General features: G+C 38.3%; 3 protein-coding genes across 3 annotated transcripts; 1 reads left to right on the plus strand and 2 right to left on the minus strand.

Moving 5' to 3' along the window:
- The first annotated feature begins 36 nt into the window (after positions 1–36).
- On the plus strand, positions 37–684 carry LOC113355519 (pheromone-processing carboxypeptidase KEX1-like). Its single transcript, XM_026598392.1, has 2 exons — positions 37–299; positions 543–684. The coding sequence occupies exons 1-2, from the start codon at positions 37–39 to the stop codon at positions 682–684; spliced, it is 405 nt and encodes a 134-aa protein (XP_026454177.1).
- A 32614-nt stretch (positions 685–33298) lies between these two features.
- LOC113355526 lies at positions 33299–35700 on the minus strand. The gene is made up of 3 exons (XM_026598404.1): positions 35327–35700; positions 34341–35010; positions 33299–34231 (listed from the first exon to the last, which is right to left on the minus strand). Exons 1-3 carry the CDS (start codon positions 35698–35700, stop codon positions 33299–33301), a joined length of 1977 nt encoding a protein of 658 aa, XP_026454189.1.
- A 23227-nt stretch (positions 35701–58927) lies between these two features.
- LOC113309696 (B-box zinc finger protein 22-like) lies at positions 58928–61482 on the minus strand. Its single transcript, XM_026558192.1, has 3 exons — positions 61064–61482; positions 59822–60250; positions 58928–59465 (listed from the first exon to the last, which is right to left on the minus strand). The coding sequence occupies exons 1-3, from the start codon at positions 61250–61252 to the stop codon at positions 59178–59180; spliced, it is 906 nt and encodes a 301-aa protein (XP_026413977.1). The 5' UTR covers positions 61253–61482; the 3' UTR covers positions 58928–59177.
- Positions 61483–72089: the final 10607 nt, after the last annotated feature.

A 72089-nucleotide genomic window follows, 5' to 3' on the forward strand; every position in this document is an offset into this window, starting at 1 on the left:
CATATCACCGTAGTATTATTGTTAAAGTAGCAGACAATGGTGACTTCCAGTAGCATATCCGTAATCCCGTGCTTCTGGTTCCATACAATGGTGACTTCCACTAGCAGTAGCAGTGACTATGATCATGAGTATTCCTCCAGTTCTTCGGACGAGGATTCCAAGGTTCCAGAGATGAAGATTTCTACAGCAGAATCTCGCGCCAAGATGGACCATTCTGCGGAAATGAAATGCGGCGTACCCCTTAACAACCGTAGAGTAACTCGGGAGGAACTCTTGAAAAGGAAAGCTGAAGATGACATGTTAGCTGATCATCAACAACGAAGGGACTGAATCCAACACCGGATATTAGCAGCTGAGGAGAAGCTTCAATCTCGTGCTGAGGGTGTAGCTTCAGACTCGGATGCTTCGGAAGACGAGCCCGTGTGGGTGCCACCGGAGCGCAAAATCAAGCCAGACCGGTGCACTAGGGAGATTGAGAGGCTAGTTCAAGCCGACCTTGAAGCTGAGCGTAAATAAGAAGATTATTGGGAGATGATGTACAGTGATCCTGATATTCATTCAGACTTCGTCAATCGCCCTAACAATGATTCTGATGACGAATTCGAAGAGGATTCAGCAAAAGACGATGATGATGAATCTGATAATTCTGACAAATCTGATGACTCTGACGAATCTGACGATTAATTTTGCTCATGAATCCCTCTAAGATTGTTTATTTTTCGTTGAAGTAGATACTTTCTGGTTATTTGAGCAGCTTGGTTGTAGAGATGTTTCGTTAGAGATTATTTTTCGAACTGTAATTCCTTGTAGTATCTCCTTTCTGAACCTTCCTCATATCTCCAGTCGCTGGACCAATGTCCTCGTAGATGATAATTACCCACAGAACGCAATCATATGAGCTGTGTACGAAACACGTGGCCTGCTAGACGACTGATCCGTAGTCGTAATGTTGACCATCCCCGAACTGTCAGTCCCCAGTATTGTTACGCTTTTCCCATATGTCATGCATCTGATTCGAGATTTAGGGTTTCTGTAGAAACCGCAACAGACTGGTTTACCCGTTATAGGATAAGCATCCAAGTTTGACTTGCGACACTTTAGGGTTTTATTTAAACAGTCGACCCTCTGCTGCCTTTGTGTATTATCAGAAGAAATTTTGATCACGATCCTACCTCTCGTCACCATGTCCATAACCAGTGTTTCTTCCAGAAGTGAATCTCGTGCCGAACATGTTGTGGCAGTATCCGTCTCGGTGAGTTACATATTTTCTATTGTCTTTGTTCAATAAGGATGATTGATAAAAAAAAACAATTTGTCGCAGGATAATGAGAAGAATCAGCAGTCCTCTTGTAGCTTGAGACCCAAACGGACTATTAGAGCTTCTGCCCGGTACAGGTCGGCTCATGCTGATGCTGGAACGTCTGTAATTAATTCCATAAGTTCTCGACTGAAGTTTTTACCATGCTTAATGGTCAATAAATTTAAATACTCCTTCGTTCCATTGCAGGTTGATGATCGTGTTGTTGTCGATGCTAGAAAAAGGAAGAACGAGAAATCCGTGGTTGTGGCTGATGATAGAGGCGACCGTGTTGACGAGAACTCTACTGACTCCGTGAAGACTGGGTTTAGAGTTCATGCCCCTGAGTATCCAGCAACTGAACTCCCATTTGAGGCTTCCATGATCAACAATTTCCCGAATAATGAAGTGGTTGGTGGATTCGTCATTCCCAAGTGTAACGCGCCCCTGTACACCAAAATTTGGAGAAGGTATAGGCATATTGCTACGACCAAGGTATGGAAAGGTTTTCCGCCAACCCTCCTGACTACAGTTGCAGGATTGTTACCGGTCATTGAGAAGATGAACCGGATGCATCAGAGAGATGTCAAGAATCATGAACTACACAAATGGGACGAGATGATTTCGAACTGTGAAATCCTACAGTTCAATATAGGTTGGCTTCGTCATAGGCTCGAGATGATCAAAATTCACAAGGCGGCGGCTGCTGCTGATGCGATTTCTGCGACCACTGCCATATTGGAGGAGGAGAGGATGCTTTCCTTGGAATCAACAAGAGTTGAGAAGTCAGTTCAGGACTTGAAAATGAAAACCAAAAAATTTCGGAAGAAGCTTGACAGGGTTTTCTATAGAGATTACCTCTGTTGGATGGTTTGCTCTGAGTGAGCGTTTTTTGGAGAGATTTTGTTTTGATATTGAGACTTGTTTAATAAAGCACATGATTGGAAGAATTTTTTTGAGATTCATGAAAACTTTAAATTTTGACTGTATGAGCATGATGCATACTCTTTGAAGGAATAGAAATTACATTTTGAAAATTAACATGCAATTGTTTGTTAATCATTTAAGCGTAATACGCCTTGAGCCACTTGTCGTTGATGATGTTTCCCTCAACTCCTCTATGAACAACTAAGATTTTGTAATATCCGCTGGATATTGCCTTGATGATCACATAAGGCCTTTCCCATTTCGGAGAGAACTTGGGAGCGTACATGTCTTGTTGGATATGTTTTGCTGTTTTCAAAATCAAATCTCCTACTTGAAATGTTCGAGGTCTTACCAGTTTGTTGTAGGCCTTAGAAACCCTTTGTTTGTAGGTTTCCACATATTTTCCACTTTGGCTCTTCTTGAATCGAGCATGTCCAATTCAGCAATTCTTGAGTCTGAAACATCGGCTTTATCCCATTGTACCCCACTGACCGTTGCGATTCTTGCAGAAGGAACCTTGATTTCGATCGGGAGAATGACATCATCGCCATAGACAAGAGAGTACAGTGAAGTCCCGATTGAGCTTCTTGGTGCAGTTCGGTAGGCCCACAAAGCCATGGGCAATTCCTCATGCCAGGTTCGTGGATTGTCATGAACTGTACGACTGAGAATCCGGATCAAGGTTTTGTTGGTACTCTCTGCTTGTCCGTTTCCTTGGGGATAGTATGGTGTGGATAAAATCTGTTTGACTCCGTATTCTTCGAGCAATTCTGCAACATGTTTGTTGGCAAAAGGAGTTCTATTATCCGTGATGATATGTTTAGGAACGCCGAATCTTCATATGATGTACTCTTTAATGAAAGCTACAATTGTGACTCCAGTGGTGCTTCGAAGAGGAATATCCTCGACCCATTTGGTGAAGTACTCCGTTGTTGTGATGATGTATCCATGTTGCTTCGAAGATGCTGGATTGATCTTTTCGATGATATCCAGTCCCCAGTTGTAGAAGGGCCATGGACTGCTCACAGAATGTAATGGGAGACAAGGAGTGTGAATGAGGTTACCATGAACTTGGCATTGATGACATTTCCGAACGTAGGCAGCTTCGTCATCTTCCATGGTTGGCCAGTAATATTTCTCATGGATTTGGAGAAACAATTTCTTCTTCCATTGGTGTTCACCTTCATGCATGTCTTTCAAGATTGTGGGGATTTCATGCTCGGCCAAGCATCTTAGGAGATTCCCACCGAAGCTTTTGCGCTACAAAATCCCTTCCAAGTAGACAAAATGCTTGGCTCTCTGGATGAGTTTGATCGCACCTTTCTTCTCTGACGGAAGATCGTTGTCACGAAAATATTTTATGTAAGATTCTCTCCAGTCCCCAGTGTGATGGAGTGTTAGAACCTCCAAGTGATGAGGCGGTGTCTGACAATTGGGACGGGACCCTTGCAACTTTCTCGACTGAGTCTCCATGGAGGGCCAATAGTACCCAAGTCTTTGAAGTCTTCTGTAAAGTGTGATCACCAGGGTTTGCCCACATACTTCCTCATGTATGCGTTTGAGTTGCTCGTTTTCTTCTTCATCCCCAAGGCACCGTGATAGGGATCCATCTGGATTGCGATAATACAAGGCTCCATACAGAAGAAAAAAGTTCTTCTGCTCCTTGAGACTGATTTTACCGTCTGTAAGAGAACTACTCAATTCGTGAATGATGGGAGCTCGCCAGTCGTTCGTTTGGGAATCTTCGACTTGGGTAAGCCAAGTAGATGATACAGAACGTCTCTGTACTGTGATAGATTTCTCTGACCCTTCAAACTGCAGTTTGGATGCTAAAGTCGCCAGACAATCGGCATGTCTATTGTTGGTGCGACTAGTATGGACGATTGTTGCATCAGAAAAATGAGCTAATAATCGTTGTGCCTCGGCTCTGAATGGGGCGAGTGTCACTTCTTTGAGAGAGTACACACCATTCATTTGATTGACCAACAATTTTGAATCTCCTCTGATCTCCAAGTGCTTCGCCCCTGCTTTCTTGGCCAAAGATAGCCCTAAGAGAAAAGCTTCATATTCTGCTGAATTGTTGGTGCAGTGGAAATACAACTTGAATGAATGTGATAAGACTTCTCCGGATGGAGATACTAGAACCATGCCCGCTCCACCACTATCATTGCTCGGAGTGGCGGATCCATCAAAGTATAATATCCATGTTTCTTCTTGAATGATTTAGATTCTGGAACTCACCCGACACTTCTTCATGTAACATCGTGATATCTTCTCCAGGGAAAGCAACAAGTAAGTCCGCAATTGCTTGTCCCTTGATTGCCTTCGGAGGGACGCACGCTATGACGAACTCTGACATCTGAAGTAGCCATTTTGCTGGTCTTCCAATCAAAGCAGGCTTCGACAGTAAAAACTTTATGAGATCAGCTTTGGCCACTAGCACAACTCTGTTTGATAGGAGATAATGCATGAATCTCTGAATTGCGTGGGCTAGTACTAGACATGCTCTCTCATCCTTTGGGTATCGGAGTTGAGCATCCCTCATTGCACGACTGAAGTAGTAGATTGGGCGTTCGATACCTTCTTCATCTTCTTGAGCGAGGAGTGCTCCGATAACAACATCACTGGAGGATGTGTAAAGTATTAATGGTCGTCCTTGCACAGGTGATTTCATGACAGCAGGTGATAGTAATATCTGTTATATTTTCTGGAACGCCTCCTGTTGAACGGTCGTCCACTTAAAACTTGCTCCCTTCTTCAGCAGAGGAGTGAACGAAGCAATTAGTTGAGCCAGTCCGGGGATGAAACTCCGAATGTAATTTACCTTGCCCATGAAACTCTGGAGTTCCTTCATAGTTCGTGGAAGGGGCATGGTAGTGATGGCCTTCGTTTTTGTCTGGATCGACCTTGATTCCTTCTGCAATGACTAGGAATCCGATAAACTTTCCAGAAGAAACGCCAAAAGCACACTTCAGAGGATTCATCTTTAGTTTGTATTCTCTGCACCTCTCGAACACTTGTCTCAGAATGTCTAGGTGGGATGCTCGAGTCTTTGATTTCACCACCACATCATCAACGTAGTCTTCTACTTGCTTGTGCATCATGTCGTGGAATATTTCAGTCATGGCTCGCTGATAAGTGGTTCCTGCATTCTTCAAGCCGAAAGACATTACTGTGCAGTGGAAGTTTCCGATGGGAGTTCGGAATGCAGTCTTGTTACGTCATGTTCATACATCTTGATTTGGTTGTATCGCTGTAATCGTCCATGAATGAGAACATGTCATGACCACTGGTTGCATCGACGAGCATATCAATGTTGGGTAAAGGAAAATCATCCTTCAGGCAACATTTATTCAGGTTCCTGAAATCTACACATCATCGGATTTGACCATTCTTCTTATTTACTGGGACAATGTTCGCCAGCCATGTTGGATGTTGAATGGGTTTGATGAATCCTGCTGTTAGTAGTTTCTGGATCTCCACTTTGATTTGTTCCTCAACTTCGTGTCTGAATTTCCTGGGCGGTTGCTTGACAGGTTTGGAACCGGGAGTGATGTGGAGATGATGAGTGACCAGTTTATCATCTAGGCCGGGCATCTCTTCGTACGTACATGCAAAGATATCTTGATACTCTTTCAAAAGGCTGACTAATCCTTCTCGTTCCTCAGATAAGAGAGCAGAACTGATTAGAATCGGCCTTGGGTTTTCATCCGTTCCAATGTTGATAGTCTCAAGGTCGTCAGCTGTGAAATCTGTACCATCTTGCAGCTGTCGTGGTGCATCTCGAATTTCTTCATCAAGTGATTGCTCACTTTGGCATGATTCTTCAGGGCGGGGAGACTTTTCATCGACCTCCCCTGTTAATTGCTAATATTTCCGACGGAGATAAATGACTCTCCTCTCAGCATCATAATCAGTAATGAAATTTGACTTTTTGTGTGTCGTACCTTGACCTTGGCGACATTTGAGCGGTGTGGTAGGCGATTTGGCAGATTTAACGCCTGCTGGTGATGGTTTGTCGGTGTTCTCGATTGATTTCCAGTTTGGGAGTGGAACACTGCAGATCTTTTTCGGAGGTTCGGGGATGCTTTTTGGGGCTTCCAGGAACTCAGTATCATGAACCGGAGCATAAGGAGACACTTAAGCTGGGATGCAGACAATTTTTTTGTTGAACAAAGCTTTCATACATTGATGGTACGTTGAAGAAACAACCTTATTGTCATTAAGCCATGGTCTCCCGAGTATCATGTGATAATCCGGGTCTTTTTCGATCACGTGAAACTTGACAGTGGATTGAATTGTTCATACTTTCAGATCCACGTAGACATACCCGTACGTGTGACTTTGGCTTCCTTCAAAACCCCTCATTAATATAGGATGATGAACGATCTTGCTTTGCGGAACTTTGGCCTCTTTGAGAGTCTTCATAGTGACGAGATTGGTAGAAGCGCCAGTATCGATAAGAGCTCTCCTGAATTCGGAATCCTTAATAGAAGCAGTCACGAACAAGACTCTGTTATGTCCTTCATCCGCCATTCGGTCTTCCTCAGTAAAGATGATGTTGTTGATTGAAAGTTCAGATACCGTGGACACTTGTTCAACCATCAGAGACGATGGAATATCAGACGATATTTTGTTGAGTGCGGCGAACGTGTTCGTACGATGATCTCAGGAGAAATGTAGGAGTTCAAATAGATTCTCAATCAAATATGCGACCTCTTGTTCCACCGGCTTTTCGTAAGTGGTGAAGCTGTTGATTCGAGGATGATCGTCGGTTGAGGGATCAATTACCGGCGTTGGAACTTCCTGCGCAGAGGCGCCGCCCAAATCTGACGTCAGTCTGATGAGGAAATTCAATATGTTGTTCATCGTCTCTTTCATCAGGTCCATGTTACTTGTATGAATCTCCTGTATTCGTGCCAACTCGATCAAAGTCGGGATTTCTGCATTGACCGTTCTATTGGGCGGAGTGTTGGAGAGAGGAACATTTCCATTCGAAAGATGCTGATCGAAATTCGAAGTAGTTGAGTTAGACCTAAGACCAACCATCTTGTGAAAATGAGAGATTGCAACCGAGAGATTAATCTCCCACTGTGGTCGCCAATTTGTGGATGGGGAAAAACGGTTTGCTGGTTTTTTAGGAAGGTGAAGAATCGAGCGTGCGGTCGAGACTCCTCAAACGAGCAAACTGCTGAACCTCACACAGATGCACTGCAAAGGGAATGCTTAGATTTGAGAGATTAATCTGTAGGACTCCGGCCTAAACCAAGTCAATGGCCGTTCCAGAGTCAATTCGGTCGTAAAGAGGGAGATGGGTTGATCTGCAGGAGGGAAGCTGAGAATTGTGTGGAATCAATGATGATCAAGGATTATGGATGTGTTGAAGGTTTCTGCAATAATTGGTAAATTGTGAAGTTTTTTGAATAAGTTCTGAAAGATTGATGAATTCTTGAGAGTGATTACTCGTAAATTCTTGTTAGACGGATGTTCGAGTGTTCGAATCCTGTCCTTCAATCATGGATTCAGAGACTTATTTATATTGACAGAGTGGTGAACACATTGATCCCTGTAAGTGTGACGGTTTCTTGAGTGAAAGAGTGGGAAAGTGGGAGATCGTGTTAAAGTCAGTTCCATGTCGTGTGGAGACTTGACTGATCGTGCACCCACTACTTTGCTAACTCCTTCAACCGTTTGCACGACTTACGCACATTTCTCGTCGTGGATGAATCCACGTGCCGTAGACCGCCAGACCAAAACCCTAAGTGATATCCCCCCATTTGTGACGTAGTTGATGTCCCACAAATCATGGAGTCTGTATGACAAATGTGTCTTAGTTAGTCAGTTGTTGACTGATTAGACAGTGAGTCTAGATTTTGTTGAATCGAGCATGATTGACAAATGCTCAGCGATTCATGAATATTAATATTGCTCGTCTGAGCAAATATTGTAAATTCGACGAGTTGTTGAATATTGATGAGTTACTGAATACATATGGATTATTCGAGCAAACTACTGAATATTGATAGTGGGATCAATATTCGAGCAACTGAGCAAGTATTGCTCAATTCGACGGATTACTGATAAATTACTGAATATTGATAGTGGGATCAATATTCGAGCAACTGAGCAAGTATTGCTCAATTCGACGAATTATTTACTGGTGACGTGATCCAATAAAATATTAATTAAAATTTTAGTAAATTTTCGAATATTGTATAATTAATCCAGATGTTGCTCCCAGGATCAACATAATTTAGTGTTTGAACTTGCTCAGAATGGTGATTCGTGGAGCGTTTGTTCGAAACACTAATTTTTTGATCAATCCTTCATCAATTGATGAATTGCTGAAAATTGGTCATGAGTGAAGAGGGACCGACCACATAGGATAATGGACGACCGTGTGGTTCCTGAATGCTCGAGTGAGCGTGCACCAGGGTCTTGAGTTGACCAGTCGGTGAAGAAATGATGATTAATGTCGATTTCATCATTTACTGAAATATTGTTGGGTTCAACATTAGGTGATAAAACCTAGGTATAAAAGATGGGGACCGACGTCGTTTGAGCAATCCCCAGGTTGGTTGGAGAGATTTTGGGCCCAGTATGAGCAATTGAACAAATTAGGTCAAAATTATGAAATCATGTGGGACCGGCTTTGTGCAAGCCCTAAGGATGACTCTAATCGGTCACGAAGGCATGCACATGTTGTCATGGTGTCCGTGTCTCCGTACTGAGAGTTTCGGTATTTTCTGACGTGCGTTCGAGCAACATTGTGAATTTTCAGAAGAGTTTCATCTTGACTGAAATTCTTGATTTTTGTTGGAATAAGCATGTATGCTCAATTGATCAATATTTTGCAAAAATATTAAAATAAGAGTATTTTAACATTTAAAATTATCGTGAGAGGCTAGCCGGTCGTGTGACCATGTTGGCTTTTGGTTTTTCATGATTCGAGCAAAATTTGAGAAATTACGACGAAATCATGATTTTTGCTCAAAACCCAGGAGTTTCATGAATTGAGGAAAATAATAATTATAAAAGACTAGGGATTGCAAGGTGTGGGCCGGCCATGGTTTGGGCATGGACGGCCGGCCGGCTATGTTGCACGATCCCGCATACCTTTCCCTATTTTATAATATTATTTTTCATGAACCCGTGAAGTTATGGAGAATCCATGAGTTTTCGTTGAAACGGAGGAGTTTCATGAGTTTGGGAATAATAATTATAAAATCTAGGGATAGTGAGGTGTGGGACCGGCCACGGCTTGGGCATGGCCGGCCGGCTAGGTTGCCCGGTCCCGCACACCTTTCCCTATTTTATAATATTATTTTTCATGAATCCGTGAAGTTACATAGAATCCATGAGTTTTGCTCAAACAAGGAAAGTTGCTAAATTGAAGGAGTTTTTCATGAGTTCATGAAAATAACAAAATAGGGCAAAATAATGGAAGAGGCGTAGGACCGGCCACGGCTAGGGAATGGCCGGTCGGCCGGTGGGCCCAGCCCCTGGGCGCCTTTTATTATTTTATTATTATTTATTGTTTTCTCCTGTTTCGCGTAGGATTCCTCATCTATCCATATTTTTGGATGCTCGTTTGTGCATTCGGGTGCTCAGTCGTGCATCATTGTCGAGTACACTTGCACCATTTTTGCAGGGCTTACTCAGTGATGATTCAGATGCCCGATTGTTGAGTATTTATTGCTAATTTATGAAATTCAGTGGAGAATGATTCATGAAACTGAGTAATAAAAGTGAGTAGTTGTTTATTATCAATCCGTAGGATCAACCATGGATTCGACCATGAATTCGGAATAATAGAGTCGAATATTACCATTCCATGGGATCGTGGATTCGACCATAGAATCGGAGTAATTAAATATTACCATTCCATGAGATCATCCGTGGATTCGATCATGAAATCGGAATAATGAGATGATACAATTGTTTATTGCCATTCCATGGGATCAGGCCGTGGATTCGACCATGAAATAGGAGCAATTGTTATTTCCATTCCATGGGATCAGGCCGTGGATTCGACCATAGAATAGGAGCAATAATAGATCATTCTGGGAATTCAGTGGTGAATGTCACGGCAGAATTAATCTATTGCAGAAAAGATATTAGCCAGCTAAAGCGTCACATCCATTCTGAATGGTGCATAGTCAGGGAGTCACGGGTGTTGTTTACGACCTGAAGGCTATTGTTCTCAATCTAAGGAGAACCGCCTGAATCTATACACGGTCTCTCCACATAGTCAGGGAACAGTGAGTGTCACCGACGTCCTGAAGGCGTTAATGCTCTCAATCTTCGGAGAACCACCTAATCGTTCTTCTATGTGAAGGTGGGTCTCTCTCCTGCGGTCAGGGAACAGTGAGTGTCACTGACGTCCTGAAGGCGTTAAGCTCTCAATCTACGCAGAACCGCCCAATTATATTATTTTGCATAAAGGTCATGATGAAATGCCAGGGATCGAATCGCTCATCTAGTGGGGCTTTTCGAAGACATATTCATCATGGCTTCGTAAAATATGAATCGTTGCATGCCTGGAAGCCGTGTCAAAAACATGCCTCATGATTTTACGATTTTTCCCTTTGTTGAAAATTCACCATCAACAGATAGCAACGCATGTGAGTTCGACCGATCAATGCTCTAACAATTGTTAATGCATCTTTTGCATTAGGTAAGACTATTCCTGAAAAGGACATTGTGATGAAAATTCTCAGATCGCTGCCATCTAGATACGACTCTAAGAAGCATTCCATCGTTGAGGGAAATAACCTTGATAATCTCTCCAGAAATACGCTGGTTGGGAAGCTTAAGATCTTTGATCACGAGTATTCATCCAAATCTAAGGATGTTGCGTTCAAAGCACTAAAAGACACAAAATTACTTGATAAAAGTAAAAATGTGTCTATCTATGAAGATGATCACTCTGAGATGGATTCATCAGATGAAGATCTTGACAAATCAGTCTCGATGATCACAAGACAATTTAGAGAGAAGTAAACGGTTCTCCAGAGATAAGCCAAAAGCATCAGTCAAACCTCATAATCGTATTCCTCCTAAAAACAGGGACACAGATGAAACTGATGACAATTATATGCCTCAGTGCTTTAAGTGTAAAGGGTTTGTTCATTTTGCAAACGAGTGTCCAAATCATAGAAAATACACTGGGAACAAAAGTCTTGTTGTAACACTTGATGAGATGTCTGACAATTATGATTCTGATGAAGACAAGAAATCAAGTGTTGCTCTTCTATGTGAAAACATTGATTTTGATAAGTGTAGCAATACATATATCAATCTTGATGGCTTTGTAGAAGAATACCCAATCAAGACGGAAGAATCAATTGACCTTTCTTTTGGAAACCTCTTGTTTAATGTTTTAGGATCTACCTTGTGCCTAGCAGCTTGCGTTTCAAAGGTGCCTGAACCATCTTTTGCGTTGACTTGCTCCTATTGTTCTGTCAAGGGACATGAGTTTTCAAAGTGTTTCAAATACAAACACAAGACGAGATATGTCAACAAGCTTCAATGAAGAGCAGATCGTCTAGCCACCAAGATTAAACTCGCGGAGAAAACAGCTGAGGTATGTAAGATCTTATCTTCATCAAAGATATTAGTTTCCAAAGATTGATATAGGTCATTAGAGAAGAAAACATGGTCTGAACATGCGGAAAGGCAGGATTCCATGAATTCCAACCAAAAGGGTCATGGTGGACAAATTGTTGTTCACCACAACACAACTTGATTGTGTTGTCATGTGCATCTTGTCTCATGTGCCTGTTCAAAAGAGACAATATCTTGCACACCTTAGGCTTTAAAAATAAAATCTGTTTTAGTTTTTGTTTTTAGCGTTGTGCTAATTGGTTTTTGGAATTCCTCCATATCACTGTTGATATCGGAAGAGACTATTTTGAAAGAAGAGGGTTATTATCGACAATTCTACTCCTTATAAGGTTGTGAGTTGAACGTGTACGAACCTGTTTAAAGGTTTCAAAACCCTACATTCATTTTTCCTTCTCTGATACTCTTTATATCTTAAGACTGCTTGTTGAGGTTTGATTGTGAATTCCTCTCACAAAACCGTGCTTTCATGGATACTCCAAGCACCATGTCTTCTGATGGGAAAGATATCAATATAATTGTTAAGCCATCAATCACTAAGGAAAAAGAGGAATCTTAATTGCCTCCAACTTTAAAAATAAAAAAGAGGGAATGTGAGGAAGCCAAGAGCTGTTCCTTCAAACTCTCAGAAGTTTTCTGATGTTTTTGAAGAGTTGAAGCTGGCAAGAAAAGAGATTCAGCAAATAAAGGCTTGTGTTTCAAGATCATTGGAAATTTAGAAGGCCCTGGTTCGACATCATCAACCAAGAAGGTTTATTGGTATTGACTCCTTCCTCCATGAACCATATGTTCTAATGGCTGTTGACGACAAGGAGTTCGGGGATGACAAGGAATTTTTCAAAAATCTTAATGTCTAGTAAAACTTCTTAAGAGAATTTTATTCTTGTTTAAGAAGGATAACTAGGGTTTGGAATAGCCATTATTGTGAGAACACATAGCTATGTCCAACGTTTTCATCTTCATGTTTTTAGATTTATTTGTTTAAATTCTAAAGTTGGTTTGGAAGATGATTTTTGCAGTATTAATCTTTATGGTTTTATATATTGCAATATGTTATGGGATATGTGTGTTTGCGTCCGTGAACTATTATTGTCCCATACAATGTCAAAAGTTATCTCGTTTATATGTCGATATGCATGTATTGATACAAGATCGATGAACTTTTGACAAACAAAAGTTAAGCCTATTATGTCAATTCATTGATGGAAGATAGGTTAAAATCTTTTGTTTACGAGGATTATGTCTATTGTATGTCATTATGCAAATAGTGATGAAGATAGAATGAATCCTTGTATATTCTGCAGTATTGATCTTTCCCTGATCCATATTTTATGTGTATACTGTGCAGCTACATTAGTATTCTCTTGTGTGAGCATTTCCAACTAAACTAATCATAGATTCATTTTTGATTATTTTGGTTGTGTATTCCGATTAAATTAATCATGGGTTCTCTTGTGGTTAGTTTAATTGAGAATTTTTTGGATACAAATCATTTTGTGGTTTTTTATGTCCAAAGAAATCCTTCTTTTCTTGTAAAAGTAAGGTTGCTCTTGTTGTTCTTTCGGGAATGACATCAAGTAAGGGAGAGTTATTTTGAACTTGCGCTTAATTTCCATATCTTTGTGGGGAGTGCGGTTGTGGAATTTTGAGGAGTTATCTTGTATCTTTATAAACTTCGTGATGAATGCATTTAGCTTCGGCTATATGATTGCATCAAAAAAAGTTGATATGTGCTTTTCTTTGGTCTTGAAGTGTCTCCATGAAAATCTCATTAGGATCCCGTTTTCGTACATTTGCCAATTTTATTGACAAGAAGGGGGAGAATTAATATGTAGTTTACACTACAAATACATATGGTTTTCAGATCATTATGTAAGGGGGAGTGGTTTTCGTGTTGAGACGAAGTATTAACTAAGGGGGAGTGATACATATCACCATAGTATTGTTGTCGAAGTTGTGATATAAGAACTTTGATACTGTGTAATAATACTATGACACTGTATAACAATGATTGAGAACTTTTGCTTTCTCATTTTTATGGCTACGAAACTTCAACAACTATGATGTTGAATTGAACATCTATGGAATCATGGGAGTACTTGGAAAAGACGAAGTTTCGAGTAATATTGAAGCACCAAGGAGATCAAGCATGTGGACGAGAAGCTACAAAGTTTTATTTATTTTGTAATCCATATGTATTGATAGTTTTGCCATTAAAATTGACAAAGGGGTAGATTGTTAGAGCACTGCTCGGTCGAACTCGCATGCGTTGCTATCTCAAGCATGTTTGTCAAGTTTAGTTGTCAAAACTATATGTCTTGATTTCTAGACTACTTATAGCCAAGTCTCGGTTTAGGACAGATTAGTTTAGTTGAGCTCCAGGCTCCATGGCGATTATCTTACGAAGACGAAGAACTACTCGTGGAACCAGTGGAACTTCATCCGACTAAAAGGTATGTGGAGACTTGAACTTATCTATCACTCAAAAGTCTATCTCTCTATCTCCTACTCTTGAGACAAAGTCGTATAAGTATGATAGTTTTCATACATACACCTTTGCTATTTCGAGCCGAGTTTACTCGCCTATCTTTTTATCAAAATACGTGTTGTTAAGCTTTCGCTTTAACCATTTTTATCTTTATCCGTGACGAAAGTCATGATGACGTTTCAATCTTCAAAATAGCTTTGATGACGATAGTCGTGAATAACGATTGTTATAACATTATAGAAGAATGTTTCAATGATTGAAATGTAGAGTTGAGATTGTGTAACCAACTATGGATATAAGCATATATAGTGTGTTCGCACATTAGTGTATAAATCCATGTGTCGGAAACCAATTGTGTGCACTTGTGCATGCGACATTGGTAAAGGAGACATGTAGGGTACGCGTACCCGTACGCATACTGGCGGAAGTTTTCTAACCGAAAACTTCTGCTGGAGTTTGTAGTTTACAAACTGGAAAACCAGTCACCTTAGGTACGCATACTCACGGAAGTTTTCGAACCGAGAATTTCTGCTGATTTTTCAAACTCAAATCCGATAGCTAAGGTACACGTACCCGTATGCGTACCCAAGCTGGTTATTTCTCAAATCGGAAGTTCGTGAACTTAAAACAATAAATCAATAAGGAATGCAATCTTTGCAAACCATGGATATATTGTTCATGAATTGATTCAAGTGAATCAAACCGATTTTGTTTCAATTGTGTCTATGAATAAATACCTAAGCAATTGAACAACTCTATCAACTAGTTCTTATGAGTCATTTGAACTAGTTATGAGAAAGATGAATATGGTTGATATGAAAGTACTCATATGGCTAACCTCGGTTAACTATTGTTGAACCAACCAAGTGTACACGTTTAGGTATGGTTACTCAAACCTATATGAAACACATTTCATTTGTGTATGACAAGCTAAGTTTCGATCTAACGGTTGAAAGATATTAGCTTGGAAAAATCAGGTTTTTCATCTAACGGTAAATATTGAATGCTTCGTTACCAAGGTAACTTAGATTACAAACCCTGATTTGAAAACTACATAAAGAAGACATCTAGCAACTGGAAAAACTAATCCCCACACCTCTTGTGTGATACTAGTTAGTTTGTTAGAGTCGATTCTCCTTTAACCTTAGGTTTCTTCCCGAGACCCTGTAGGTTGACGACTTAAAGACTTCATTGGGATTGTGAAGCCAGACGAAACTACTTCTCTTGTAGTTGAGCGATCTGATCTTGCCATTTTCTATCGTACGAGTTCAGTTGAATAATTGACTTGAGATTATATCTCCAATAGGGAAAGATAAAAAGAAATCACAAACATCTTCGTCTCATCGTTTGTGATTCGACAACATCTTGTTTCGCTACCATACGATTAAGATTGTTGTGAGATGATTGATAATACTAAGTTGTTCTTTGGGAATATAAGTCTGGATTATCAATTAGTTCGTGTTCACCTTGATTTAGCAAAAGACGGAACAAAAACTCTTAGGTCTATTTATGGGAGACAGATTTACCTATCATAGACTTTTCTGTGCGATACAAATTTGTTTATTAAAGTCTTAGACTTTGGGTCGTATCAACTCTTAGTTGTGGGTGAGATCAGCTAAGGAAATCAAGTGCGTAGTATCCTGCTGGGATCAGAGACGTAAAGAGCGCAACTGTACCTTGAATCAGTGTGAGATTGATTAGGGTTCAACTACAGTCCAGACCGAAGTTAGTTTGTAGTAGGCTAGTGTCTGTAGCGGCTTAATACAGTGTGGTGTTCAATCTGGACTAGGTCCCGGGGTTTTTCTGCATTTGCAGTTTCCTCGTTAACAAAATTTCTGGTGTCCGTGTTATTTCTATTCCGCATTATATTTCGTTATATAATTGAAATATCACAGGTTGTGCGTTAAAATCAATCAATTAGAATATCCAACCGTTGGTTGTTGATTTAAAATTGATTGACACTTGGATATTGGTCTTTGGTACCATCCAAGTTATTATCCTTGTATTTGATAAAGACTCGCATATTTCTATTTGCTTGAGTAGAGATCAAATCAAGTGAGAGAGATATTAACTCCTCGATATACGTTTCTCTAGATTGAGTCTGACTGTCTAGTTGATTCTCCAGAAAGTATATCAGAGTTAGTCCATACAGATTTCTAATCGAAATATTGGGTGTGGTTGTTATACCCCTGCTTTTTCACAAGGTCTACTACTTCTGATGCCGGGTCAGATAGACATACTTTTACAGTTTTCGCCCTAAGCTAAAAACCACCATCAACAACTTGGTACCCCCATAATTTCATTACCAGTACCACCACATAGAGAGGAGAAGATTGTAGACCAATTTTTTTTTCTTTCCCCGACTTTATTTTTATGAGATACAAGTTTTTTTCCATCGGTGATGCTATCATTACTTAAATATTATAACTTGACAACCTTTGATTATGTGTTGTAACATATGGTTATCATGCCTTAACTTTTTTATGTTCATATGGAAGGTTGGTGAAATATACGTCAGCTCCACTCTAACAAGCGAGTGACACAACAGATCGGCGTACATAGTGAAGTTAATTAGAAGTGTTAGTGTAAGTTCATGAATCACTGACTTGATATTGAGACATTCATTTTGATTTTGCTTTATATTTTCATGTTATTAATAAATCTTTTGTTTATACCCATTTGTTCCTCTAGATTCAGAGAGAAAATGATGACAAAGAGAAAGATAATTTGAGGTGCACTTTTATTTTTATTTTCATCGGCATTGGCTCGATCTGTGAGGGATCTAGATATTGATGTAGAGGTGTTTGCGGGTGAAAACGACCTGCGGTGGTTTCCGGTAAAGTGGTGGAGAAGGCAAGTGCTCGCTGAAGCAGGTGCTCGAAATTGCAAATCGCCTGAACCTTTAAACAAATGTACTGCACATGAGTACTTTGAGTTCGAGAGACTAATCTATAGAACCCTGGCCTAAACCAAGACAATTGCCGTTTCAGGTTCAATTCGGTGACAAGAGAAGAAAAAGGGTCGGTCTGTAGGGAGGGAAGCTAAGATTGTATGGAGATCAATGGAGATTGATCTGTTGGTGATGTGATGTGTTGAACTACTGTGAAGATGATTCTCTGTGTAGACGAGAAAAATCTTTTGCAAGTGTTTGATAATTTTGACTGTCGTAGGTTTTCTTACGTAGAGTCTCGTTAATTTTATCAAAACATAGGTTCAGAAACCTATTTATAGAAGCACATCGATCTCCTATAAGTAGTGACAATTGAAGGCAGTGGAAGAATATGGAAGTGGGAGATCGTGCAGGAACCACTTCCACGACATGAAAGACTTGGTTAATCGACTATCCACTTTTCATTTCCTCCGTTAACTGCCATACGAAGTTCAAGATTGTGATGGATGAAGCATGGAATGTTGAAACAAAAACATGCTCTAACATGCTCTACAGACGTTGAATTGGGTCATGACATGTCATTATGCTAGTTGAAGCAGTAATGATAGTCAAATGACCTGGTGATGGTTTAATGAGATTGTTGGATCAATCATAAACCAATATGTTATGCACTGAGCATTTATGAGAATAATCATTCCTGAATGATCATAAATCTTTCTCGATCCATGTGTCATGAGTCAGTCGAATGACGATGAGAGATTATAATAATGTTCGACTGACGAACCAAATGTTGGTTGATCAGTAAGAAGAGCAATTAAATGTTGATAGTTAAATCAATATTGATAGAAGTGGAGGTTCTGAATATCGTTGGATGTGACCCACTGCTAGCTGAAGCAATTAGGGTATTGCCAGATGGAGCATTGATGATTAGAGCAAGTTTTTCTAGTCAGAACAAATATTGCTAAATCTATAAGTAATTGGTAGCAAGACCAAATAAAATATTAACTAAAATACTGAATATTATTTAATTACTTAATTAAAATATTGATTTTTGGATCAATATTAAAATATTGACGTTTGAACCTATTCAAAATTATGCTAGATAAAACATTCAATTCAAAACCCTAATTATGATCAATGGATGATTAACTTGAAATCAACCGATTGGCGTGAGAGGGACCGCATACATGGGTGATGGACCGACCATTTAGTACCCATATGCTAGACTGAGCATTTACCAAACTCCTCTGAAGAGCAGTTGGAGAAAGGATGATTAGTTGTTATTTAATCATTGTTAAAATTGTGCTTGACTGAGCAATGAGTAGTAAAACCTAATTATGGAAAGAGGAGGGACCCACCAAGGGGTGTAGAACCGTCCCTTAGTGGTCGTGGGACCATCTTATGGTGTGTGGACGACCATTTCCAGTTGCAGGAAGGAGTTTGAACCAAATATGGACTCTGGATGATTAATTAGGTCAAGAATCATCAAAACAGGTGGGACCGGCTTCTGCAAGCCCAAGGGCCAACCATGACCGGTCATGGTGGCATGCACGTGTTGCCATGCTGTCCGAGGACCAATTCTGAGAACTTTAGTATTTTCTGATGGTCCATCGAGCATTATTTCATCCTTTTATGAAGAATTTGAGTTTGACTGAAATTCTTAATACTGGTGGAAGGACCACTATTAAAAATATTTAAAAAATATTATTTTAATATTTCTCATGGTGGTAGAAGGACAAGTCAGGATGGTCGAAAGACCACTTGCTTTGCTAACCACATGGTTCATGGAGAAGTATGGAACTTTCAGGAGTTTTGATAGAAAAAGGAAGTCCTTGAAAGAGGAAACCCTAAAAATAATATAAAAAAATAATGAAAAGAAGTGGGACAAGCCAAAACTGGCGCACGGCTAGCCGACCGGCCGTGTAGGCCCTACCCCACGGATTTCCTATTTTTATTATTTTATTAATATTTTCTCTCTTCCTTTTCCTTCTTTAATCAAACTTCCAATCCTACTTCTTCCATGTTTTTGGATGCCCTTTGAGCATTATTGTTAAAGGCACCCGCGCCTTTTACTCGGGGCTTACTCGGGGTTTCCCCAAATTCCCGGAAGGTGAATATTTATTACTATTCCATGTAATTTAGCCGGGGAAAGCCAAGGATCGGAGTAAGTAAATATCAGAGTTTATCTAGGATTTGTTGCGACTAGATTTAATAATTATCCATGGATTCAACCGGTGAATCTGACGGCTGGATTTAATTAATTATCCAGGGATTCAACCAGTAAATCTGACGACTGATTTAATTAATTTTTGGCTCTATACTAGCATGCAATATGTCTAGGAGCATTCAAATATGATGTGATCAACATCATATATTATTCTAGGAAAGTTCAGACATCAACCATCTTTCAAATGCATTGCACATGTTGAAAGGACATTGAATTGCTCATTATAAGATATATAGAATATCGAGAGCTCTTAAGCAAGAGGCTCTGACACTGCCATCATGTATGGAGGTCATGGTATTGCAATTCGTTTTTCTTGCGGAAAGCGAAGACATGACCTCTTATGCATTATGAAGTGACCAGAGATACATAATTTTTAATGTGATTTTACGAATAGGACCTTCGTCAAAAATCCACCATCCACAAAAGGTAATTTTGATAATTCGTTAGCTAATTTTCGAAAGATATCATTATTATAACTGTTAATAAAACCCATAGTTTTTTTTCCTTGTTAAATCTCCCAATTTTTGTAAGAAGGAAAAATTGGTGGATACTCTCACAAATTGGGGGATACTCATAAAAGAAAAAGAAAAAAAACATTATGAAGTAATTTAAGAAGCCCTTATCTCCCCAAGGATATTAACAGTCAGCAGTGGGAAGTGTTACCCGACGATGCCGACTAACACTGTAGGTATTGGATTCATCAACAAAATGATACCGACGACCACTTCAACAAAACAATACCCAAAAGAAAACCAGATTTCTAAACAATTCCTAGTTTTCCTTGCGCACATTCAATAGAGGTATAAATTCTTAGAACTGACCACAACATTTGAGTCAATAAACTCTTTCTCGCACACTCCGAATTAAGTTTCTAATTACTCTACTAGTATTTGGTTTTGACAAATTCTTTTTGGCATGCTGCTGCAATCTCAAAGCAAGTGTTAGCTTGTTTGATTGATTACAAAGCAGCAGACGCTGGATTCCGAGTGCCTTTCATGCATCTGTGTCTCTTTTTACTTACAATTGGATTAATGTTAAATTAAGTTGACGGAGGAAACTGAAAGGGGTTTACACTATACATTATTTTTTCATAAGTGAAAAATACTGGAACCATCCTACTATATGGGTTCAATATTTAGAAGCCCCACAAAATGGATCCTCCACTGTCAACTCCATACTTTCAATTTTTGATATTTCTAGGCCCGGAACTTTTATTTTTGGGGCCAGGTTTTGACTTATTTTAGATTATTGACGTCAACAACTTTTTTAACAAATCTAAAAATACCAAAAATAACCTCTAGTATTTATATTCGTTTTATAACAGAAACAATAATTCAATTCAGTTTTTTAGCTCTCTCTTCTCTGCTTTCGTTTATTTTTCTTCAGTAGCAGAATTAGGTTTATTTCTTTTACACGAATCGTTGCATTGAAGAACAAGGATTCGTTAATTTGCTACTGTGTTGAATACTAGAGGAAGAACAAGGATTCGTTATTGTTTTTCTCAATTTTTGTTGATGTTATTCAGTGGATTTAAGATCTGACGAGATTGAGTTGATGCATTGAAGAACAACAAATAGGTTTGTTTCAATTTATCTTTTCTGTTTGTATCAAATATATTTGATTCATTAGTTTTTCTGAGTGACTGTTTGATTTCTATCTTCTACTGATTTTGGATTTTTGTTTTATTTCGATTTTGTTGAGTCTGAGAAGAGGAAGAAGACAAGTTGGAATAGAGAAGTAATTAACATAGGTGTGTTATCGATCTAGTTTTCAGTTCCATTGATTTCGATTTATATGATTTGGATCTAGTTTTTTAATTTTTTGATTTGGTTTGATACTGAGTATGTTTTTGTTGATACTTACAACAGGTTTGTTTGATACTGAGAAGAGGAATAGAGGAAACATTGTTTCAGAAGAAAGAAAACAACAAATCTAGGTAAGAATTTTATTTTGTTTTGATTTCAGATCTGTTTTCAATTTTTTTTTTTTGAATTATTTATTGTTTTTGCATGTCCGATCTGTTAATTTGTTGTTTACTTTTTGTTGATACTGAGAGGAGTATGAAGAAACAATTTTGTTTCAAAAGAACAACTTCAAATTCATTTTAGACATGCTGTTTTTTTGTTACAGTATGTGTAACTTGAGGTTACACATATATATCTTGTTGTATTTTAAGCATGTGTAAGGAAGATGCAGATACAATTTTGTTTCAGAAGGAAAACAATTGATGTAGAGATGATGTTTTTTAGTTACAGCATGTGTAATTTTAGTTTACACATATATATCCTGTTGTATTTTAAGCATGTGTAAGTTGAAGTTACACATATATGTCATGTAACATGTTTATTTTTAAACAGTTGTATCATTTGTATCTTTTACTCATATTTAGCTTGCCGCATAGAATATACTTCTCACGAGGGGGCAACGCCCCCGAGTGAATTGCGTTCGTTTTTTTGTTTTGATATGTTTATTGTATGTTTGATATTTTCAGGTTGTCATGGATGCTGTTAGTTGCACTGCTGTTAGTTGCATTGTTGTTGTTCGCTACTTTTCAGATTTCATTACCCTGCGTGTTAATACTGATATCAAACTTGATGAGTTTAAGGAACAAGTTTGCAAGGAATGGAAGCAGTTTACTTCACTTGGTATTTGTTTCTTCTTCCGAGAAAGTGGGAAAGAATTTCCGATTGACTGTGATTATTCACTTCAAGCTCTTATATCCATCACAAATAGTAAAAAGAAGACCAGTGTTGATATTTTATTGCAAAATGTTACTCATGTAGCCTATTCCTCTAGATCTAAGGAAGATTCTTCTATTTCTAATGGTTCTAGTATGTCTTCATCGAGAAACAATCGTACTGTTGCAATGTATTTGGAAGACAAAAGCAAACCTGCAAAACCTTTGTTATCGGATGGTTGGCCCAAGGTTCTTGGTGAGATTGGTCATGTGTTTATTGAAGGAGTTAAGCAAGTCAGGGTTGCTTTCACCAAGTATCGTCTTCGCACTAGTTTCAACATGGTTGTAACACACAATGAGCGTTCTAGGTTCACAGCTAAGTGTGCAGATAAAAAATGCGGCTGAAAATTTCATGCAACTTCTATTGATGAAAGGAATGAAATGTTTCAGGTAGCTTTTCTGTGTTATGTCATCTTATGCTTAGCATATGTTATGTTTTGTTACAGTATGTGTAACTTTGGGTTACACATGATGTTTTTTGTACCATATTGTTTTTGGTTGATTTGTTTATATTTTGTATGAACCTCTTCAGGTCAGATCTTATAACCCTGAGCACATTTGTGGTGCTGGTGGGCGCAACTTGAATCAAAAATACTCCACCAGCTTCACGTCTAGTTTGATTGAGGAAGAAGTTCGGAAAAATCCTCACAAGAAGCCTAAGCAGATTGCAACTGATTTCCAGACAAACTATGGGATTACCATGGAGTACTATCAGACCTATAATGGTAGGGAAAAGGTTTATGAGACGATTTATGGCGACGATGTGAAGTCCTACTCGCACTTGGTATGGTATATTGATGCTATAAGGGAAACCAACCCTGGTAGTGTGATAAAGTTTGAATTTGATCATGCAAAGAAACAGTTCCAACGGATTTTCATCACATTTGTTGCATGCATCAAAGGGTACCGGTTTTATCGGCCAATGGTATACTTGGATGCTACTTTCCTTACTGGTAGATTCAGAGGTTGCTTGATGGCAGCTACTGGGATCAATGGTGGTAAAGGTATGTTTTTTTATGTTTTTTTTTTTCGAACAACTTCAGTTGACAAATAACTGAGAGTTACACATGTGTAACTCTCAGTTACACATTACTTTACTCAGTGTATAACTAAGAAAATAACATTTGTAACCTTAAGTTACACATTTGTTTTAGCATGTGTAACTTGTATTTACACATTGTTTTCTGTTTTTGTGAAAATTATTATTTTTTCAATTCTGCTCAACTTTTTTGTAGGATTTTTTCCACTTGTTGTGGCACTAGTCGATTCTGAGACTATCAACAACTGGGAGTGGTTTTAAAGGAATTTGACTGAAGTTGTTGGTGATGGGAGGCCAATCACCTTCCTTTCGGATCGCCATGAAGGACTCTTGCAGGGTGTTCCACTTGTCTATCCAGATTCGTTCCACAGCTTCTGCTACTATCATTCGACGACTAATCTGACCATCATTGGATCAGATCCTAGGTACACGCTTGTGATGGACCTTTTCCAAGAGGCAACATACGCACTCTCACCTTAAAACCATGCCAAGGCCATACCGAAAATTAGAGACTTGAACTGCGATTGGGTGGCTGATTACATCGAGACCATCCAACCTGAAGCATATGCGAATGCCTATTTCAAAGGTTGTCGATATGGACGAACATCTAGTACTCTAGCAGAATCACTCAATAGCTGGCTTGTGGTTCACAAGAAGATGCCTGCATGTGCTCTTCTTGATCAGGTTAATAGAGTGTGTTTTTTTTTTTTGTTGTTGTCGTCTTTTATTTCTTGTTTTGTCATTTTATGTATTCATAAGTTTTTTTCCTTTTCAGATTAGGAAGAAAATAATGGTATTGATGGCAGAGCGTCATGAAATTGGTGTTAATATGATGACTCCATTAACCCCAGAGTATGAGGAAAAACTTGAGGCTCTTCAAGATGAAGGTTTGGCTTGGGAAGTATTGGTTGCTAGTCCTACCGTGTTTGAAGTTTTTTGCGAAAGGACTCACATGGTGGACCTCGAACACCAGACTTTCACCTGTCAAAGGTTTGGTTTCTTATGTTTTTTTTTTTGTATGTTCATTTTTTTGAAAGTTTACAGGATGTGTAACTTCTAGTTACACTAGACATATATGTAACTGGAAGATACACATCTTGTACATACATGTGTTACTAGCTGATTTTTTTGTGTTTTATGATTTCCTTGTGTAACTAGCCGAGTGTTTATATCCTTGTGTTTTGTATTTTTGAAGGTGGCGTGTATACGGTTACCCTTGTGCTCATGCTCTTGCAGCCATACGGAAGATTAAACGTGAGGCTATTGATTTCATTTCACCTTAATTTACGAGCGACTATTTTAGGAAGACTTATTAGCCAATTCCCAACTACAACAGGCCTGTTGAAATTAAAGAAGATGACACCATCAACCCTCCTATCGTAAAGAAACAACTAGGTAGACCCCCAGGAAAAAGGATTCTAAGTAAAGGTGAGAAGAAGGTAAAGAGGAAAGTTCATTGCAACAATTGCAAGGAAGCAGGTCACAACAGGGCAAGTTGCAAGAATCCTCCGAAGTACACACCCCTTAGATTTAAGTTGAAGAAGTTCATTTCTGCAAGTAATGATTTTATGTGTGGATTCTTATTTGTTTTGGATTATTTGTTTTTTAGTTTTCTTCATTTTGGTTCGCATGGACCAAACGTTTTTATTTTTCTGCAACGTTGATTATGTGCAAGGATTATTCATTTAGATTTTATATTTTTGTGAGTTCATTGGTGAAATGCATTTTATTTTATTTTTACGCCTGATCAGTGGTCAAATTCTTGTGTAACTTTAGTTTACACTCAAATATATGGATGTGTAACCAGAAGTTACACTGTTGTGAATCCATGTGTAACATTAGGTTACACATGATAAATGCATATGTAACTTTATTTTATTTTTGATTTATTGTGTACGATTGATCAGTGGTCAAATGCTTGTGTAACTTTAGTTTACACTCAAATATATGGATGTGTAACCAGAAGTTACACTGCTGTGAATCCATGTGTAACATTAGGTTACACATGATAAATGCATATGTAAACTCAGGTTACACCTTCAATTACTTTACACATCAAACTAAGATGTGTAACTTTAAGTTATTAAACCTGTTGCATACTTCTGAAACCTGTTGAAACAACAAAAAAGTTCTAACAAGATATTTTTGCAGGTCTAATAACAGCTTGTAGTTGACAAAAGTAAACAAGTTTTTAATTCAATGAATTTCAATCCAAAAGTATAGAAGTTTGCAAATCCAAGAACTGCTAAAATCTACTAAATGATGAAATTTAAAAATTTTAACAACATATTTTGCAAGTCTAATAACGGCTTGTATCTAACAACATATTTGCAAGTGTATAATTTTTCTATTCCTAATGACTGCTTTACACATCTCTGGATGGATCCGAAATAATCTTGTAAAACATGCTTCCTCTCATGCGGTTCACCTTGTCAGCCAACCATTTCACCATATGTGAGGTTGGTTTTTTGTCAAGCGGTTTATTCTTTATCCTGATCTTCATGTAAGTACATACAAATAGAAGACAGTCAGGAATTGAACCTTGTTTGGGCGAAGCGAGATTTCTGGCTTTGTCATTCATCCCAAGAGGACAGCGGAGTGTCAGTTCTGTAGTTATTGCAAATACATATTTCTTGGCTTGTTGTAAGTGTTGATCCCTGAGTTCCTTAACGTCCAACGAGTTCATGTGGGACCAAGGTTTAGTGCCCGTCATGTCATACTCCAGGAGTGTGTAGTGTGTGTTGTTGTTGCATATTGGGGCGAAAAGTTTGATTGCATCGTTCTTGTACTTGAGATACTCCGTAGCAAGCTTTGGAATCCAAAATTTCTTGAATTCATTGTAATTGTCCAAGTAAGATTTCTGCAAAAACGATTTGGAATATCAAACTCACATTTTAAATCAAAAGTTTCGAATGTACAAGTGATTATGTAAACAGAAGTTACACATAAGGTCTTGGGTTTTACACTAAAAAATAAGGATGTGTAACTTCAGATTACACATTATAACTGCATTTGTAACCTCATATTACACATCATATTTTGCCGACATTAAAAAACTCTGAGCATGACATCATAAACGCAATAAGATTTTTAAATATTATAAATGCAATAAGATTTTAAATATTTTTAAGTACTTACGTATGATTTTGGCGAGAGGAATATCGCTTTGTCATACTTGCTGTTTGAGCTCATCTTTGTCCTCAACCTGCTTATGTAGAAATCAAGGAATTCTGACTCCAAGTAGGCTTCTTCCTTGGTAAGCTGGAGCATTAATTATCCACTTATATCAAAGAGCTGGCTGTCATCATCGTTGAACTCCATCCAAGCAATGTCTCTACATTAGAAAGAAGGAAACAATTAAAAAACATAACAGAATCAAGTAGTAAGATACAAAATTCACTAAAATCAAGCATGAGTTTTGGTTATAACTACTTACGTTTGGGGATGAGTGTTGAAATATTCAAGCACTTTCTTCTTTCGATCCCATCCAACCTTTCAATAACTAGGAAATCTTTCACATCCTTTCTCATTGTGCCGTCATCTTCTTCAGCAACCTCAGCCATGCTTTCTTCTTCTACTTCTGGAACTGCGTCCATTCTTTCTTCTTCTACTTCTGGAACTGCGGTTATTCTTTCTTCATTAACAGTCTTCTTAATCTTCTTTGACTTCCTTTCATACTGCTTCACATTATCTTGTTCAATTGTTATATTCCTCAAAACGCGTTTCTGAATCAATCCTGGATGGCTTTGTTCATTTTCAGCTTGCTTGACTAGTTCTCCAACTGGTTTTGGAGTGTTATCTAAGCCAAGGCTAAAATTTAGTCCACCACTACCAATGTTCTCCTGAGTTGGAGTTGTGCAACAACAAAAATAAGCAGAATCAAAAAAAAGTTTCGCACATGCTCAATTTGTGTAACCTGAAGTTACACTTGCCTTGCATAGCATGAGTAACAGAAGGATACACTTTCATTAATATACTTGGTACTGTATGTAACCTCAAGCTACACATGCCTTTTACAATGTGTAACTTGAACTTACACTTGCATTACAAACAAAACATAAAGGGAAAAAAAGAAAAACAGAAAAAGTTACACAAGGAATAGTGGTTACCGCTTGAGCTAGCTTCTGCATTCTCAATCACTGCAGGTCCATGTTGAGTTTTGTTGATGTTGCTGACAATTGCATCTAGCATTTCAAGATCTTCAACATTCGTCATATCAGCAGGGTTAGCTCCTAGTCGCACCAACCTGTAGGTCTTAGGAATTTCACACGAAGTTGGCGGTGTTGTAGCAGTTATCACCATAGATTCCTCAAACTGTTTGAAGCAAAACTATCATCAAAAGTTTCAAGTATTGGCTGAGTTGGAGCAGTCATAACCAAACCGTCACCAACGGTTGTAGGTGTCTCCTCATTGACTTTTGCAGTTACATCATCACCTGCGGCTTTTTCCTGTGCCCCATCCACAACTCCACCTTATACAGCTTTCTTCTGCGCCTCATCCGTAACAGGTGTCTCTTCACCATCTTTCTTCTGCTCCTCATCAACAAGATGTGAAGGAGTGGGATTTTGCTTTGCAACGAGCTTTTTATTTTGTGGAGTCTTGCAAGTTGTCACACTCTTCATACTCGAACTGTATGTCCTGAGTGGTGTTTTGCGCCCCTTTGCAGCAGTTTGAGCTTGCAGAATTATTGGCGTATTTCCAGCTGCTAGACTGATACATAGAACTGCACAAGGATTGAAATGAGAAACTTTATTTATTTAGGAAACTGATGATGATGTTAATTTTTTTAAAAAAAAATTCAAGAAGAATATATCATGTGTAATCGACATCTACACATGCGTATGACTTGGATACCTAGCATGTGTAATGTTTTGGTTGAAAATTTTGTTCATTGTAGCATGTGTAACTCCATGTTACACATGCATATGACTTGGATACTTAGCTTGTGTAACTCCATGTTACACATGCATCTAACTAGTGTAACCAAAAGTTACACATGCATATAGCATGTGTAACTAAGGATTACACATCCATATGATTTGTGTACTCAACAATTACCAAGTCTAATTTGCTACCTCTGGCAAAAAACTTCAGCAAAGTATGAAACTAAAAAGGTTCAAAGACCTTAGTGTCAACTAATTGGGTACCTCTACACATGTCAACTAATATACCATTATCACTATCAAGTTAACGAAGCATATTAAAAAATGAACAACTACTTACATTCTTCATGGAAGGAAGTTTGCATGTCATCTTCTTCTTTATCTTGCTCAGTCTCTTTATCGGACTCTTGTTCTTCATGTTCAGTAGCTCAATTCTCAGTACCTCCATGTCCTTGTCCACCATCTTCTTGTTGCATAAACTCTTCCTGGGTCACATCGTAAGGTTGAATTCCCATTACTAGCATAATCTCGCAAGCTAAAATGTGCTTGTCAGAGACGTTCTCATCTTTTACCCTGCTCTGGAAAGTTTATGCACTGCATCGGACATTTTTTGCTTTGCTTGTATTTTCTCTTTAAGTTTTCCGTTCTCAATTGTTTGCTCTCGGATCCACCTTTGCAGATCTTCTTTGCTGGGTTCTACTGCTGCTATTCCCAGCCGCTTTTCAAGCTATGAAAACTCTTCCACAAAGATAGCAGTTGCCTGCAATTAACAGATGGAGAGGTTAACAAGAGATACAAAAATGCATGTGTAACCTAAAGTTACACAATCTAAATGTACAAAATTTAGTAGAGTTCACTGGTATCTGCATGTGTAACTTGAAGTTACACAAGCACATTTATAAGTGTAAGTTGAAGTTACACATGCCATATACACAGTATAACATAATTTAGTGCTGGTATTTTGCATGTGTAAATATCAGTTACACAAGCTCTTTTGAATGTAGTAGTAAACAAGATATAAACCAAGTAATGGCAAACACTTACGGTAAACTCTGTCATGTTTGTACCAGCTATGTAATATGATATTACTTGCATGTCCCACCTTCCAAGCCTCAGGAGATTTTGTTCTCTATTTTCAACTTTTTGGATTATTCCTGCTGGTGTGTGTTTAGCAAACAATATCTGCAACATATAAACAATCAATCAATTTTATTAGTCGATCAGCAAAAAATATCTACAACTCAACAGTAAAACTACTTGAAGTACAATCAAGTAAAAGTATAATCTTTACCAGTAAGTATGGCAAACAAGCATTTACGTTTGAAGGACAGTTTGCATTTTTTAGTATTTCATCAAACAAATGCTCGTGGACCAAATCTGGCCAGGAGACCTTGAGAACAGTTTCATAAGTTTCAACAATGGAAAGATACTTAACATTCACTGCGCTAGCATTTTTGTCGCCAAAAAAGAGCACACAACACAACTAAATCCCTATCAAACAAACTACATGCTCATCATCAAGTGGCGTTCTTTTCTTTTTCTTATTCATAACTTTTTTTATTGTCTCCATAATTTTCTTCTTGCTCACTGCTGTTGAATGTGTTGTTTGTTTGATATAAGAGAAGTACTTGTTGTATAATATATTGTCATCCACTTCATTATGATCAAACCATTTTATCAACTTCTGACCTTTTCTGCTTCCAGTCCTTTTCATTCCATTTATACCAGCAAACTTTGCCGGTGTAGACTCTATAAGGTTTTCTCCAAATCTAAATGAACACGGTATTTGTCCATCTCTATCAAAGCAGTTTAAAAGCTTCACAACCCCATGTTTCTTAGTAGTTATTTTTTTCATGTTCTTTGGATTAGCAACATCGTATTCTTCGTAATACATTATAACAAGATCACCGTAAGGTGCTTTCCTAAAATACCTTTCAGCTCTCTTAGACATTCCTATTGGTTTTATTTCTTTCACCAAATCCTGAATTGCATTAAATGAGTGTCTTAACTTTCTTGTACAGATCACACAACAAAACAGCAAGAATCAGTAAGTTGTGTACTCATAAAAAACATGGTACAAAAGAATGGTACAAAAGAATGTGTAACTGCCAGGTACACAAACTGACTGAATCATGCTATAATGTGTTGTGTGACGTAATCTCTAACAACATTTACAAGGTGTAACTCTAACTTACACATGCATATGAAGATGTAACTTCAGTTTACATAACCAATTTTTTGATATGTAACTACCAGTTACACAAGCTAAACTCAACCTAAGGCAAGTCAGTGGTGAGATTTGTATGTGTGGTGTAACTTATAGTTATACAGGCCCTATTTGTATAGTTAAACATTTTATTTTTGCGTTTATCTACCATTAATCCAGATCAGTGGTTTCACAATCAAGAATTCAGGTCGGTGGTGAGACTTTAATATGCATCTTATAGTTACACAGGCTCATTTGGTATGTGTAACTATAAGTTACACACTCAAAATCTCACCACTGACTGATTGTGTAACTTATAGTTACACAGGTCCTTGTTTGTACAGTTACATATTCACAAGTATTACATGATAAATAAACATGAGACCATGACAATCAATTTGTTGTATAGTTTTTCACATCTTAGTACCTGTTATGGTAGAATCTTCTTCAGGGGGATTCAGTTTTCCTCCCACCATTTTTAGGTCAAAAAAAATGATTCTGAATCTGCAGTTGATGCAGTAATAAAATCAAGTTAGTTGATTGCAATTCAACTTAGAGTTTCTAGGGTTTTGAAACAGTAACATATCAGAAATGAAATCCATGAAATCAAATTACAATGAAGTAATCAGTTAAATCACATCCATGACTTACCTTTGCTTATATTCAATTTTATGCACAAACGATTGTTCTTCTTCTCCGATTTGTAAAATCATCAGTCAGAATGAGTTATATTCGTTGTAATCTCATTACAATTTTTTTCAAACCTTAGTTCAGTAATTTTTGACACAGGAATTAATCAGTAACAACAGGAATCAAAACTAACAGATTCAAATTAAAACATACATATTGTTTCATCATCAGACTATTTCATCAACAGGAATCAGTAACAACGGCGATTTAGGTTTTGAATCTGAAACTGAATAGTGTTTAGATTTTGAATCTGAAACTATTTCGATCCGTTTCTGTGATTTAGGGTTTAACGATTCAGCAGATGATGAATAGTTTTTGATCTCGATTTTTGTTTTGCAACAGATTTCTTAATTTTTTCGGTTTTTCTAGTTCTGGTTTCTGTTTCAGGTGAGCGAGATTTGTTTTCTCTCTCCTGGAAATGAAATAATGGTGTCTCAAGGAGAGAAAGGTAGGTGACGTTTCTTATATACCTGAGGCTAATTTAGTCATTTCAGCTTTCATTAAATTTATTTTTAATTCGGGGCCTGGTTTTAAAACTCTTTTAACTAGGGGGCCTCATATTATGGGTTATCCATGGGTTGGGCCTTAGCCTAATTTTCCCTTTTCATAAACCTCACATAAAGGGGTTAAGTCGATCAAATTAATTTAAACAGAAGAGAGAGGAGTACTTCCGCAGAACATCTGAAATTAATTTTTGCTAACTCAATTTCTCTTCTCTTGGCTCCTATCTAGATTTTGCAGAATCCTAACTCTTAATTAACAAAACTAATGCGCATTCGGCGATATGATTGATTTTTTATTTTTATTTTTTTTGTTTGGTGTACAATTGGGGGTACCAAATTACAAATGGCCCCTTAGCCAAAATCCAGCCCTATATAACCGTGAGTATCCCCCAATTTTTGAGAGTATCCCCCAATTGTGCCATCTTTATTATTTCAAAAATTCAAGGGAGATACAAAATTCATACCTAACGAGGATCCGAGTTGAAAAATAGAAAACAAAATTAAATAACCTAAACATCTCAATTAACCAGACTTATATGTACTAATGTCAGGCATTTGAAATTGAACTTCCATTAGCTTTACTTGAAATACCAATATCAGGATATGAACTTGTTTCAAAGCCATGAAGATGTAGATCTTTTAAGTTTCAAGTACAGGTTTCTTCGTTTTCTTCATCTTTTTACCATCTCCAATTCTATTATTTTTTGATTGTAATTGCTTCCAAGCAGTTTGTACATCCCATGTTTCTGGTTTCTTCTCCATTTTTGATTTCTTTTTTCTGCTGGTTTTTTCCTAGTGCTTTTGGTGCCATATTGTTATATTGAAATATGCTTAAGCTAAGATTTTTATTGATCTGTATATAAAAAATAACTGATAAGGGAGATCAAGTGGCTTAGACGGATAAAGAAGACAAATTATAAACCTGATGTTTTTTTTTTTGCTTAATCATGAAATTTTATTACTAAAACTTTTCATTTACATCGTACAGAAGGCCAAGATATTTTCAAGGTAAGAAAACCAAAAACAAAACAAAAAATTGAGAGCCCATTATGCTAAGCCCAAAACACAACAGTTGCCAAGACTTGCCAAGGCAACTAAGCATATAAAGAAGGACTTACAAGTTGTTTAAAATCTAAAATATAAATCATCCTCATTTTCCAGTTTACCTAGAAACTGAGGCTTTTCTTCAAAGTAATGCACTTCACCTCTGCTAAGTATAACACTTCTCTTGGCCAGTTTATCAGCAGAAAAGTTAATCTCTCTATATGAGTGCCTAAATGTGATTGCAGGAATAACTCTTCTAATTTTAATTCATCTGTTCTATACTATCCAAAGTACCTTGTCATTTAAGAATGTTATTATCACAGCTTTGGAATCCAAACTGAAACATACTTCCACCAGTCTTTTTGATACAACCCACTCACCTGCAATAATTAATGCCATTACCTTTGCCAAGTAATTTGTGTCAATCCCCATACCACCTGAAGCTGCACCCATATGATCACCATAATGGTTTCTGGAAATAAAACCAATTCCTTCCATTCCTGGATTACCTTTAGAAGATCCATCACAGCAAATTAGTGTTTGGTTCTGAGTAGGAAATGCCAAGAAACATTGTTTCGCTCTGACAGCATACATTTTTATCATTGAGATACCAAAATGTAATATTATACGCAAATCAAACATATTACCCCACATCTTACCTCTCATTCTGATAATACCTTCCTTTGCACATCTACTAATTCTCATTTTCATTTTATCCACAGATGGAGTAGCAGCTTCGTAGATCACATAATTTCTTGTAAACCACAATCTACCATAACATTGAAGGCACATATGAACCATACTTCTTTAACGGCTGGACTTTTACCTTTTGTAAAATTCAAAATCTCATCAAAGCTTTGAGGACAAGAACAATGGAAAATTCCACACAGCCAGTGCCAAACATTTTCACTAAATTCACAATGCCACAGAATATGCTCCATTGTGTCCTGAGCCTTGCCACACAAATAACATTTAGAAACTGTTGAAAATCCTTTCTTTCTTACTGATTCCTCAGTTGCACAGGAACCTCTTAATATCTTCCATAAGTTTGTAGATGTGTAAGGGTGAATACAAGGTTGCCATACCTGGTGAGCCCAAGCTTTGATAAAATACTTCTTCCTGATCATTTGAGCAGCATTTGACACAGTAAAGTTACCTATTTTGTCCTTGGCCCAAATTTTCCTATCTTTTCCACCCATTAAAACTGGTAATTCACTAGCATCAAAATACTGTAACAATTTTGCAGGGACACACCATTCACCATTGTGAATTAAATCCTTTACTCTCATTGTGCCATTTTGCATAATATATTCATCCACAAGATGTCTTTCAATCAGAGCATAGTCTTTTATCCATTTGTCTCTCCATACTGATATATTTTCCCCATCACCCACAATCCATCTGCTCCCTTCTTGTACCTCAGAAATAACCCATTTAAGTCCAGGCCAAATTGTAGAATGTTTATGATATTTAATCCATTCACCATTCTTGTCTTTGTATTTGGATCTCATAAACAAAGTCCACTCCACATCTTCATTCTCAATTTTCCAGAGTAACTTCATTAGTAAAGCTTTATTTATAACTTCAAGTATTCTCAAGCCTAATCCTCCCTCTTCCACTGGAGAATTAACTTCATCCCACTTAACAGTCACTAATTTCTTCACTGAAGGGATCACCTGACCATAAGAAGTTTCTGATAATTCTTTCACACACTTGAATCACACTCTTGGGCCACTTGTAAACTGACATATTGTAAATGGGCATGCTGCACAAAAGTAATTTCACCAAAGTTAATCTTGCAGAAAAAGCTAGTAACTTCCCCATCCATCCAGCTAACATTTTTTGCATCATTTTAACAATCCCCCATACTTGGTGTCGCTTGACTATTCCTTGAGTAAGAATGACCCCCAAGTACTTATCTTGGAAAGAAGATAGTTCCATCTGCATTTTCTCTGCAATGTTGTTTTGTCTTAAAGTTGATACACCCCCCACAAAGCATTTGCTTTTAGCCTTATTCACTTCTTGACCTGATGAAATTTGATATTTATACAGCAGTTCAGTTAAGTTTTCTAAAGTTTTTTTGTGGCCATTGCAGAAAATAAAAATGTCATCTGCAAACATCAAATGAGTTGGTTGCCATCCACCCCTATTCACCATTGGTTGAAGCTTACTCACTTGTACCAACTTTGAAATATTTCTGCTTAAAACTTCCACTTCTAGAACAAACATGATTGGTGACAAAGGGTCACCTTGTCTCAGTACCCTCCCTACTCCAAAGAAACCACATGGTCCACCATTTATAAGAACAAAAATTCTTGCAGACTCAAAGATCTTCTTAAGCCATTGAATACCAATTTCAGAAAAACCAAATCTTCTCGGTACCTCAAACAAAAACCTCCAACTCAATGTGTCATATGCTTGTGAAATATCAACTTTGATCCCTACATTTCCAGCCCTTCTTTTGACATTTAATTCATTCACAAGCTCAAATGCCAAAAAAAAATTTCATGTATATTCCTTCCTTTAATAAATGCACCTTGTTGTATTGATACCATTCTACCAATCATAGTATTAATCCTGGTAGTGATATTTCTGGTGATGATTTTAAAATTGAAATTAGCTAAACCAATAGGTCTGAAATTTTCAGCTTTCTTGGCCCCTTGAACTTTTGGCAAAAGAAATAAGAATTTAGAGAATTAAAACCTTTAGGGATAAATCTATTCCTCCAGAAATATTGTATGGCCTTCACTAGCTCATTCCCCACCACTGACCATGCAAATCTATAGAAACTGCCAGGGAATCCATCAGGCCCAGGAGCACTGTTTGCATCCATTCCAAAAACTGCATCCTTAATTTCCTCTTGACTAGGAATAGCATCCAAAAACATGTTATCCTCATCAGTTAAAAATTTTGGTATTTCCTCAAAGAGTTCATCCACAAAATCAACTTGCTTCTCTTCAAACTTCTTCTGATAATATGATACAAGAGTATCAACAATTTGGTCTTGGGTTGTAACTAGATTTCCATCTGCATTCTCCAATTCATTTATGTTGTTTTGTGATTTTCTAATTCTTAAGTTTGCATGAAACAAAGCAGTATTTGCTCCACCCTCTATTACCCACTTAACTCTTGATTTACTTCTCATTAACTCATTATATTGCTAAGAAGCCAATTCATGCATCCCCCTTGCAGTAACTAATTTATTTAACAGATCAATGTTCTCAGGGTCATCATCTGACTCAAATGAAGCAGCAAGAACAACCTCCTCTGTAGTTTTAACTTTAATTCTTAAATCACCAAATACCTCTCAATTCCATTTCTTGAGAATATTTTTTAACCTTTTCAATTTACTGATAAAACAGAATGCTGGATTTCCATGACAATCTTCCTCCCGTGAATCTTGTATGACACTTAGAAAAATAGGATGAGTAGTCCAAACTGGTTGATATCTAAAAGGAATATTCTTTTGCTTGTCATTTTGAGCAACTCCTCCCAATAATGCTCCATGATCTGAAGTGCCTCTAACACCCACTTTGTAACTCCAATTATCATATTTTTCCAGCCATTTTAAATTGTAAAAAACTTTATCCAAGTCACACAGAATTCTCTTCTTCCCCACTCTGTTATTGCACCATGAAAATTTAATTCCAGTTCTAGGTGATTGGATTAAATTGCAAGATTCTAAGCAATCTCTGAAATCTTGCATTGCTACTCTAAGAGGAGGTCTTCCACAATTATTTTCTTCACAAGTTAATACCACATTAAAATCACCTAAAACCATCCAAGGTTAATTCCTTTCATTGGTAGTTAGTAACTCATCCCATAAGATTCTTCTATTAATTGTAAGACAAGCAACATGAATGCATGTAACTAATACATCTCCAACCTGACTGTGATTGTCTGTCTTGTAGAGGAAATTACTGAAGGAATAGATAAAGATGAATGCCAAAAGAGCCAAATATTACCTTTCACTGAATCACTTGAGTTATGTATAATCATCTGGTTCATACCTGGTGTTTATGGGTGAAAACTATTCCTGCCGAATTTGGTAATTTGGGGTGTGTAGATGAGGAATGAATATCAAAACCCTAAACAAATGCACTGCACGGGAGTGCTTGTGATTCGAGAAATCAATCTGTACAATTCTGGCCTAAACCAAGAAATGGCCGTTCCAGACTTGCTTCGGTCACAAAGTGAAGGAGATGGGGTTGATCTTAGGGAGGGAAGCGAAGAATGTGTTGAGATTGCGAAGGTGTTGGCTATGTATGACTTGTATCAGAAAGCTGAATTGGCTTGCACAATGTAAGCTATCAGTTTCGGTGTTTGAATACGGTTGTATCAACACTTGCTTCTGTTGTCTTGTCCTCCTTGGAAAATAGGGCGGATAACCTATTTATACAAGTCTTTGAGCCTGAACCTCGTATCTCGTGGGAAGTGGAGAAAGTGGAGTGATGGGGTAGTGGAGTCGTGTGTTAGTGTTACAAGATTAGTCTTGCCCACTTCTCCCATCATCACTAACCGTCCATGACTTCCTGACATGTTCTTGTGATGGCGGGTTGCACGCTGCACGCTGTAAACCGCCAGACCAATACCCCAGTATGTATCCCCCAGTTTGTGACATGATTGATGTCTCGAGTTTGTGGATCGTCGGACCCACAGAAAGTAGCATGTAATGCTAGATTAGATAACTAAGTGTTTAGGAAGTCGATACTTGTGAAGTATCGTGTGTATTCTATGCAGGTACTACATCGAGTATATTCAGCATGTATGAAGCATCGATGTTTGAGCGTCTCAAAATAGCTTCATGTCCAGCCTACTTCATGTGATAGTTTGGAGGTTGCGCAATCAAGTCCTCGCTTGGCCGACCACATGGTGTGATAGAATGACGGGTGGTGATCACCATGACGCCTCACTGACCAATTAACTCCTGACCAGGGATGTATAGCCAAGCCGGTGAAGTTGGACGGAAGAGATGATCTTTGAGACACTCATCTGCGACCGTTAGTGGAATTAGGTTTTTGGAAGAGGTGCGCAAGCACCACTTTTCAGCTTGGTCGAATCTAAGCTTGGGACACGATTTTGGCATGGCCGATTGGGTTTGTGTGTAGACGGCATGCCGGTGTACATGCTCATACCTTGTTGTCCCGTGAAAGTGTAATCTGGACCGCTCAATTTGTCCGACAAAGTGGAGCGGTCAGGATTGATTTACGACAGAAGTGTGGTGCCGCAAATATCGTGTGCCATGCCTTCTTCAGGTGCGCGTTTCGAGACCACCAAGCTTGGTCGGTCCCGGCCGATTGGTTTGGCGTGTAGGTGATAGGCTGGTGTTCACGCCTATACCTGACTGTCCCATGAAAACGTGATCTAAGCCACTCAATTTGTCCGGTGAAGTTGAGTGGTCGAGATCAGTTCGTGATTCGGAGGTGTGACCGCGCCAGTTTGGGCGTGCGAATCGAGGCGACCAGGCATGGTATGCCTTGGCCGATCGGGTGTGGAGATATGTGGGCCCACAGTGATCGCGTTAATTGTAGTTGCAGGAAATCCTATACTACACCCCTCATATGATTTCATTATTGATCAACACATTTTTAGGTTTACACTCTTAATTTTATTGATTAATTTCTGAATGTTCTTACAAGAAAGATAAAGAAGTCAATAATGATCTCTGCTCTCAACTTTCTCTCTCCTATTTACTTGTTTCTTACTCAAAAAAGATCTCTCTTTTCTTTATAACTCGAATGACTATTTATAAGGAAATACATAGTGGATGACATCTAATATGTCCTTTATTTTCGGATATGGTTTGCGACATTCTCGGAACCTTACAGATGTTAATTTTGCAAACTCTCTAATTTTCGCAGGATTATCATATCTTTTTTGTGATCTTAGCTGATGTCATTTATTTTATCATTTCTGAAATTATTCTGCGACGCTGTTGTATTGTGTCATTGATAATTTCGCTGAAACGCTATTGTTGCGAGATTCTGATCCTACATCTTGCCTCTTCTCATATCTTCTCTGCAAAGTAGAGAACGATGTGAGAAATGCCGCAACTGCTTATCTTTTCATATTCTGCATTTATCACACGTATTCTTTCTTCCATTTATTTCTCGACACGTCTTTTGTAACCGTTACTTTTTAACCGCTTATATCTTTCCGTATTAACCGTGTTTATTTTCTAGAGGAAAAATTCCCTCTATATATATTCCTTTTCATTCTCTTCTTCTTTCCTTTTATTCTCTCTGCAACTTTATCGTTCTTCTGCAAATTCCATTACTGCAACTTTTCTTTTTTCTTCTTCAACCTTTTTAAGTTCTTCTTCATCTTCATAGTAGATCTCCATAGTTCGTAATTTTCTTCGAGACAATCTCCCTGCTATTATTTTTCATGGATTCATCAAGGTTAGTCTTCTTTTTTCTTCTTTATGAGTTTTGGTGAAATTGACATATTTGAAATTGATCTTGTTTATTGCCTTATTTGATGTTGTTTATGTTGTTTATGCAATTCCCATACTCTTGTTATTTCAGCAAAAGCGGCTCCAGCACTAAATTTACAGTTCAGAACCCTAACCTTCCCAAATCACAACATAAGGTTGTCGCACATAAGAGAAAGTCTGCGAATGAGAAGGTAGTAAGAAACACTATCTTTTTCTAACAACAATATTGTTGCCTCTGTTTCTTATCTGGATTGTAATTCGCAGGGTGATAAAGATCTTAATAAACCTCCCAAGAAATCTCGCCACCTTAAAACTGTTCCAACTTCTGTTCCCTTCCACCTACTCATTTCTTCCAAATCTCCTGCGACATCTTCGCAAGATAAACCTTTATCTCCAATTCTCGAAAATGCTGCCTCTGATTTCATTTCTTCAGATGACCTTTCTATGATTGAAATTCCCCTTGTGGATCCTTCTGCGAATGAAACCTCTTCTCTTACCATTAAGAGTGTTTCTCAACCTTCTGTCTCTACCAGTTCTCTACCCAAGTCTCTTCCTCTGTCGAAAGAAAACGTGGAAGGGATAAATATTGCTTTCAAAGTTTTATCTGAAATTCTGGATGATGGCAAGAAGTCTTCTACTGATCCCATCAAGTCTAATGTTTGCGAAATTCTGAGCAAGCATTTGGGTTCTGAAAGAGCTGCTTCGCAGACAACTTTAGAAAAAGAATGTAATGCTCTTCGTCTTGAAAATCAGAAGCTTCAAAATGTTTTGCTGTCTCGTGACAATCTTCGCAAGAAGAATGATGAATTAAGAGGTATGATTTTCTTATCTCTGTCTTTAATTTGCCTTTTCGATGGTTTTATCCTCCCCATGTTTAATTATCCTTTAAATCCCTCTTTCGCATGTTAAGCATTAAATCAAAAACGAATAATGGAGAGATATCAATTTGAATCTGCTGTTGAAGAAGCCCGTGTTGATAAAGAAATCTTGATGGATCAATATAACCAATTAGATAACCTCTATTCATATTCTCTTGATCGGATAAATAATCTTACCAATGAAAATACCCAATTAGTTCAAAGACAAGATATATTAAGTAATGAAGTATCTCATCTTTCTTATTCTTTAACTAAAGCTAATTTAGGGATGGAAACTTTGTCAGATGAGAATAAAACCTTATCTCAAGAGAAGCGAACTTATTTAAACAAGATGGCGATATCTTCGCAACAACTTAATATTCTCCAAAAAGTATGTGCTGACCAAGAGCAATCTCTTCGCTCTTTGAGAAATGAACTTAAAGAAGTAACAGAATCATCTATCGCTGAAAGACATACACTCATTCAAGGTGGAATAGCTTTAAGTGTGAAGGCAAATCAGCTTAAAGAACAATATTCCAAATTAGAAGAATCTTATTCTTCTCTTGCGAAGAAAAATGCCTTTCTTATTTCTAAAGAGAAAAATCTTCAGTCTCGACTTAAAGGTTTAGTTGGAGATAAATTTGATGACCCAGTGGACCATTGGGAGAATAGTTGTCTATCCTTGATTCAACACCTTATTTCGCAAAAGGAAGGTAGTCATAATAGTTTGACTTCCTTAATTATCTTTTCTTGTCATATCTCTCTGAATTCCTTATCTTAATAAAATTTTGTATTCTATTTTTCGCAGAGTCTGAGAAGAATCTTCATTCTTATATTTCTGATTTGGAGGCTAAATATGCTAAAATTCGCAAAGAAAATGTACTGCTCGTCTCTACCCTTACTGGTTCTCGCGACCGAGCAGAAAGAAGACTTGATTATCTTGCTTATTTTAAGGATATTCAAGATAGGAATCATCAAAGAGCACTTCTTCGCCAAGTTCATCTTCGGGCTGAAGTCCTTGTAAATGACATCTTACTGTCCAACTCTCTTCCTCCTACATCAATTGATCCTCTAGAAGTAGATGATGATGAAGTTCCTCGTCCTGCTGATAGTGATTATGATTACGAAAGCGGTGCAGAGGATAATTTCTTGGAAGATGATGAGGCTCCTTCTAAAGAAGTATCTGCTGGTGTTAATCAGAATGAGAAAGAAATTTCTCCTGAAGAAGTAATTGTTGGCGATAATCAAGATGCTAGTCATGGCGAAGATCAAAACCGAAATGAAGGAGAAGCTTGCGAGAATATTGGCGAAGAATTTCTGTCATCTCCTGCTACTGACATTAATGTTGAAGCTTGAACTTCTTATCTAGCTTTGTTTTCTTGAACTGTCTTATTTTTATCACTTTTGAGAGTTACATTTTTCAACCAACTTTGGAGTCAACTTTTCCTTTTAATATTTTGTTGATAAGAAAGATAATGCTTCTTGTGTATCGATTCCCATACTTGCCTCTCATTATCTTTCTTGCAAAAAATAATCTGTTACGAATGCTTATAATTAATTTGTTTTATCATATGGTCTTATTTTGCCTTCCTAATTAAAGGTCTTATTATGCCATCTCTTGTCATTGCGACAAAATCGCAGGACGTCCTTGCACTTTCATACAAAAACCCATTGATCTTGTCTTAACTTTTTCTTTTGTATTATGGCCTCTTCAGGAATGTTGCGACAATATGACAGGCCTAAATATTCTTGCGAAAATAAAGCCCCATGACATTGCCGTCTTGCGACGAAATCGCAGGACGTCTTCGCACTTTCATGCGAAAACCCATTGATCTCGTCTTATCTTTTCTTTTGTATTATTGCCTCTTCAGGATTGTTGCACAAATATGACAAGCCTTAATATCCTTGCGAATAAAAAGCCTCATGACATTTGCGTCTTAAGACACTTATCAGCTCCCTAATGGAGGGTGCCGCCCTTATCTCCCCCTGGTTGCCCCTTCAAGGAGGCGTACTTCTACCATACAAGGTTAGCTCCTCCCATCCAGTCTTAACAACAACCAGTTGTTTTCGCAGCCTCTTATCCCTTTTACCTATAGGGCTTATGGTTACGAGACTGCACCCTAAGTGGGGTTTTCTTCAGGCCGAGTGCAGTATGAGCCAAGACTTGTCAAGAATGGCAAGGACGCTTCAAACGCCCCCGCACTCTTGACTCAACCGTGTACCTCGGCGCCTTGATCAGATTTGCACTCCTTGGGAGAGTCCTTATTACCTTAGTCGCCCAACCTAAGTCATATGCTTAAGCTGAGAATCCAAGGTGCCTCTCCCGGATGGGCTTTATTGACCCCAAATCTCCATGACTCAGGTTCCGGTGGCGGTGTAGCCTTTCCTGAGCCATGCAATAGGTACCCCCTAATATGACGTACTTTAGGTCTTACATTTGCCTCTTGCGAAATTTTATTCGCGAACTAGGGTGTACGCCATAAAGGTTCGCCCTTTCTTTTATGTCATTGTTCTGTGATTATCTCTGCGAAATTTCGCACATTACATCTTTTTGATATGAGTAATCTGCAATTATTCTTTCAATTCATAACTTCTCAAAGCTTCTTACTGATAATATCTTTTTAAATACAACCTGTTCCATGGTCTGTCTAATCTATGACCAACATCTCTTCCTTCTGGATCCATTAATCTATAAGCCTGTTCCAACTATCTCCTTAATGATGTAAGGTCCATCCCATTTTTTCGCTAATTTTCCACCATTTTCTCGCTGATATATTGGTGTTTCTCGCAGAACTAAATCTCCTGGTTGAAATTCGCGTATTTTGACACGTTTATTATATTCTCGAGCTAATCTTCGCTGATAATTCTCCATATGTTGTAAAGCTTTTTCTTCTTTCTTCTAATTCATCAAGTTTGTTTAAAATTAAGCCCGCACTAAGATTTTTCTCCCAAGCTTCTCTTTTGTTGTCGGAATAACAACTTCTGTTGGTAACACCGCTTCAACTCCGTATGTTAAACAAAAAGGTGACATTCCAGTAGCTTCTCTTCTAGTTGTATTATAAGCCCATACTGCATTATGTACTTGTTCGCACCATGCTCTGTGATGTCCTTCCAATTTCTTCTTTAATATATCTGCAATTGTTTTATTTGTTGCTTCTACTTGCCCATTAGCTTGTGGATACAAAGGAGTTGACTTTCCACATTTTATCTTGAATGCATTAAGTAACATTTCTATATTCTGCCCCTCAAACTGTTTCCCATTATCAGATACCAACTGTGCAGGAATTCCAAATCTGCAAATGATATTTCGAATATGAATGTAAAGATATCTTTGTCGATATGTTGTACTGCCTTCACTTCTGTCCATTTTGTGAAATAATCTGTTGCGACTATTAAGTATCTTCTTTGTCCAGTTCCTGGTAAAAATGGCCCCACAATGTCTAAGCCCCATTTTCCAAAGGGCCACACACTGGTTGAAGATGACAATGGTGCTCCTGGTGCATGTATTTTCTTTCCATGCCGCTGACAATCTTCGCAACGTCTTGATATTTGTTTTGCATCTTCATGCATGTATGGCCAGTAATAACCTTGCATTTTTGCTCTATGTGCCAAAGATCTTCCTCCACTATGATTGCCAGCATCTCCACTATGTAACATTTTCAGCACCTTTTCTCCTTCCTCTCGTGTCAAACATCTGAGTGATGGTCCACTAAAGGATTTTCGGTATAGCAACCCATCTCTTAATTCATAATTCGTTGCTCGGCTTTTTAACTTGTGTGTTTCCAATCTATTTCTTGGTGTTTCTCCTTTCGCCAAATATGCATGAAGTTCCATTCTCCAGTCTGCGACATTGTTTATTTGTTCTTCTTTTTCATTATCTATTATCATCACATCCACATCTTCCTCTTCTTTATTTATTGATGGTGACAGAAGTGTTTGTATTTTTATGCATCTCGCAGTTGGATCTGTCATCATGCTTGAGATGAAAGCAAAAGCGTCTGCGAGTCTATTATCCTTTCTTGAAATGTGCCTCCATTTTATTTTTGGGATTTTCGCTGATAATTCTTCAACCAGCTTCTTGTATTTCTTCAAGGATGGTTCATTTGTAGTATACTCTCCTTTTATTTGGCGAATCACTAGTGATCCTGGCATTTTCTAGTTTCATTTCTATTGCGAATTTTAAGGCATGTATCACAGCTTCATATTCTGTTTCATTATTAGTGGATGCAAATTCCAATCTGAATGAAAAAGCCATCTTTATTCCTTCTGGCGAAATTAAAACAATTCCAACTCCATTTCCTTCTCCATTTGATGATCCATCTACCAATATTTCCCATCTATTTGGTTCTGTTAATAAATCTTTTGGATCTCCATGTTCTTCTTCTACATCCATCATTTCTTCTACTGCTTCATCTTCTTCTAAAGGAAATTCTGCCAAGAAATCCGCAACAACTTGTGATTTTGGTGAAGACAAAATTTCATATTTAATATCAAAGTGGCCTACTTGTGCATTCCATCTCTCCCCCTTCTGATCTTTTAGAATTTCATCACTGATCAATTGGTACTTTTGTTAATACCTTTATCTTGTGTGCTTGAAAGTATATGCGGAGCTTAAATGATGCATAAACTAATGCTAAGATTAACTTTTCAATCTTTGAGTAATTCTTCTCAGCGGATTAAAAGTTTTGCTAATGTAATAAATGGGTTTCTCCACTCCTGCGTCTACTCGCAATAACACACACACTAATGCATGCGACGTCGTCGCAAGTAATCAATAATTCTTCTCCTGATTCTGCTTTTGTAAAATAGTTGTATTCATAAGATGTTCTTTGATTCCTTGAAAAGCTTTTCACATTCATCAGTCCATTTAAATTTCGCACCCTTCTTGAGTATATCGAAAAAATATTTGCATTTGTCTGATGATCGCGAAATGAATCTCCCCAGCGAAGCTAGAAGCCCATTCAACTTCTGTACATCTTTTATTGTTGCTGGTGTTGGCATGTCACGAACTGCTTGCACTTTTTCTGGATCAACCTGTATTCCTTCCTTTGATACAATGTAGCCTAAAAATTTTCCCGATGCAACTCCAATAGTACACTTCTCAGGATTCAATTTAATGTTATACTGCCGCATTTGTTCAAAAATCTCCCTCAAGTCTTGTACATGGTCTTTAGCTTCTTTACTCTTTACTAACATGTCGTCCACGTATACTTCTAATGTTTTATGTATCCATTTTGCGAACACCTTCTCTACCATTCTTTGATATGTCGCTCCCGCGTTTCGCAAACCAAATGGAATTTTCGTGTAACAATATAAACCTCTAGGGGCAAAGAAAGCAGTATGTTCTTGATCTTCTTCAGCGAGAGGGATTTGGTTATACCCTTTGTACCCATCTAAAGATGATACCCTATCATTTCCCGCTGCGGATTCCAACATTTGAGGAATATCTGGTAACGAAAAACTATCTTTGGGGCAAGCTTTGTTTAAATCAGTGAAATCTATGCAAATTCTGATTCCTTTGTTTTTCTTTGGGACAATGACCATATTCGCTATCCATTCTGGGTATTTAGCTTCTCTTATAATTCCTGCCTCAAGCATTTTCTGTAATTCTTCTTCTATTTGGGAATGATAAGTTGTTGCAATTTTTCTTATTCTCTGTTTAAATGGTCTCACATTTTTGTTAATCTCCAATTTGTGGCCCGATACCTGACTTTGATGTTGACCAATACCAGACTGATGTGACCAGTCTTGTCTTCACGTGAACCCATGTCAGTGACCTTGACCAGTCTTGGCTGCTATGACTTTATACCAGCCTGCTTGCTTTCCTGCTTTGTGTACTTCAAAATGAATGTGTTTCCTGTCGAGTGTGACTATACATCCCATGCGTTTTCATATAAGTACTGATTCTCTTGTCTTTTGTAGGATAAACAAAAGACTCTTGTTGAAATGTCTTCTAAGGATAATGCTGGTGCCAAGTCAGGGAGTGTTGACAGCCTCAAAAATATGCCGAATATAGATGATGATTTGTTCACCGTGCCTTTTCCGAACATTAGGAAACATCCTAGTCACAAGATAGTCCTGCTCTCTGGTTCAAAAAATATGGAAGCTGATCCATCCTCTTCTTCAGCACTTGTGATGAGGTTCTGTCTACTAAGAAATGAATATCCGCCTTCACCTATTGACTTTAAGATTTTTCATACTCCACTGGGTTCTTACGAAGGATGGATGAGACGCATGCTGAGTAATAAGAGTATTAAAGCTAATTTGATCAAAGCGCAAATCCTCAATGCAGTCATGGCATCTGCTACTCTTGAAGTTAAGAAAGATGCGACAGGCTTGATCACTTTCATTTCTAGGTGGCGCCCTTCTACTCATACATCCATATGTCGGTGGGTAGAGTTGACTATTACTTTGGAGAGTGTAGCCGCGTTGATGAACTTGCCTATCGCCGAAAGCTTCTTTTACAGGTTTTCTGATGCAGAACGTCGCAATTATGATGCTATACTTCGAAAGGCGGCAGAATTCGATGATCTGGATAAGGAGGAGAAGAAAGATTCGAGATGCTTTTACACTTGGTGGGTGTCGGAGTGGTCTCCTGCAGACCCGAAACCAGGTCAGGAGTTGGAAGACGAGCTTAGCGTGACTGCATTCTTGTCTTTGTGGCTATCCAGAGACATATTTGACGATGGTTCTGGAAAGAAGACCATAAGAGGTGACCTTGTTAGGTTTGCCATAAGGCTAGCAAAAGGTGAGGTGCTTCCCCTAAGCGCCTTGTTCCTTGGATCACTGTCTTTGTGGCTATCCAGAGACATATTTGACGATGGTTCTGGAAAGAAGACCATAAGAGGTGACCTTGTTAGGTTTGCCATAAGGCTGGCAAAAGGTGAGGTGCTTCCCCTAGGCGCCTTGTTCCTTAGCAAAATACATGCATGTTTCCAACGGGTACAAGAAGGTAGAGTCGCATATCCACATCTCTTTTCTTCAGGCGTTTTTGTGGGAACATTTCAAAAGTTATGCTCATGTTCCTGCAACTTCGCTCAGCAGTTTGTATGGTGGTTCGAGAATACTCTGTTGGCAGAAGAGACGTCCCAAAAACGGTGTGAAGCTCGTAGATGTCTTCGACAATGTGTCCTTTATAGATTTTCGTCCATGTGGGCCGATCCATCCTTCCATTGTTCAGCCAAAGACTTTTGCTGTTGTTCCTGATGTCGTGTTGCGTACTGATGTTGAAACCGCAAGTTTTGGAGAACTCATTTACTTGCGAAGCTGCACTCCGGGATATGTCCCGTCTTTATTTGACGAAGGATTTACTGTGACTCCGTACAATATTGACAGGGCTGCTCGACAAATGGGATTTGACCAGGGTGTTCCATTCCTTCGTCCGTTGGAGGCTCCAAAAGAACTTTTCCTGGATATTCTTAATGCGGACGCCTTTTCATCAGTGCAGAGCCTTCCTTTCTTTCCTATCGGAAGAAAACCAGTGGTAATCGACAGGTATAAGGAATTTTGGAGGGAGCAATTTTTAACCTTTCAGAAATTCTCGAAGGAGGTTGTGACAGATTCCCACGGCGAACCATCTTCTGACGTTTTGAAGGAGCATCTTCGGTTGAAACCACTCCCAGGTAAACGAACCAGAGTTGATGACTGCAGTCCCCAAGCAGGAGTGAGGTCTAAGAAGCAGGCATGTGGTTCGGTGATCCTCAATTCCTCCAATATGCAGGTATTTTAAATTTCTTTCTGTTTGATCCCTTGGTTTCGTTCTTCCTGAGCAACTTTCACTAAAGGTAATCCTTTGTTGGCGATCAGGGAATCTCGAAATAAAATGCTTTCGCAAGACTGGCTCGTAGTCATAACGAGAGGTCTGGTGATAGTGGTCTTCATGAGAAGTCTGGCGATGCCGATCTTCATGAGAAGTATGGCGATGCTTTTAAGGAGAGGTATGGTGATACTGATCCTCTTCAAGATAATGAAAAAGATGGTGCAAGCTCGACTGAACGGAATGCCTCCTCAAGTGGTAACCGTAGTGAGCTTGTAGACGAGGCCGTGACGGAAATCAGCATTCAGAGTGAAGTGGACATCCGGAGGAATGCAGGAGAGGCAAAATTTGCTAATGCTGAGGCGGCTCCCCTTAAAGATCTTGATGAGCAAGTTCCCATTGATAAGGCAGACATGGTGACTTCTTCTGAAAGGCCTCTTGCAGCTGACAAGGTTCCTGATGAAGCATTGGAAAGGCAACCTGTTCTTTCTGGGGCTATCTTCGATCCTCCCTTTGATGTCCCTCGTCTAGCTCATGTGTTGGTTGGGGGGTTCAGTGTGCCGGCTCAGTTCGAGGAGTTGTACATGGCGATATGGAAGAAGCACAGCCACATTGCTACCACCACGAAGCTCAAAAGTCGCCTTGCATTAGTCAATCGCGTCCAAGAAGCTTTATTATCCATTCAAGGGATGAGCGTCACGACCGGTCGCAGTGTTTCTGAGGAGGTGATTGAAGACGGGAAGTGCCATCGGGACGTGTTTGTGCAGTACGACTTCAACGCTCCTTGGTTCTTTAAAGGGTTCTTTGAAATCCAGGAGCTTCAGAAATTGCAAGACGAAGCTCCTTCTGCAGACTGTATTGCTCGCCAGGAAGAAGAGGTTGAAAAGTTGTCTAAGGAGTTGAAGATGAAACAAGCCACACTCCAAAGGATGAAAGCTGCTCCTGCTCAGAAGGATGAGTTGCTGCTGAAGGACTTTCCTTGAAGGATTTGTACCGCCTACTTGTGTTCTTTCTTTAGATGCCTTTGAGTGATTGTGAGGATTTCCTTTCACAATTTGATTTCAGGTTTTGAACTAATAGGTGGTTGAATTGGTTCATTTTGAGATAGTTTTGTGAATGACTTTTATGAAAGAGATTTATTCTAAATGGAATTTATATCTTGGTTATGAATGATAGCACATGTCATATGAAATTGCAAATATCATACGAAAAGGTAAGTATGAAAGGGAAACAAACATGGTGTTTGGTTAACAAATCTCTTTCTCATGTGTAGGATGTCAAGTCCCCAGTAAATTCTAAAACTATCTTTCTCGTAAAATTGTTTGATAGAACTTACTTGCTCTTTGGAGTCTCATTTGTACGAAACTGAATCTTCCCGAGCAACCTCTTCAAGGAAACCGTACGCATTAATTTCCAGAGAGGGAAGGCAACTCCTCTGAATTAAGCTTCTCCTGGACGATGCGCTTCAAGGCATTGCATTCACTGGTAGGGTGATGAAGGAATCGATGATAATGACAATACCTCGGTTCTGTCATTTCTTGATTAGTTGGCGGACGCCAAACGGAAGGCAGTTACACTTCTCCGTCTCGTACCCATGCCTCCAGCAATTTTCCAATATCTTCTCCATTGGAAGCGGGAAACGTGGATATCTTGAATCTAGCTTCTCTTGCGTTAGTGGACGTCGTGACGTCTATCTGTTATTTTGATATGGAGCACGCTTCGGAGATGGAGTTGGTAAACCAGCATGTGTCATCATATATGTGGCTCGCTTGACTTGGTGACGGAATGTGGAAGGCATTGTAATATCGCTGCTGAGTGAATGAGTTGAATGCTCCCATCCGCCACACTCACGCGTCCTTTGGTTGATTTCTCCCTCCTCGAGCATTTCTTCACTTGGCTGAAAGGTTGTTGTGGATCGGGAAGTTTTCTGAGCTTCGGCAAGAGTCTTGAGATATAAATCTTCCAGCAAGGCTCCGTAAGCTGCAGGCTCCCTTTCTTTATCCGGCAGATGTGGCATCCCGGACAAGTCTTTTCTTCTACGGAGTTGTCCCGAGTCTCTGTCGCTAGATGGACCATGTTGTTCGTCTCTCTTGAGTCCCCTGTGGCCACGCGTTCTTTCTGCATCTCCATTGGTAAAGGTATGACTTCTGGATAAGGATTCAACGTTTCTTGCATTGTCTGGGTAAATGCCCGCTGATCTCTCTCGTAATTGCAATGTTATATCATTCAAAAAGCGGAATGTCTCACTCTGCCTTCTATCGATACCATCTTGATTTTCCAAGACATCCTCCAGCATTCTAGCCACACTTCCCATGATATCTGAAGCATCTGTGGTTTCCGGGAGAGGATACATCGTGAGATGAAGACCGAAAACCGAAATTGAACAGGTTAATGATTGAATCAGACCCAAGATCTATCCTAGAAATGAGAAGATTGGAATGAATATTGAGAATTCAATTTTGCAACCGAGAGATTAATCTCCCACTGTGGTCGCCAATTGTTTATTGGTGAAAACTATTCCTGCCGAATTTGGTAATTTTGGGTGTGTGGATGAGGAATGAATCTAAACCCTAAACAAATACACTGCACGGTAGTGCTTGTGATTCGAGAAATCAATCTGTACAATTCTGGCCTAAACCAAGAAATGGTCGTTCTAGACTTGCTTCGGTCACAAAGTGAAGGAGATGGGGTTGATCTTAGGGAGGGAAGCGAAGAATGTGTTGAGATTGCGAAGGTGTTGGCTATGTATGACTTGTATCAGAAAGCTGAAATGGCTTGCAGAATGTAAGCTATCAGTTCCGGTATTTGAATACGGTTGTATCAACACTTGCTTCTGTTGTCTTGTCCTCCTTGGAAAATAGGGCGGAGAACCTATTTATACAAGTCTTTGAGCCTGAACCTCGTATCTCGTGGGAAGTGGAGAAAGTGGAGTGATGGGGTAGTGGAGTCGTGTGTTAGTGCTACACGATTAGTCTTGCCCACTTCTACCATCATCACTAACCGTCCATGACTTCCTGACACGTTCTTGTGATGGCGCGTTGCACGCTGCACGCTGTAAACCGCCAGACCAATACCCCAGTATGTATCCCCCAGTTTGTGACATGATTGATGTCTCGAGTGTGTGGATCGTCGGACTCACAGAAAGTAGCATGTAATGCTAGATTAGATAACTAAGTGTTTAGGAAGTCGATACTTGTGAAGTATCGTGTGTATTCTATGCAGGTACTGCATTGAGTATATTCAGCATGTATGAAGCATCGCTGTTTGAGCGTCTCAAAATAGCTTCATATCCAGCCTACTTCATGTGATGGTTTGGAGGTTGCGCAAGCAAGTCCTCCCTTGGCCGACCACATGGTGTGGTAGAGTGACGGGTGGTGCTCACCATCACGCCTCACTGAACAATTAACTCTTGACCAGGGATGTATATCCAAGCCGGTGAAGTTGGACGGACGAGATGATCTTTGAGACACTCATCTGTGACCGTTAGTGGAATTAGGTTTTTGGAAGAGGTGCGCAAGCACCACTTTTCAGCTTGGTCGAATCCAAGCTTGGGACACGATTTTGGCATGGCCGATTGGGTATGTGTGTAGACGGCATGTCGGTGTACATGCCCATACCTTGTTGTCCCGTGAAAGTGTAATCTGTACCGCTCAATTTGTCCGACAAAGAGGAGCGGTCAGGATTGATTTACGACAGAAGTGTGGTGCCGCAAATGCCGTGCGCCATGCCTTCTTCAGGCACGTGTTTCGAGACCACCAAGCTTGGTCGGTCCCGGCCGATTGGTTCGGCGTGTAGGTGATAGGCTGGTGTTCACGCCTATACCTGACTGTCCCATGGAAACGTGATCTAAGCCACTCAATTTGTCCGGTGAAGTTGAGTGGTCGAGATCAGTTCGTGATTGGGAGGTGTGACCATGCCAGTTTGGGCGTGCGAATCGAGGCGACCAGGAATGGTATGCCTTGGACGATCGGGTGTGGAGATATGGGGGCCCACAGTGATCGTGTTGATACTTACTGGACCTGCTTAATCGACTCCTAGACCCTTCGTTCGATCAGGTGAAAGTGGACGCTCGTGATCGAAAACCCTAATTAGGGTTCTGCCAGCCGTGCGTCATGCCTTGATTGGACGCACGAATTGGGACGACCATCCATGTTTGGTCCTGACCGATCAGTCATGTATGTAGGAGGGCCCACGGTATTTGTATTGACATGCTCTGGGCCCTTTGAATCTACATCTACACCCTCCATCTATGCCTGCGATGATGGATGATTGAGACTGATTTGCGACACATGTAATGTGCTGCAAACACTAATTTAGGGTTTCTCGTCCACGCTTCTTTGGACGGACGAATTGGCAAGCCATGCTACCCTTTTCGGGAGGCCGACCATGCGGGGTCCACATTGGTCCGGTGTTGAACATTCTAATACCTGCTTGAGGGTTATGGATTCGATCTAAGCCATCCAATCATGCTGGTGAAGTTGGATGGTCGTGATCGTTTCTGAGACTGATACGGACAATCCAGATGCTCGATCGGGCTAGTATAACACTCCGAGAGTTATAGCCTGTATGGGTATTTCGTACTTGCCTCCTTATTTAGTGCTTGGAGATTCGTGTTGCTCTGCTGAGAGCAACACTCAGTCGTCATGCATCACCAATAATGATAAGAGTGAAGCAGTACAGGAAATACAAGGTTGGTCAAGCATTAATTGATAATGCTATAAGTTTTCAATGGAGAAGTATTCTCTATTTTATCAGGGGATTTACCCTTTGCAGGATGTTAGCGCATAATTTTGGATTTTACAATTTTAGCCTTAAATGAAAATCCACCATCAACACCTGGAAGCTTCAGCTGCTTTAAAATACTATTAGAAGCCCTTGCTTTAGGCTCTATTATCCATAAAACAGAAGGACTAAATTGTTGTACTAAATTTCTAAGTGTGTCTTTGGCTTGAGTTCTTCTCAAACCTCTGACATTCCAGTAAAGTACTCTCATAAAGAATGTGAAGGCTGAGAAGTGTTAGAACTTCCCACACCAATATTATTGTTAACTGAATTATTTGCTTGTTTTCTAGTTACAACATTAGGAGTAACTTTCTGTGTTTTTCCTTTTTGGGATTTACCAACAACTTTAGAGAAAGCTTGTTCCTGTTTTCCAACTACTTCTATTAAGACATTAAATTTACTTGGAGAGACAAAATTCTTACCCCCAGATGTTTCTGTTGTATGAGTATTAAGTTTCCTTGCCTTAGAAGCTTTACCAGGGACATCTTTCCATTCACCATTCACCATTATCCTTGATATCATTAATATTTGATAACGCTTGAGCAGTAATTACCTCAACTGATTCTTCAAGTACTGTTATTGGAGTTATACGATGTATAGAAGGAATGCTATTACCCACTTCCAACAATTTCTCAACAGACAAACAAGGAAAATCTTGAGTATAGTCTAAAGCACCAGTGAAACCATCTGTATTTGCTTCATTATTCACAGTCTGACCACAAAATGGAATCATAACACCATTGACTTGTCCATCCATTACTAAAGGTTCTTCTAATTCTGAGTTATTGTCCTTCTGAGGAGGTGGACAAATATCAAAACCCATAGAAGTTTGTTGTGTATTTTTCTTAGGAGTATATCTCCATTGTTGCTGAACATTTTGAGGCTTCTCCTTCTGAGCTTGTTTTCTTCTCTTACTTCTGCATTCAGAAACATAATGCCCAATCATTTTGCAGTGATACAGAATTTAGGAACCTTTGGTACTCTAACCTCTTGTTCGAACTTTCCATATTTAGTTTCAATCCAAACTTTGTTAGGAATTGCTTTAGACAAATCTATTTCAACCAAAATACTAGCATAATAACCAATTTCGTTTTTCAAAGTTGTATCATCAACCCTTATTGGTCTTCCAATTGCACTCCCCATTGTCATAAGAATGTTGTCCTTCCAATATTCAATGCATAAACCTGGAAAAACTACCCATACAAAAGCAGAAGAAGTTTTTTGCAACTATGGTTTAAAATCACGTTCCCAGTACCTGGGTCTTAAAACCTGAAATTCAACCTCCCAAAAACCTTCATATATATATGTATATATATATATATATATATTTCATATCCTCACCATTCTCTAATTTGATAATAAAGAAACCCCTGCCAATTGGGATAATTTGACAATTACCCCTAAGCTTCCATTGTTTTCTTAAACTGACTTCAGCAACTGCTAGTTTCAATTTTACAAGATCCAATCTACCAATTAAGCTGAACTTCCACTCCTCTAAACTTTCATCAATCACCATATCAAAAATAAAAACAGTAGTTGAATTATTTGGTGGAACTGAAAAATTTTCAGATATGAGATTTCTTGCAACCTCATAATCCGACTGAAACTTTGAATTTTCCGACATGTTTAAGTCAGATTTCAATACTAAAAGCAATCATTATAGATTATTACTTCACCTGAAGAATTAATGAGAAACAATTATCAAAATCTCACCTGAATTAATGAGATTTAATTACTGAAAACGAAGATCGAGAAAAAATTGTGTTGCCCGATTCAGTCGCCGAGTTGCAGAGCGTGACTCAAAACTCTAATTTTGTAGACCAGAAATGAAAACCTGATGTTATTTGATCAGGATTATTTATTACTTAATGCAACAAGTTTAAATGTTTATCTATTTGGTTATTGTTATTTATTATTAATAGTTTGATTTTTTTTATACCTATTTCGTTATTATTATTTACAAAATAAAACAAGGAACAAAGTCTCTCAAAATATCACCTATTTTGGAAAGACTTCTTTTAAGCTTTTTATGGTATGTCTTAACATAAAGTCTCTAAAAATATCTCAATTCCTTAAAAATCTTGATTGAATAACAGAGAATGCTAAAGACTTTTAGAAAGTCTCTATCCAATAACAAAAACTTTCAGAGATTTTCAGAAACTCTCTATTAACTAACAAGAGATTTGGAATGTCTCTGTAATTCCCTATAATTCCAAATTCACTAACCCCATGTAAGTTGACTTGTTGGATTTTTATCAACGTGCTTCTGGGTGAACTGTAAGTATACAAAAGAGCAAGATATACTACGATTGTGGTTCTTTAAATAGAAGGGGAACAATTGTTTTGTTTCTTGGGATACCTATTGCCACTTTCCTGGATAGGTATTTGGGGGTTCAACTGAGACTGTTAGGTATCAACATATATGCAATGTGGTTGAAAATATCAAAAATCAGTTGGAAGGTTGGAAAGGTAAGTTGTTATCTTTTCAATATATAGTGGTTTTGGTAAAATCTGTAATTGCAAGTTTTTATACTCATAATGTGGTTGTATACAAATGGCCACGCAAATTTATTCATTAATGTGAAGTGGTTATTCGAAATTTCTTATGGACGGGAGATTCCAGGGTTAGTAGATCTTTTGTTGTTGCTTACGACAATATTTGTGCTCCATATGAGGAAGATGGATTGGGAATTACTCAGCTGAAAACTATGAACAAGACTCTACTTATGAGTCTTCGGTGGAGGATGCAGAGTTCGAATAAGGTATGGGCACGTTTCTTTCGTGCTAATTTTTTTTTAATGAGAAATGGGCATTTGTTTTCGTATGTAAAGTCTTATATCTTATCGGGTATAAGGTGGGTTTACAGATTGGTGGAGGAAAATTCTAAGGTGTTGGTGGGTGATGGGAGATCTACTTCACTGTACTATGATGAGTGAGTGGGAGATATGTCAATTACAGATCCTAGAAGATCAGACTTTGGATTGTTCAGTTCTAGTTAGAGATATGCTTAATAATAAATTATAGGCCTTGTCCGATGACTGTCGTAATACTATACTTGTTGTAGGTATTGAGGAAACTGACTTACCTAATCCAATGGGTGGCGCAGATTGTAGGATATGGAAACCTGACTACAAAGGCGTCTTTACTGTTAGCTCAGCTAAGGACTTGATTCGCAGGAGATATGGCAGGTTACCAGGCGTGCATCTTTTATGGAGGAAGTTTTTTCACCCGTGAGAGGTGCATGCGCAACGCTAGACAAAGTAAAGAGCATATTCAAGTTCAGGTTATTCATAAGTGTTGCTTATGTAATAACGCGAAGGAGCCGTTGGAGCATTTACTTTGGGATTGCAGTTTTGGTACAAGGTATTGGAGTTGGATTCAATCTGTGTTTTGTATTCAGTCCAACGTAAACCTTACAACTGCTTACAACTCGGCTAAGGCAGAAGTGGTATATTCAAAGATATGTGGCTTGTTGCTATTTTGGTGATTCTTTCAGAGCTTTGGCAGACTATAAATAACTTTGTCTATGAAAATAAGAAGGTCAGTTGGGAGTTTTTTCATAAAGAGGTTTTTCAACCAAGTGCACGAGTATTCTCGAAGATTAAAGGGTTATATGCATAATTATGTTGAGGATTTGCAGGTGTTGGATTTTTTAAGAGTTACACACAGAAAAGTAAGGCTGTTGGATCCAATGGAGTGTCAGCGGGAAGCACCAGCTAATATTGATCTATTATTGAGTTGTGATGGAGCAATGCGTGGAGATCCTGGAGTGGTCGGTGTTGGGGTTGTTGCAATAGATCATGAAGCAAATGTTTTGGGTGCAATGTGTATTGGACTCAGAGTAACTACCAATTACTTTGCTGAAATTTATGGGATCATTGTGGGGTTAGAATTAGGGATGTCAATGGGTGCCCAATTACCCAGATCCGGACCGGAACCGGGTGTTATAGATCCGGTTCTGGGTCCCAATATCAGACTCATTGGTAATTTTACTACATGACGAGTAGACCCGATTAATATGGGGTCCTAATCAGGTATACCCGGCGGGTACCCTGAGTAAATATATATTCCATATTATGTTTCCAATGTAAACTCTTGCTCAACAGAAGAAAAGACTCTGTGTTCCGAAAACTGTACTTGTGATGAATACGACTTCCTTAGACGTATTAATTAAATAATATCTTCAAGAACTACTTTTTAAACTTTTTAAAGTAGTGAAGAGCATATGGATATTCCTCTGAATGGAATCAGGGGGAGATGTCGACATCATATGGAGGGTCCAAGGATAAATGATGTCGACATATTTTACTTCGAAATGAGAAGATGTTTTGTATTCTTCTTTCCCTTCGATCGAGATTAGTTTTTCCTACAGGTTTTTATCACTCGATAAAAAATTTAGCAAAGCAATGATAACCGCGCTAGTTATTATTCAATGTTGAACACCTGATGTTCGCTTTAATATTGTTGAACAATATCAGAATCAAAGAAATAAAACACGATAGTTTGTCAAGCGAAACCGCTTCCAGAATCAACAGTATGACGCAAAGATTGTATCGTAACACTTTTCAGCACAAGTCAACTAGTAGTATTAATATTATTATTGTTTTGCATCAACACTGGCGTACAAACACAAAAAGGATGTTACGCATGGGTTTCGACAAAGGCATACTTCCGAACTTATTGAGTTGTACTCTTTTCCGCTTCTTCAAGGTTTTATCCCACTGGGTTTTTTCCTTTTCAAGGTTTAACGAGGCAAAATATGCGAGTCTAACTATGTTCTAAGTTTTCTTAATATTGTACTCTTTTTCCTCAGTTTAGAATTTGTCCCTTTGGATTTTCCTGACGAGGTTTTAATGAGGCAATTAACTTAGACACATTGGTCATCAAGAAGAGAACTACATTTGAAGAATTATATTTGACGAATTATGTTCGAAACACTATACGTAAGTCACTATTATTGGACCACACAAGGAAGAGTGTCGTAGGGCCTTGGGGGCATGTATGTGCGGTCCATATAGATGTAACCAGGATTACCACATAGCTTATATATAAAGGCTTAAACCTGTGTAATATAAAACTCATATCCAATGCACAACAGCTCTCCTTCTCTTGTGTATATATCTTCTTTTGTATTATGTCAGTTATTAATTTATCACCTGACTAATTTACCCAAATTATATTGTAATTAGTTATTGCCATTTCAATTGAATTGTTATTTCAGTATTCGGAACAACCAAATCATCCATAGTTTAACCTGCATTTCAAAATATGTAACGTGCAAAATGGCTAACGACAATGAGTCATTTCTTGAGCTCTATAAAACCACTTTCCAGTATTGGAGAGAAACATGCATCATGAGCAATAACTAAGTTACGTCGCGTTTCTTTGCAGACAGGGTTGAGAAACCCATAACAATGTAGCAGATAAATTAGCTAAGAATACTTGAAAGCTAAGAGCCTGTTTAGTACAGTTTTTAAAAACAATTTTCTGTTTTCAAAAACGCAGAAAATAGAAAACAGGAGAAAACGTGTTTGGTAGGGACATTTTCAGAAAATGTTTTCTATTTGTTTTCTGTTTTTGAAAACAGAAAAAATGAAAACAACAAATTATTGTTTTTTGTGTTTTCCCTTTTTTCTTTTTTTTGTTTCTTCTTCTTCTTTTCAGATTAAAGTAAGAGATCGGGGGAATGACTGCAAGTGAGTCATGCCCAGTATCACTATTTCTTATACGAGTCTTTACATTTGATCTGATTTAGTTGATTTTCCTTGGTTTTCAAAAACAGATTTTATGCTACCAAGTAGCAGTAGTAGATTTTATACCTCTTGAACATCAACAAAGCAATTAGATGAATAATCATTAAATTCATCCGTTAGATAACGATGACAGATAGAGTCTTTTACATAGAAGGCAAGCGAGCAACAAGCTGCGCCGCAAGCCCTTTTTGGATGGCAAAACCTATCCTTTTAAAAATAAACTCCATCGAACGGGGAGTCATGACATTACTGTGCATGACTTTCTGAACTCTCTTGAGGAGTCCAACCGCCTCTGGAGCCAAATAACCGAAAGTGCCAAACAATTTTTAGAAAATTGTTACCAAACAGGCTCTAAGATTTTTAGACAATTTTAAAAAAAAAATTACCAAACAGGCTCTAAGATTTTCTAAGCAGCAACGGCACGCAATGCCAAACTTTTTCCTTTCGATTATTTCTTTTAATGGGAAAAAAAGTTACTCCTAAATGCAAGTCTATGTAATACGTCTGAACTGAGATGGCCGCATTTCAGTTCCTTCCACACTTGTAATATGTCTGAAGAGGAAACCTTGTTGGGACTTGGGAGATGGCCATATTTCAGTTTACAGGATTACTAGCCTGATGTAACTTTTCGCGTTTCTAATGAACTCACAGTCTTGTACATTATTATTAATGCAACCCCTGGGAGGATATCCCGGATTCCCAAGCAATAAACCTTTGTAGTCAGGTTATACAACATTCTGCCGTCCTTACCGAAATTGTAGAACAATATGAGCAATAACCCAGTGCAAATCTTTAATCACCAAAACATAGTCATATTAAAGGTACTTTTCACCAACACATAGTCATATTAAAGGTACTTTCTTTTCTAAAGTCGGGAATTACACACAACCTACACGGCTACACCCCAAACAAAATACATAAGGAATAACACACCATTTAGCAGGAAGGTTAAGCCTGCCACTCCCCCAACAGCAAATCTACATAATTTACATGTTTAGTCTTTGTAAGTTCTCATCCTACACAGATAATGCAGAAGACTTAATACTGTCTCTGGCGTTTCGGGTTTGAGATATTTGGCTGAGCTCGAATAGATTGAGGAATGCGTTGGTTGGAGAAAGATACATCTGGCACAGAGAGCTCGTTATCTGGTGAGTTTCGGAAGCTTTTTGGCCAGAAGAGTCCAGAGGCAGTGGGCGGAGATGGGACCTCGGGCACCATCCATGGGATCTCTGGGACCTTACCCAAACACTCGTCCATGTCAAAGTCCTCATCAGTGACTTGCAAAGTTGGAGAGAATCCAGACTGTCCAGTCTTGCCGCTATCAGCCTGGTAGATATCACCACAGGTGAGATACTAGATACAGAGACATCAGAAAATTTATCTGCCACAAACCTGGAAGGAGCCAATGGTTAATTAGCCCTTTCCTTCTTCACACCCTAGCCCACAAAAAAAGAAAAAGAACAGGGGTAGAAGATACTACCATTAGATGGGTTAACATGCATCAACACCACATAACACACAAGAATATAACCAGCTTGGGGAGTTAATAGAGCAGACACAAAAAGGAAGTTCTAGCATAGATTAAACCCTAGACTACCCCGGTAATCATAGGATAAGCGTAGGAAGCATCATCTAGGAACGTAACTTTTGTGAATATCAGGAGAAATGATGCATGAACCTACCTTGGAAGTGCCATTATCCATATATCCGAAATTCTGAGTGAAATCAGTTAGTCCGAAGAAATCATCCAGAGGCCACTCAGGCATACTTCCACCAGTTGTACCCCCAGAAATTGACAGCTTAGTTGCATGTAGACTGCCATCTCCACCAGGCTGTCGGGATAATACTTCACCATTTCTGCCATTCCGTGATACAGAAGTATCTTTCCTGAACACTGACTGAGACTCCCTTTCCACAGTTTTGTCAACAGAGTCAGATTTTTCCTTGGTAGACAACCCAACCGGTTGTGTGGGTTCTAGGCCTACTTTCACGCCTGTAAGCAGAAACCTTTGGTGGCTTGATACATATGAATTAGCTGTGTGTATAGAAACATCACATTTCCTGCAGAGCAAAGCACGATCTTCTAGACAAAAGAAGTAGCCAACAGCTTCCTACAAACAACAAGAATGGTTTTAGATAAGCAAAGAAGATAGTGGACCACTGCTTACCCTTATGAAAATGATCAGTTTTTTCTCAAGAAAGTATAAATATGACCACAAAGAAATTCTCAGATCGGTACTAAATAGATTACAAAGAAAATCCATATACTTTACTACTCTACCATGCACAAAAAATAAAAAAATTCTCGAAGAAAAAGTAGATGATGGAAAATAGGATCACGTAATTATTGCATTTCCCATTACACTATTTATCCCGTAATCGGGTCACCTCCTCAACCTGCAACTTATTACCACATCGGAGCATATTAGGAACACCATACTCTTGAAATTCTAAAAAATGGTTTGCTGTTCCCTCAAATAGATCGAGACCAAATAGTTGTAAGTAATTATAAAATACTAAGAGACTAAGATGGACAGCGCAGAAGAACAAATTCCCAAATTTAGGAAAGAAGACTAGCAGTATCTCTTCTACCCCAGCTTTCTTCTTTTTGCCAAAACCAACCTAACACAAATCTGTCACTGAAATCATGAAATCATTTTCTATAAATAAACTAGCCATTAATCATAAGAAACAATCAGTTTCTCTGAAACCAAACACTCAAATTGCATAACCTAATAGAACCCCAACCACAAAATTCTCAGTATACCTAAACAAACAAATCTATCACCGCAACAACCAAACCAGTAAACAAATATCAGATCACAAAAAATAGACTAAAACAAAATAAAGATTGTGAATAATAAACCCATCAGTTTAATAACTAAAATAAAGAAATAATAAAATAAATGATGTTGTGAAATTACCTGACAAATATCACATTTAGGAATCTGAGAAGAAGAAGAAGAAGTAGACAAAGGAATCCTCTGGTGTTTACTAGCAAGCTTATTAGCTGCATGTACTTTAACATCACAAGCCCAACATAGAGCTGCTTCATCAGCACAACACAAAACATTTGCTTCTGCTACCTCACATGAGTTGCACTGAATCTTCATTTCTTTAATCTTTTCTTATCCAAAACCCTAAAAAAAACTATCTATCTCTACAGTATCTGAAGAAAGTTCTTGAAACCCTAATTTATGTGATCTTATTGATCTCTCTAGGCCTGTCTTTTCAGTGTCTTAGGGTTTTAGTAGTGAAGAAGACAATTCGGACAGCTAGAAAAACAAAAAAGAATCAGAACCAGTAATTAGACGAGCGAGGCAGCTCCTTTTAAAACATAACAATAATGAGGGTGATAATACTCTATTCTATATTTACACCCACTTCATTGAGATATTGTTCAGCGGGGTGGACGTAGGAGCTAACCATTTTTTAGCGAAAGGTAACCGACATTTTTCGGTGTAGTTTTGTTTTTTTTGAACAATGTAATCGGGGATTCATATTGGTAAAAGCTCTAAAGAGCAAGTACAGACCCCAAAAACAACCGACGTACCGGACGAATGACCCATATACCGTAAAAGTTTTAGTGAACAACAATTGTAAATCCCCAGGGCATACCAATGAGGGAAACTGAAATTCACACGGGAATCCATACAAAAAATCGCACGATACATCAAACATCAGTCTCTAAAGGTATCACTAACAAGGCCCAATCGTCAAGAACAAAGAAACAGGAAAAAATAAAACGCCAACATAAAAAGATCGCCACCGATAAGAAGGCAAGGCAATAGAAGCCCAAACCATAGAAGCAACCGTGGATCAGCTAAGGAACCGGTCCAGATATAGCACGACCCGACCCGATCCGGGGAAAAAATCCTAGCTACCATCTTCCCAACTAGTAGAACGGAGGACCATCACCGGAGAAACGACAACCAGTGAAACAGATCACTTCCAGAACAACAACAATCAAAGACAAACACCACCAACAATTTCAATACACCAAAAACAGAGCCCCATACAAGCAAGACGACGATCAAAGAGTAGATCTATTACAGCACCAACGTGAAAATCCACCCACCATCGAATCATCCGAACCCCCAAAATATTTAACAAAAATAGGGATCAACATAATAAACCACACCAGAAAACAAAGACCTCCTTGGCCAACAACACAGAAACCCCAGAAGCCATCACCACCACCGAAACTCCAGCGGAAGCAATAAGCAACTACACAACCAGCAGTCATCACCTCCACCGGAAGCTAAAGTCATCGAACAACCAAGGAGAAACACAACAACCAAACAACAGAATCATGAAGAATCGAAACCCCAAAAGACCACTAATTAAAAGACCTAAATCATAGATCTAGAAAGAGGTGCACCCACCGAACAATTATTCATGATAAGAGCAAAATCACATCAAAAGAGAACCTATCCATATCTAATTACAAAAATTACAGATGAATCTTACTCAATTTTATCCATAAAGGACCAAATCAAGCAAGATTCAAAGACAACAGATGAAGTTTATTTGATCGGTGAAGATAAGAAAAAAGAGGAAAGAGAGGATAAGCCTCGACTTATTTTTTCTGTGTAGTTGTTAATTGTTATTACACGAAAATACATTGCACAGGGAATATCAGTGGTATCACAGACACGTCCTTTTTTTATGTCGTGTCTGTATTTCATATATATATATATTCCCTCCGTCTTTGTTATAAAGGCGGAGTTTGTAATTTTATAGTCCCATTAGATTGGTGGAGTTCCAATTTGAAGACTATTTTTACCTCATATGCCTCCGTCATACAATTTAGTTAGATATAAGATGGTGTTGCAGTAGAATTATAGGAAAAGAGAAAGAGATAGGCATAAAAGAGATTTCTATTGATAAGGGATCAACATTATTACATGGCTATTGTATCCTTTATATACGGAACCTTATATACATGGAAAGGTAAACCCTAACTATATAGATGGGCCATGGTCCCTACAACATTCCTCCTTGTGCGGTCCAATAGAACTTCATATGCAGTGCTTCACATTTAGTGCTTCGAACGTAGTTCTTCAAATGTCGTCCTCTCCTTGATGACTTGCGCCCAAATAAATTGCTTCATTAAAACTTTGACAAGGAAAAACTCAGTGGGACAAAACCTTGGTACAACTCTTCACATGTTGTCTCGTACTTTACATGTAGTTCATCACATGCAATACGATCTTCAAAGATCGACGATTCTAAGTTAATTGCCCCGTTAAAACTTCGCCAGGGAAACCCAGATGGACAAAACCTGAACTAAAGAAAAAGAGTACAATATTAAGCAAACTTAGAACATAGTTGGACTTGAATATGTTGCCTCATTAAAACCTTGACAAGGAAAACCCGGTGGGATAAAACCTCGACGAAGGGAAAAGAGTACAACGTGACAGATGCAAGTAAAGGTGATCTGTTGCGGATGATCACTTTGTTCCGTTGAAGTTGACTAGTTGCTTCACAACTCTAAAGGCAAAAAAATCCTCGTGGAAAAGACAATAGCCTTAGCTGGGAATTTACATTCCCGGTGTTTGTTGTTGTCTCATTAAAAACCTTGTCGAGTAACAAAACCCTGTGGGAAAAAGCAACCTCGGTGAAGGAAAATAGTTCAACACACAATTAGATGCTCCCCCTGATGTCAGGCAATTTTCATTAGTCTAATGCCGTCAAAAGGAGTTTATCACACTTTACCTAGGTGACTTAAATGCTTATAAGACCATGTTGTTGATTATGGAAGTTACGTTGCTTAACAGACTATCGCGTTTCATTTCTTTGATTCAGATATTTTCAGTAATATCAACACGATCTGTATGCCTTCAACGTTCAACATACTTGATATTTTAGTGTTGTCTCGCTAAAAACCTTGTCGAGTAACAAAACCCTTTGGGACAAACTATTCTCGACCGAAGGGAAAAATAGTACAACACAACTTCAATTTCGAAGCAAAATATGCCGACATCATATCCTTGGATCCTCCCCCTGATGTCGGCATCTCCCCCTAATTACATTCAGAGTTGTTTTGGACAGTTCTTTTAGTTATGTACTTCTCGAAACTGAATATCGGTAATGACTTAGAAAATAGTCTACCATATCTCCCCCTAATTACTTTCGTTGGAGAAGATATTATTGTGCCTTCATAATCAACAATCTTTGGATTGCAGTTCCTTTAACATTCCTTTTTTATATCTTTGCAGGGATAAAACAAATTTATATCAATGGTTACTTTTAAGTACATGATTACATTCAGTATACCATTCCAATGACGTTGCATCGGCGCTGAGCTATGTCTAGCTAACAAGTTCAATGAGGATGTAACATTTGGTCGAGTATATTATGCTAAGTATAATAATGTGTGTATTGTACTTAGATAAAGGAAATTCATCTCCTGACACATCTTCGTCATCTTCCTTTAGACGAATTGGTCATTTATATACCTTTGAAACTTGACTAATCATGGGAGTGCTAGCAGGATGCATGTCCTTGTTAAATTGCCTGACAATTGACATATCCAAACTGGTGGAATAATATATCACAAGCTCGGTCTTCTAGTTCATAACATAGGTAGATCGATATTTCCCATGATTTTCATCTCAAATTCAGATTTTAAATAGCTTGTAAGATCTCTTATTCCATTAAGAATACTTATCATGTCCATACGGTCGACATAGATAGCTATAATTCTGAATCATGAACTTATTTAATACGCATCGCACAAAACCTTACTTGTTTATCCTTTCTCAATCAAATAATCACTTAGACGGGTATACCACATCTACCTGATGTTTAAATCAATAAGTGGGTGTTCTAGTGTAACTGCAAACACACTCTATGGTTTAGAGTCAGTCGACTTGGGAAGCAAAATACCATCATGCACTTTTTAAAATATCTTTGAGTCTAAATCTCCAGAGATATAACCACATATACCATGTTTCAAGTTCTTTTGAAATTACCAAGCAAACTAATTAACTGAACATTATGATGTTCAAAAGAGTAAGCGATCCAGGGGTTGGTGAGAAACCTCGCTCCACAAGGTGATTCTTTATACTTTAAGACCTCATTATTCTCACTATACTTTGTGACAAATAACCACATATGTCCCACAGGATTTACACTTGGTTGTTTAGCACTACCACACCGAATACCCGTATATTTTTGAAAGAACTAAGTTCTACCTGGACTGCGAAGGCCAAATATGTTCTTTATTTGAAATTAATCAAAATAAAGCATGGTTCGATCTCATTGTGCTCTACTTTTGGAGTAACTATTCATGTATTATATCATCATTGTGCACACATGATCCTTCTAGTGACTCATGTGCAATCTCATAATCCGTCAGGATTTCATTGTTCTCTAGAATCGTTTATAACTTCGGAGCGTCCTCTCATTTGATTCATAGACATATTTAGAGACAATCTTATGAGATGATTTTTGATGATATAATTAGGTTGTTCCTAACTCACTTATTTCCTTTCTAGGTGAGCACCGATCAAACCTAGTGGTCTCTCCATCTTCCTGCATAGAGCCACAACCTCAACCACACTTCCACCAAGTGTAGTTGTAACACCAAAGTTTACGGTGCATATCCATTACTAAGGATTTTTAACCTCATAGGCACGTTTGCAGTTGGTATGTGTGATCTCGTCAGTTTAGCGATATCAGTGTATATTCCGAATATCGATAATCATTTTTTCACTTCACATTTCCATTTGTGGAGTATATGAGTCTATATGGGACAAAATGGGAACACACCACGACATTCCCTGTCGTTCCCTCAGAATTTTTTTTGTCTCCCCCTAACAACGGGAAGACTATCCGATTAAAGTGACTATCCGCAAATCAGTGGTTGAGAGATCGCCTGTCAAAAGGTTTAAAATGCTGATAAATGTTGGAAATTCTTGTCCAACATAGTCACTTAATCATTTTGATGACCCATCATAGTACGATGTGGAGTCGTAAGGGCAGATATATAGTGCAACCAAAAATGCGTAAGAACACAAAATATCAGGCTTATATCCAGTTACCAACTGGTATGCAAAGAATGGTTGACCAATTGTGGGTCTAAAACGAATAAGTGAAGATGTGTGTAATATTGCATATTCCCCAAGCAGTTAAAGGTAGGATTGTACGCATAACCATGCCTTAGGCACCATCTGTAACCTTTGATGATAGCCTTTGCGAGACCATGGGGTATAGGGTGCTCTACATTGATCCTATTAAACATGCAATAACCATCAAGTCCTTTGATGTATACTCTCTAGCATTTACAAGGGGTGGTGAGTCCTTACATGTATAACATGTGCTAGTAGTTTTCCAAACGCAACATTACTTGGGAACTATAACTAGTTCAAAATGTCAAAAATCTAAAGAGCAATAAGTCACTTTAATGGTCCGCATTCTGTATGGATATTTTTCTAAATATCACCTCGTTTTCTTTGAAATATGGATTGTTTACCATTTGCATCTTAGAATGGTCTCGATCCTGTTTTACTGAAGACTTTGTAAAATGAGTGATATGCTTTCTTAAAAAGTAGGGTTATTTGGTTTTTGGTACTCACGTTTTGACCAAAAACTGGCTTTGGTCTAACATTTGTCCGGCCTTTGCGTTTGGTCTAAAGACCAACGTTCAACTTAGTTGACTCACTTATGATTAACTCCGTTAGACATGGTGTTAGAATCCGACGTTTGTCATGTAATCTTGAGATCAACGGCTCCAAATAAAAGACTTAATTCTAATATTCGTACTTAATTAGTGATTGATTCAGATTCCAGTCTCTTTTGAGTTTTTCTTTCTTTTTTTCCTAAGTGTTTAATGTTGGTTGGTGAGTGAAAGTAACGATTGAATCAAGGAATTAATTGTTGCATCTGAAATAAACATGTTCTTATTTTCCACGTTAATTGAATTCACATAGAAAATTGTGAGAAAAATTATTAAATGGTCTTTGATTTTTATAGAATAGTGAAATCAGAATTATTGGGTTTTTGTTTTACAAAAGATTTATAAAATTAGAAGGGGAGTATCAAAGCAGAAGAGATCGAGAGTAGGATTAGTGAACAAGATCTTGTTGCGATTAGAAAAAGATAATGAAAGATGATTCTGATGTGATTGAAAGAAGATAAAGAAGATGATTATGATGTTTTTGTCGATTGAAGATGATGGTTGAGATGGAGGATGTGGTGTTGTCTGGTGGTGGTTTGAGTTGTTAGTGTCGCTTCTGGTGACGGGTAAGAATATAGAGAGGAGGTGTTCCAGTTTTGAGACGATGGTAGAGAAAAGAAGAAGATTCAGTTGAGCAACTAGGGATTGTGGCTGTCAAATTGGGGGTTTAACACTAGTACACAGAGACCCTTTTTCCACGCCAAATTGGCGTGTCCATAGGGGTTTTGTCACGCCATTTCGGTTTGGACTAGGCGTGACTTCTGCTTGCGTGGTTTTAAGTAACACGGCGTGGTTTTAGGTAGCTTATAGCCACGCTTTCCATGCGTGTCTATTTCTGCATGAAATAGACATGCCAGAGCCATATAGGTGTTGCTATATAGGGTCCCTAAAACTTAAGTACTGGTACTCTATAGACACACGATTTATTGTTTTGGCATGGCTATTTGGTTCACTATAGACACACAAATTTCTTTTGGCGTGGCTATTTGAGTCACTATAGACACGCAAATTGCTTTTTGGCGTGGCTATTTGGTTCACTTTAGACACATAAATTACTTGTTGGCGTGGCTATTTGGTTCACTTTAGACACGCAAATTTCTTTTGGCGCGGCTATTTGATTCACTATAGACACGCAGATTGCGTTTTGGCGTGCCTATTTGGTTCACTTTAGACACGCAAATTGCTTTTTGGCGTAGCCATTGGTTATCTGATAGACGCCATATAGGTTTAACGTGGTTATATGTTATGTTTTAGCGAAGCCAATTTCACTTACTTTCATCCACGTGGCTCCATTAGGAACCGTTGAATACCATCCACATGTAACGTTGTGAACCGTTCATTGGATATCCTATAGACACGCCCCATAGAGCGTGGCTATATGTGATATTTAGCCACGCCAATTTCCAATTACCTTGGTCCACGTAGCCGTATTACGAATCATTGGATCTCATTTAAAATGATGCAATATTGACCGTTAAATTATATGCATCCTTCACCGTCCACATGTAATGTTGTGAGCCGTTGATTGGATATCCCATAGACACGCCCCATATACCGTGGCTATATGTGCTATTTAGCCACGCCAATTTACAATTACCTTGGTCCACGTGGTCGTATTAGGAATCGTTGGATCTCATTTAAAATGATGCAATATTGACCGTTCAATTATATGCATCCTTCACCGTTCACATGTAACGTTGTGAGCCGTTCACTGATTTCCTATAGACACGCCCCAAAGAGCGTGGCTATATGTGATATTTAGCCACGCCAATTTACAATTACCTTGATCCACGTGGCCGTATTAGGAATCGTTGGATCTCATCAGATGATGCAATATTGACCGTTAAATTATATGCATCCTACGCCGTCCACATGTAACGTTGTGAGCCGTTCATTGAAGAACCTATAGACACGCCATATAGCGTGGCTATATGTGATATTTTGTCACGCCAATTTACAATTACCTTCATCCACGTGGCTGTATTAGGTACCATTTGATCTCGTTTAAGATGATGCAATATTGACCATTCAGATGTAACGTTGACCGTCCACATGTAACGTTGGGAGTCGTTCATCGGAGAACCTATAGACACGCCATATAGTGTGGCTTTATATGATATTTAGCCACGCCAATTTATATCTGCTTAATGTGTCTTTATGTTATGTTTATCCACGCCAATTAATCTCGAAGCGTGTATATTACGCGTGTGACGCCTCTAAGCCGTTCAGATATAGCGCATCTAAACCATCCACCTGGCACTATCCAAATTCTCTTATATACTTTATAAATTGTGGTTAAATATAAAATTCATATATGCCAAAAATTCATATTATTATTAATAACACAGTAAAAAATGTTGAGCTTTGGTCTAACAGTTTGCAAAAAAAAATATTAAAGAGAATTTATCCAAAAATCATCAGTTTTTCTTCAACTTTTTTGATGGTGGAGTCTCTGCATGCAATGGATCACGTTGTGACATTCTCGACGCGCCAAACCTTGTCTTCCTCTGTTGCCCATCTGAAAGTTGGTATGCCTTCTGCACAGTTGGTGCATATAACCTTCTTTGCGCCTTTTTAGTCTTCTGAGAAAGCTTTTCAGAGGCTGCATGCATGACTCCCCGAATGTGGATTGACTGCTAGGTGCTCCTCATTCAGTTTATCACTGTCCAATTTCTTCTCAAAATCTAAAACTGGTTCTGGTTGCTTATGAGGTTTTCCATGTTGTGGAGTTTCCTGCAGCAAGAGATTAAATGTATTATATATATATTCTAAATCCAAGGAGAATTCGTCTTTCATATGAATTATTTGTCTGTCATATGAATTCTCAACAAGAGACAGACAAAAGTCATTTTTCCAACAATGTGATAAAGCCAACTTCACTGAAGGTCGCGCCATTTTTCACAGCTAACTCCCATAATAAAGTCCGTAACCAAATATCAATTTTCTAATTTACACTGGCATTCATGTTCCATTAGGTGTTAATATATTTCTATCTCGTACTTATTCTTTAATCAAACTGAATACACGATTCATTTACGTAAAACAATTTATATACTTGATTAATAAAGCAAAAGAGCTAAGAAACTAACCTTGTCATCAGAGATGGAACAATTACCTTTCGCCCATGCCACAAAACCATCTTTAGCTTCCCCTAATAACTTAAAACTCACCACTTGGTTCCGTTAACACGAATGATGGATCAATGACCTCCAGAATATTGGCAGCATAACAGTGTTCAGGAAGCTCTTGTCGATGTATTTTCTGGTTAGGAACCTTAGGAAAAATACCGCCTCTAGCAACGACGTTTCCCCTAAATCCATTCCAAAAGTCGTATTTTGCTTTCTGCGGAGATAAGGCATATGAACATCATATAAAAAGAAGATGCTAGGATTAGCAATATAGATTTACGAAGAAAAAAAAATAAAAAATAAAAACTCCATTAGATGTCTTAGCCATAGGTTCTGCCATAGATGTGCACGACTTCTCTAGAGATATTGAAGGATTTGGTTGGGAATTACTGGTAGAGTTCTGCATAAGATTAGGAGACTGCTTCTTAGACCATGAATGCGAAGACACTGATGAATTGAATTGGTAACTAATATACAAGTTTCTCCAAAATATACCCTAGCATCCGTGATTCATATAGTTGATATTATATTTCAGACATATGGTTTAAGATCATGTAACTGGTTTAAGACAACAGACTTACTAATTTTAGTTTTAATCCCGAGTATCCTCCTCGTCCTGTCCGATGTGGGAACTTGGATTGTGATATTGCCTCTGTTCCCTTCTCCGAATTTTTCTTGTAGAGGAAACAAAAATAATTTTATTAGTATGTTGGGATAGACAATAAGAACGAAACACAAATTAGAAAAAGCAATGTGTATTCCATACCTTAAATATAGGCGATTATAGTACATACTTAAGGTATTCGTCCCAGTCTTCTTGGTCCATTACCGTTTCGTACTTTCTGGGGAAAGTTTTTAGTTTGTTCGGTCTTTCCATGAAGGGTTTTACATGATTATTGTATAATTTCCTTCTGAAGTCCCGCAGCTAAACAGCTAGACTCTTCATGACCGCTTGCTTATATTCATGGGGCACCTCATAATGAAACTGCAATAACAACTAATTTATGTTCATCACAGACTCACAGTTCGACAACAAAAACGACGAATTGATAACCGCATATGCATACTAGAATTTCCTCCCACATATTTTGTTTTGTTGTTGCAGGGACTTCCTTCCAACATAAATGTTTTATGCCAACCATATCACGGGACAAATAGCCTAGGTAACTACTGAATTCAATTCTATGGCCACCATCAGAATCCACCTCATCATCCCATTGGTCCTCCTCTGGGGGCACGTTGTAATCATCTTCTGCCATGACAAAAGCTGTGTAGGTACGTGAATCTCAGTTAGGAATTTGAGCTTATTTTGGAAAATATTAGCTAAACCTAACAGGATAGGCTACATGTGTTACACCTCTTTTCTATTATATGAAAAGAAAACAAACATGAACTCATTGATTCATGTAACTTGAGGCTAAAACATCACTGCAACACATAAAATATCCTCATGAATACTGTGTTATCCACAAAGCGAAAGGTACCGGTTAAACGGTCTTATATAACTTTTTATTACAAAAGCCAAGTGTACTAAAGCACCACATAATGATTATCCATTTTTAGCTTGAAGATGATAGTCAAATTGGCCAACTAGCAACATGGAATCATTAAAAGTGGCAACTTAAAATGCAGACGTTATAAGCTCGCCAAGTAACAGAGACTCAAGTGATTAAATCTTGAGAAGACTTATATATATATATGATTGACACAACATCGTCCATCAAAGTAGAGTTATATCTAAATCAAACCCAAACAATGACAAAAACCTGAGAAAACAATTAGCATCATTAAGTTTTGTAAAACCTAACTAACTAGTAAAGCCTAACTAAGTAACATGAAAGAAAGATCCTTACCTAAATCTTATAATAGTTCATGCATGTAACTTAAGCCTAAAAAAGTATTGTTGTAACAAAATAAAATCACCTCTCATCGTCATTAACTTGTTCTTTGATACAGCCGAATAAAAACCCTAGTCATGCTTTAACTAGTAAACCTATAAGATCTAACATCTGATTCCATGAGATCGAACAAAAAATCTAACATCAGTTTTATATTCATTCGATAATAGGTTGTATAAATAATACCAACAACAAAGATCGAGTCTGAAAAGGTAGGTTCCTTGTAAAGATTAGAGATAGT

This window comes from Papaver somniferum, chromosome 1 (assembly GCF_003573695.1).
Source record: "Papaver somniferum cultivar HN1 chromosome 1, ASM357369v1, whole genome shotgun sequence".
In the NCBI taxonomy this organism is placed as follows: Eukaryota; Viridiplantae; Streptophyta; class Magnoliopsida; order Ranunculales; family Papaveraceae; genus Papaver; species Papaver somniferum.

Coding starts and splice junctions, on each gene's coding strand:
- LOC113355519 (XM_026598392.1), top strand. CDS start 37: ATGGTGACTTCCAGTAGCATATCCGTAATCCCGTGCTTCTGGTTCCAT. Junction 300..542: donor AGGAAAGCTGAAGATGACAT/GTTAGCTGATCA, acceptor GATGATGTACAG/TGATCCTGATATTCATTCAG.
- LOC113355526 (XM_026598404.1), bottom strand. CDS start 35,700: ATGAGAAGTAAATCAAGAGTTAAGTGGGTAATAGAGGGTGGAGCAAAT. Junction 35,011..35,326: donor AGTTTCTATAGATTTGCATG/GTCAGTGGTGGG, acceptor TGTCAAAAGAAG/GGCTGGAAATGTAGGGATCA. Junction 34,232..34,340: donor TTTCTGCAAGATTAACTTTG/GTGAAATTACTT, acceptor TCTTATGGTCAG/GTGATCCCTTCAGTGAAGAA.
- LOC113309696 (XM_026558192.1), bottom strand. CDS start 61,252: ATGAAGATTCAGTGCAACTCATGTGAGGTAGCAGAAGCAAATGTTTTG. Junction 60,251..61,063: donor CTAAATGTGATATTTGTCAG/GTAATTTCACAA, acceptor TGTTGTTTGTAG/GAAGCTGTTGGCTACTTCTT. Junction 59,466..59,821: donor TGGATAATGGCACTTCCAAG/GTAGGTTCATGC, acceptor GATATCTACCAG/GCTGATAGCGGCAAGACTGG.